The following is a 72,089-nucleotide window of genomic DNA, read 5'->3' on the forward strand; positions in this document are numbered from 1 at the left end:
TCAAAACTCGTCAACCGCTGGCGCTTGTCATACATCTTCCCGTTGATTAGCGCAAAGGAAACTGCAGGAATACTTGAGGCAAATATATGCTACTAACCACCAGGAACCACATTAATTTAGTTTGGAACGCTCGTTGGGTTGGTTTTTATGATAGTAAGCGAAAAAAACGCGCAGTGCAACAGCGGCACGTTCTGGAGGAAACGCAAGCACAAAAGGAAAATAACTTCGCTGGGGCTGTTTCACGCATGCGTGAGGGAGCAGTGCGGAGGCTACAAATTTAAAGTGCATTGGGTGGTAGCAGTGAGCAGATAAGGGCGCTATCCCATTATGGCTAATCACTGCTTTGCGATTCCTACAGCTTTCATGTTGAGTGGTACGCCTTTAATTTTATTTGGTAATTAATTCATTTTTACAACTGTTTGTTTGTTCAGTCACTCAGCCTCGATCACCTAATGAGGGACCCTGTTCCGCGTTCATTGCGACTTAATTTCAATTTGGGATCCCGTTATGTTTTTTGTATGTTTTGCGGTTAAAAACGGGTCACGGGGACGGGTCTAAGGTGCATTTTCCATCGCTAGAGGAAGCGCCTGTGATCCGGCCATCGTAAGGGGGTGAGGAGAGAGGGGAACTTGGAGGAGGAAGTTCTGGCGAATGTAGCTACCAGCATCACTGACGGCGACACGAGTCAGCCAGTACAAGCTCAGTATGCATACTTAGGAGCACTGCTCCTTGGCGCAGCACACGCTTAAATCATTTCCACCTGCCCGTCCACTCGGACGGATAATAGACTTCGCAATGAGGCGGGAGAATGGGGCATGGTGCCGCTTACCTATGCGTCGCTTCCCAGTTTTAAATTAGGTTACCTTGTTTAAAAAGTCGGAATTCCATCGCTCTTCCGTCAACAGCAATTTATTTAATCACAAATGAATGAGGGAAGCTTCGGCTGAAGTAGGGGACGGCGTTAGGCCCAAACCGTTCGGCAGCCGTAGCGGTTACGTCCTCTGCTATGGGGTTGCTCGCGTCCTTTGGGGCAGAGAACAGCCGTGCATAATTGTACAGGCGCTGGCATCTGTGCGCTAGTACGTCGTTATTACGCATCCCTGGTGTTGGACCTTAACTCGACACCCTCTTGCTGTCATGTTTGAATTGCTTGAAGTGCTAACACAAATATACGGCTCATTCAAAACTCGGATCCTACCTACCCCCCAGAACACGAAACTTGGTTATGTTGACCACAGTTTCATTTTTTCGCATCCCTTGCTAAGACCTGTTTTGCAAGCCGGAAACGCGGGTGAAAATGTCTTGAACGGCCGTAGTTCGCCGCTCTATTTATTGAGCACTTTTATATCCGCAAGCAGCTAAGCAACCATCCTAGACGCGAGGCGAGAGGGCACCCGAGTCTTGCCCCGCATTGAGGATTCGGTGATTGAAAATTTGACCACCGTTGTATACATGTTTCGACTGTTTAGACGAAACAGCTGACAGTCATTTTGGAAACTAGCCGACAACTCCCCCGAGTTTTGCGCCGCACCCTTACTCGGTTCCTTGCCCAGACAACAACGCTTGGGAATGTTGACCACGGTATTATTCTTCCGCTTTCCTGCTAGGCAGATTTGTTTGCGACCCGCGAAGAAACGCGGGTGAAGTTTCTTGAAGTGTCGTAGCGCGCCGCTGTGTAGATAAGCACTGTTACTTCCACAAGTAGCTAAGCAGTCATTCTAGGCGATATCTGACAGCGCATCTGCGTTTTGCAGTGGATTCGGGGGTCGGCTCCTACTCCAGCAACAAACCTTGGTTGAGTTGACCGCAGTTTCATTTTTTCGCCTCCGTTGCTAAGCGGATATTGAAGCTTTTCGTCTGGGCAGGCAGCGAGTCACAAATGGCCCACAAAACACAGGTGCCCTGTCGGCTCTCATCTAGGATGACTGCTTAGCTGCTTGTGGATATAGCACCCCTTATTTATACCGTGGAGAAGTACGGCAGTTCGCAGAAATTTTACCCTCGTTTCTGCGTGGTTCGCAAGTAAGTTTGCTGGTCAAGCGATTCGACAAAATTAAACCAGGTCAACATATACCATTTTTATTATTTATGGAAGGAACCGAGTCTGGAGGGCACCGCAAAACTCGGCTGCGCTGTCTTGTCTCATCTAGATTGACTTCTTAGCTGCCTGTGCAAGTAACACCGCTTATCTACTCCGCGGCGAACTGCCGCACTTGCAGAAATTTTACCCGCGTTTCTTCGCAGGTCGCACACACAAATTTGCCTCCAAGGAGAGCGAAGGGATGAAACCGTGGCCAACGTACCCAAGCTTTTTGTCTGCGCAATGGACTGTGTCAGGAATGCTGCGCAAAACTTGGGTGCGGTGTCGGCACGCTTCTAAAATGACTTTTAGCTGCGTTTGGAAGTAATAATTTTTACTGTAGGGTTTAGTGCGCCGCGAAATGCAGGCAATGGGGTGCGCCGTAGTGGAGGGTTCTGGATTAATTTGACCATCTGGGGATCTTCAACTTGCACCGAAATATCGTACACACTGGCTTTTTTGCTTTTCGCCTCCATCAGAAAGGAGCCGCCGCGCCCAGGAATCGAAGGCGCGTCCTCGTTCTCAGCAGCACAACATCTTAGCCACTGAGTGCTTGTCCAATTTACACTTCAACATACAGCGCCTAACTACAAAGGTTTGTGTAACAGTCGAACCATCTAAACATTGGTGCTGAAATTTCGCATTAGGGACTACTATAATCGTAAGCCTTTTTTCGGAAGATATTTTTCATACGTTGTACGAATTGTTTTCGTAAAGAAGCCTGGTTTTCCGTGTTTTACTTCGCCCTATCTTCGAAGGGGGTCCGAGTAGCACATTCGCCACGTACATGACTCTGGGCAAGCTGCCAGCTAATTGCGGAAAGCTAAGTTTCAATACTGGCGAACTTCGAGCAAATGTTCTTGCAGTATTGTGCAATGGCCGTTTGTAAATCCATCTTTACTTTATCGTCGTCTCTAACTTCCCAATAGCGTTATGTGTTCCCGAAACTCCGTTCTACATAGCCATGTTACTGAAAGGTCTTCGTTGATCTTGTCTTCTTGATCTGCAATATTTGTGGGTATTCCCTCTTTGTGTAATTCTTTGAAGGAATCCAGATAAAGCTCTTGGCTTCACCTTGACCAGTTATTCTGGTGCCTGAAGTTTTTGCGCGTCGTAGGAGCATCTAGAACCTTTTTTCTGCAGTGAATGATCTTCCGCGAAAGTATATTTCACGCTTTTCAGAAAATCTTCATTTTTTTGGTTAATATGGCTACAAGGCGCATTTTTTCCACTTATCTGGTGGTGACTGTGGTATTTGTCATTATTTCAAGTTCGGGACTATGTGCATTGTAGAAGTGAATTGCTATAGATATTCCTGAAGAATAATGTCACGCTCAAAATTTGTCAGCGTCACTCATATTATGTGGGCTTATCGGGCCGTGTGGGATACACGCTCGCAAATGAAACATCCAAAATTCACCTGAGATGTTCGCGGTGTCCATGAGGGAGACGCGGCGACAGGTTGGACTCGCCGACAAAGGCGACGACAGGCTCCAAAGGGCCAGGGCGAACCAGGAGGTTTATTGTCTGGGTAGTACAGCGCATAATAAACGCCAAGGCAGAGTTAAGAACTACACTGTACCGACGCGCGTCCTAAGCCCCCCCCCGAAGGAGCGGCCGTGGCCGAGTTTGCACTTGGGCCGCTCGCAAGGTAGGGGTTGGCCTACCCTGCGCGTCAAGTCAGGGCCAAAAGCAGGCCCCGGCCGAACAGCGCGGGGGGGGGGGGGTAGAGAGAGAGAAGAGCCCACCCGGGAAAAGCAGTGCCCCGGTTACCCGGCTCCGATCTCCTCCATTCCCCATCTCCCCTATCCGTGGGGCAAGAGCAAGACAGAGACTCGCGGAACGCGCGAACCCCGCTTATAAGGCGTGGCGGAGAGGAGGCAGCTTCCCGGAAGAGGGGCAGTGATAGCGGCGGCGGGGCAGTTGGTACACTCGGTGACAACTTAATAACGGCACCGGAAGTTGCCGCTGTGCCTTATCATCGTAGCTCGATGTTTCTCCGCGCGGCGCAACTAGGGCGTTACTGGGAATATGTCGAACATGGCGTCAGCCGTTCCCATGATTTTTTGGACTTAAAGGGGCCCTGAAAGGCATTTTGTGCACACTAAATGAACTAGCGCAATCGCTAGATTGGGTCGTCAACGTCACATGTGCCAAGTATTACTCTTTTACGCGCAGCGGAAAGCTCACACTTTTGTTGCAAAGTTTGTCGCTTTTTTCTCACCCTTTCCTTCGTGTTTTTGGACGCCGCCATCTTCACATGTCTACATCATCGATTCCCAGATGTTCGTCATGAGCTAGACATCCTGCTATTGGGCGGCTTTTTCACGCACTTCCGGCAAAGAGATGAGTCGTCTGCTCAGCGTCGGCTCGCCGGCTGATCTGCCAGCGGAGTGCCGGAGTGCTTTGACATTTTACGACAAACGAAACAAGTGTAGACAAACGCTTAACCGTTTGTATTGAATGCAACACGGCCATAACACGACGTGGATTTTATCTTACGTGAGTACGTACCATAAAGAAAGTCCCGTGGCACTTCTTTGGTGCAATCGCAGAGAACGCCCTGAGCCGAATGCCCGGGTTTAACGCGTACATTTTATTCAACTTCAAAACAATCCAGAGATGCGTTTCGAACGAACGCAACGTCACAACATGCGTTGCAAGTCTGAACCGCGATTGACAGACGATGAGTTGCCTCCTCCTGCCCGTCGTAAATACGGCACTCACCTCACACCCGGTTTGCGGGGACGAGCAGCAAGTCACAACTCTGGCGCGCAAGCGAGAAGGCTTTTAGCCAGGCACACTGCACATACCCCATGCGAGGTTGAGTGGTACGTCGTTCGAGAAAGATAATCCAGACCATGGGAAGCACTATCCACCCGCAGAAGTACAATGTCGCATTTCATCGCGAAACGAACGCGTCCACAACACACAGGAGGCGATGCACACACACACACACAGCTTCGGTCGCTGCATTGGCTTAGCTGCAAGCTTCGTTCGGACAATCAGCGATGCTACGACGATACAGAGCTGCGTGAGGACGACGTGCTAACCACTTCACGTATTTAAAAACACAGGGGCAAAGAACTAGGTTCATCGGAAGCAAAAAATCTTTCCTCCATTATAGTGCCTGAAATATACTGGCTAGTGTGCCGAGGGCGGGCTCCAGGCGGGCGCCGGGAGCGATGTACGCGGCCGTCTGCCGCTTGGGGCGCTGCCGTGCGGGAGTGTGCGCGTTCATCCGGCCCGACCAGATCGCGCGGTTACTTCCGAGCTGCGTAGCAGACGGCAGCGCGGCAGAACTTTCCATTCCCGCTTGCGACGAAAGCGAGCGAAAGCGACGGGAATTCTGTCGCGCAACCAAAATTTGTCCCGACCATTCGACAAAAACGATCGTCGCGCGACAAAGCGACGGAATTCCTGCCGCTCTCACTCGCTTTCGTCGCAAGTGCGAACGGGCCTTTATGCGCAATCTCCGCCCCACATAAAACAAGCTCTTGCTTGTCGCCTGAGCATACGGTTGATATCTGACTACGTTACACTGTGCTTGCCAGTGTATTTAAACGATGTCACTAGGTTTGAAACGTACGCGCTCGGCGTGCAGCTTTGTAAACGCAAGCGGTTTCACATACGCACGCTATTTTGCTGCTAATAGAGTTTTAGTACAGCGTTTGTGGCCTTTGCATACGCTAAACGCTAAATTTTTGCGTCCCGCTACGTGACACCGTGATGGGAGTTTTAGTAGAGCGTCTCATCAGTTTTGCGTAGCGACACACTAATGCATACGGCGCCATCTGTCAAATGTTTTCCGAAATGTCTCGCCGGCTGATCTGCTAGCGGAGTGCCGGAGTGTTTGGACATTTTACGACTATCCAAACAAGTGCAAACAAACGCTTTCCCGTCAGTGTTGAATGCAACACATGGGTGCAGCTTGTCAGAACACGGGTTCTCGCTGATCTAGTGCAGCGTTGGTTTGCTCTTCGCCTTCACGTTCATCGCCGCTGATAAAGCGATCCGATCCGGCGCGTTTTGTGCACGGGTTCTGTGTCGGTTGAAAATGTCTTTTTTCACATGCCGCCGGTAGTAGGAATTACAACCACCGCAAAATAACACCCGGCACCAGCGGGGCCACATCTGAGACCGCGCTTTTTGGATAAACAGTGCGCGGTGCACCAAAGGGAACGAGCGCACGATTCTCCCCACGCGGCTGCGAGTTCGCCGCCGATACCAACTGCAGCCCTGCAGCTACGTACACCGCGAAAGGGCAAGGCCAGGCCGCACACATGCGGCCAGGTCATTCGTTCGCTTTTCCAGCCTGTGTCCATGGTGTCTACAGAGATGAAAAAGCCGAAAGAGCTGGCCCGTAGCAGACGGCAGTCTGTGGGAGCGCAATAGCGGAAGTACGTCAACGCTGAGGAGCGGAGCATCATGGGAGGGGAGGCCAACAGCGAAGAAACAGTTGAAAGGAGGAGGAAATACGGCGCGACGATAATTCGCGGTTTTTGATTTACGATTTCTCAGCTAATACTCATCGCTTTAACAAAATTCTTGCAGGAGGAGATTGCTAATACATTGCTTTATTTGGTTACATGTACATCCATGCATCGGCGGAAGGCATTTCAGGACCCCTTTAATATGCTTATAAACGACTCCAGTGACGACAAACAAACTGCGTGAGACAAGGCACACAATATCACGCATTCATAGCAAACCCCTTTCAAAACGCGCGCGCACTGACGTCACGGGTCCGGCGCTTTGGCGGAGTGATACCCTACATGACGTGGTGCCGTTCTTGAGTTGTAACCGAGTGTAGTTGGTGCCTGCCGGCGCGTCGGCCCGCCAGGTGACGTCACATGCTGCGCGGGAAAGCGCGCTGGCTTGAAGGTCGCGGTCACGGGAGAAGAAAAGGGATTCTGGCGGATCCCCACAATTATCACCCGGAACCACACAGGCAGAACTGTGTTATCGGAGACACGGAAAGTATCTTCGGTGGTATTTCTTTTTCAGCACGTGCAGAAACAAAGCTAAGTTGCCCACAGCAAGTTCAACCGTCGAGGAATAGAATGTAGAAACACACTCACGTAAAAAGTCACGCAAAACTCTAATTCCGGAAAAACTCATGCGCTAAACTCATGCAAAATCTCATGCAAAAACTCACGCAAGAACTGGAAATCCGCTATCAACGCCCGCCCTCCCATAGAAACATTGACAGTCGTAACACAAAGGCTTTGCCGTGGTTCACCACTTGCCCCGACAAATGGGGCTCATACATCGCCTACATTGGCTTGATAAATACGCCTGGTGAAACCTCATGCCCCGGTGCTTCAGCGCTGCCCTTCACTATTCGGGTTTTCCACAGCACAAAGACCACGTGGAATTTTTTTATGCAGAGCCGGTTGGGGATAATTATTATCACCTTAATGACCCAAGGCCAACAAAGACGAAAACGACGCAAGATTGCATAAATTTATATATTAAAAGTGAGAATGGAACACCTACAAACGCGGGGAGTAAAACTGGCAGTGAAATAGCACAATGAGATGACTGTTACATAATCCAGGTGGCGCTTACGTGTGACATAAACTGATCTCTATTAATTTATCTAAACGCAATACTTATATACATTGAAAAAAAAATGTTGGATTGTCGGACAAACAAATCGTATTATAATATTAACTTCTTGAAAACAATTGCCTTTTCGAAAACTACCACAATTTTGTGACTCCCCATTACGATGCTAAAGATTTCTGGAAATATGCTTCGCGACAGGTATGTATTTCATTCATACGACAAGTTCACAAACAGGCGCTTAAATGCTTGGCCTTAGTGAGAAGCCTACCGACTCAATGAAATGTTTTCAGACTGCTTGCTTGGAAAATATTTCTCCAGAGCACAAGAACCAGTACAACTTTCAAAGTATCCCTGTCAAATTTGCAACACTCTACTCAACCGGCTTTTAGTTATTTAATTTCCTTGTCTCAGACGTGAGAAGAGATTGCAAAAACGCAATGCGTGTTGTAATTTATTATGGTTACCAGTCAATTCCCCCTTCCGCACCCCTGTAAGCCTGTCCTGAATATTGGTAGTGGGAAGGTAATCACTAGAGACCGGAAATTTAGGCAAAATGCCTATTTCTTCCTTGAGTCCGTATGAAGCCTGTTTAACATATAATGATGAAATAAGGGAAGGGGAAAATTTTTAGCAGTACTTTATTACGCCTCTAATGCCTATTTCGGCTATATTGGCGTTTTAGCGCCTATTTTCACTATATATAAGCCTAATGGGCTTTTTAGCCCTTAAAATGCCCTTTTTTGTTATGTATTCATTTTTTTTTGTTTTTTCGAGTCGGTGGTCTGCATGGACTCTTCTCGCTTCAGGGGCCCGCAACAAAGTGTTTGTCGCTCCCCGTTTGCAACAAAAGCAAACAAAAAAATTACAGGGCCCATCTCCCCGCAAGGGGGAATCGAGTAAATGCGTCGCATAGGGGGTGGGTGTATTGCGTTAACGTTTAGTGTTTGGGGAGTTGGTGGTAGTGAATGCGTTGTATCAGCAGCTTCTTGACGTAGTTTGAATGAGTCAAGGATATAAGGGGCGTTCGTAGCCTTTCATTCTGTGTCGGTTTTGTGGCGCAGTGGGAAGAGCACCATGTACCTCGCGTTCCGCCCACAGGTAGTGAATGCGTTGTATCAGCAGCTTCTTGGCGTAGTTTGAATGAGCCAAGGATTTAAGCGTTCGTAGCCTTCCATTCTGTGTCGGCTTTGTGGCGCAGCGGGTAGAGCATCACGTACCTTGCGTTCCGCCCGCAGGGTCGTGGGATCGAAACCAGTCGCCGGTAAGTATTATTTTTTTATATTGCAGCGAACCATGCGTTGGGTTTGTTTATTTGTGTTTTACTTTTACCGCCCGGCTTCGCCGGTCTGTGTTATCTCTGTGCCAAGGGAAGCGCCTGTTCCATTCTTTCTTTCTGTGCCGCATGTATAATCTGTTATTATAGGGAGAGCATTCCGATCTAACGTGAACAGCCCGGAATAACCTTCTTGGATCTACAATCTTCTCGATGCGAATCGACGGTTCGAGAACCACGCGCGCCGAAAGATAAAAAGCCTGCAGAGCAGACACCCGGCTATTCGATTCTGTGACGCTCGCTGACGCAAGTCACTTTGTTGACCGCTGCTTCGCCGCCTCTGCATTCTTTTGAGTTGTTAGGGGAGCACAAGTTCGCTCCAGTAAACTTGTTTCTCCTGCAAGACAACTGCGTCGTCCTTGTCTTCGTGACAATATAGTGTAGGGGGAGGGGTGCCGAGCTGTTGTTGAAAGCGAGGAGGGTAGCGTGATGCGGGAGAGGAGGAGTGGGGGAGAGGGCGCACCTGGAACGGCTGTTGGACGCCAAGGCACGCCAACGCCGATAACGCCGGGTGACATCGTGAGTTAAAGAAATGCTCTGCATTTAAAAAATCCACGAGCCGTGGCAAACAAGCCTAGAAATGCAAACCGTGCCCAAGCCAACGCCACCTAGACCTCGTCACATCGGCCGAGACTCCACAGGCCCGTACGCAGCAAACCGAAGCCAACTTTTCCGGCGTCGCCATTGTCCACATGATCTGTTTTGTTCGGTGTCCTCCTGATGTCTTGTATCCGCGGACCAACGGCGGGAACATTTTACCATGCGCCCAATCCATTGCTAACGCAATAAAAACCACGGCGCCGATGATTCTGTGGGCTTCAAGGGTGTTGTGAAGACCTGAGCAGGTCGTTCTGCTTTGTCAACGAACAAATACCCGTAGTTAAGATCTTTCTTCGGTTTTCAGTTCTGTCTTCAAGCACCAGTTTCCAATTGCGTTTTTCCCCCGCAGCCTATTGCTACGACTTAAAAACTCGGCTAAACGCGGAAACTACTACAAATACACTCGCCGGTGCTACTAACGACAAAAGCATCGCAGCCAAAATTGTTTACGCCACGGAACACTTGAACGTGACTTGGCACATTTGAGTGCTTATTTCACAGTCTTAGCAAAAAGCATTTCCGCACCTGAGAGCTTGGACGCCACTCTGAATAAGACTGCTGAGCTGATTTGGAAGGTCCAGGACTTACCCCCACAATGCCCAAAGGACGGGTACCTGATAGAGCCATTCTTGTCTGACAATCTCCATTCTCTCTGACATAAAACTCCTGGATTCGCTGTGCTAAAAGAGATGCCGAACGTTCTGAGCACCAAACACAATGATATTACAGATGGAAACAGGTCATGAACCGTCCCTAAAAACAAGCACGGTCATCCAGCTTCAGTGAAGGTCCAGAGTTTTTTTCACACACAATTATCGACCGAAATGAGGTACAAGTTCAAGCAGCAAATATTTGCTATGGGTGTAGCTTGTCATTGATTTTAAGCGTTTATTTTGTTGTCGATATCACCCTGCATTTTACGCAAATCTGTTAAAATAGCAACTCTCGTGTAACTTACTGTCACAAATAAAATTAAATTACTTTCCCACTCTACAATACTTGTCTGCAGTTTTTACTGCAAGTCATAAATTTGTAGAAAAAAATGCTGGTCAAGTAAATACGAATTCAGCCTATATGTGTCTAAACGACAATATTTGGGGCATATAAAGGCCTAAATGGCCCTTTTCAATGCCCATTATACGCGCCTCAAACTGTAATTTTTCGTGCCTAAAGTTCCAGTCTCTAGTGATCACCCTAGCTACCACGGCGACTTTACAGGTGCTTGTTGTTATAACCTAACCTTTAAATCAGCCGCTCCTATTTTCAAATTGTGGCGCCAAGTGTAATATGAATTCTAAGCTAGTTGCCACTGGCGTTGTCAAATAAGCGAAGAGCACGTGCTACCTGTTTTCTTTCCATTTGCACTAAAATGTCCGACGAAGAACCGGGCCTGGTGTAACTCAAACATTCACAGCATATCCACGGGGTGAATGGTGATGAGTGGGCGAAGCTCCTGAGGGGAAATCATCGGTAAAACCGTGACTGTTCAGTGAAAGTTCGCCCACGACATCTGTGTTCGAACGTAACGTCTAGAAAGCCTGGCTTAAACCGCGCGTCGGCACCTTGGGGCTGAGCTCGCCTGATGCGTTTTGCAGACGCCTCACGAGCTGTCACTGCATCGGGGTCTGCCTGCCGATACGCGCGCTTTCTCGCCGCTTCCCGTTCTCTTACGTTTTGGAGATCCTCTTCGCGCCGCAGCCGTGCCGCTTCGCGTACGGCAGGGTCTTCGCGCCGTTGCCGTGACGCTTGGGCTTCTCGTTCTCGAACGCTGGGATCTTGGCGGCGTCGTCGCGCAGCCAGACGACACGCTTCGGCCTCCCGCTCTCGTACGGCAGGATCTTGGCGGCGGCGTCGCGCAGCTTCACGGAGCGCTTCTGCCTCGCGGGCTCGCACATCTGCAGCCTTATCCATCGGGCGACTGCGAGCGCGCGCCAACAGCGAACGGATTTTATTACAACGCTCCCCGCCATCTAGTAAACAATCCAAGAAATAAACTAGAGGTAGCCACGCCATCTAGTAAACAATCCAAGCGCATCTTTTCATCATATACAAGTACCGCCATCTAGTAAACAATCCAAGAACTAAACTAGAGGTAGCCACGCCATCTAGTAAACAATCCAAGAACTAAACTAGAGGTGGCTACATACATACGTCGAGGATGGACAGACCCACGCCTTAAGGAGCTTCTCCCCTAAAACATTGCCAGTGTTCCCTTCTAGGGCGGCCAGAGAAGACGTAATCACAAGATTTCACGCATGTCATTCTAGTGGAGACTGCAGGTGACTATTCCTCCGGTGGGTGCTGCATTGTGTTCACATAGTGCCTATGCAAAGAGAGCCGAATCGCTTCATGCTTTGCATTGAGACAGTGGCTATTAAACCGCTTCCTGCTTGTGCTGGAAATCTGACATAAATGCTACCTCAAGTTAGCAACTGAAAGAATTCTAAGAATGCCAAAGTTATTAGTAGAACTCTAACTTTGTTGAAACAAAGCCCGTATTTGGACAGAAAGAAAAATATAAACTTAAACGTGCTCTACAGTAGTATCACTGCTTCTCAATTTGTCTAATCAAACTGGTAAATAATGCACTTTGTTCAGCATATATGTATTATTCAATAAAAGTTGGTTTTAAGGTATTCAAACAAAACAAATCATTTTGTGCGCAATTTTAGTTGTTTACCAGTTGCACGTTAAGTTTTCCTACGAGAGTCTCGCGCCGTAATGTAATTCACAGTGGTCGGGAATGTTCTCTAGTGTTGCCGAGGGCGCGGTCGACGTTTCACGTTCAGGGAACTTTAGCGTGCCACGTTGTCATCGTAGATCGTTCGCTGTCACGCTCTCCAGCCACCTTCGCAATGAGGCGGCGTGGCGACGTAACGCACCCATTTCACGTAGCCCTACAGCGCACCGGCGCTAAGGAGCCACACAGAATCGTCGAAAAACAGCGGTTTATATAATCATAACCATTCCAAACACCTGAACCGCTGGCGCTTTTCATACACCTCCCTGCTTTTGAGCGCAAATAAAACGGCAGGTACATCTGAGGCAGCCAAAAAGGGTAGTCAAAAACGGCACGTTCAAACTCCGCAGTACGGCTCCGGCACGAGCAAGATGAAAGCAGACACAAAAAATGCAGCACTCCCACTCGCATTGTTCCAGGCAGAGAGCGGTTAGCACTGCGAAGGCGGGAAATTCGAATTGCGTTGGACAAAGTCTCTTCTGAATTCATCAAGGAAGGAGTGAGACAGGGAGGGAAGTCCCTGGGGGGCGGTAGCAATGTGCGAATAACGGCACCACGGCCCCTGTGGCGGATTTGCCCTGCACTCCCGACCACCTTCACGCTGACTGGAACTGCTTTTGGAACTTGTTTAATTTTTTTTATTCACACCTGGCAACAGACTTTGTTTTAAAAAAGTTATCAAGGTCCTTTGAAAAAGTAAAACTTTAGCATGTACAAAAGAAATTATGAAAACAAGCACTAACAGGCATCCCCTGTTTTAAAGAAAGAGATATAAAGAGTGACATGACCTGATATAAAACGAGCTAGTAAGTTGGTAGGGTGACACTGGAATTTCACAATTATAATTACAAAGGAGATGGTCTCTCTCTCTCGCTACCTTGTTAATTCGGGAATAAGTTAACGGGAAAGTATGTCTACCTGCGTGTCAAGTGATTCACTCAGAAATGTTACTGGCGAGCTCACTAGTTTGTTTGAGTCCCAGTGGGAATGAATGGGTAAGTGCTTGGTCAGGAAAGAATGAGTGGGGGGGGAAGAAGAGACGTAATACGACTACATACGACTCCCGAGCTATTGTTGTTAAGAAATGTTCTGCTTTCTCTGATCACCGTCCTCTTTTGTATATATCTACACATTTATTGTTGCCCATTTTTTATTTATTTTTCTTTGTTGTCTTTCTATCCCTCATATTTATGCATCCAGAGCATACCCCAGAAGGCCGTGCTTTGTTGGTGAGCACTTCAATAAAATTAATAAAAAAGTAAATAACTACACTGACCGCGTGCTCAATGTTTCTCTTAAGCTTATATAGGGGCTTCAAAATGATACCTATCGGCTTGAGCCAAAGCTTGAAGTCGTCATTCATTGCGTAGCGATCCAGCATTGGCGGTGAGGGTTTCGTCAATATATCCGTTACATGCGCGATGGCAGCAATGAAGTGCAGAGCATTTTAGGGGACCCCCCAGGTCGTTGTAGCTCGTACGCGGTCCCGCTCTCCAGGCACCGCCGCGATCAGGCAGGTAAGCGAAGTAACGAACCTGAAAAGAACTCCAAACAGATGGTTCGAAAAAACGGGCCATCTCCGCTAAAGTGAAACCTAGGGTGAAACCATAAACGTATTCAAAAATTGTCTTTCTTGCCACAAGTCACGCGCTGATTGGGCGCCAGGGAAGCGCCCGTGGGAGAAGCAATCGCGCACTCGCTGAGGCTGTGGCGCCCTCGCTTGCCTGAACTCGGATTTAAGCGATGTGTATGCCCTATCTGCGGGCAGGCATCAGAGCGAGCGAAGTGCAGCGCCCACGCCTCACCTGGGGCCACGTCCTCGATGATCAACAAAACCCCGGCACTAGGTTAGTATGCCTTTACTTGGCTCAACCGACCACCCGACCTGATGAGGCCTAGCATCGAGAGCCGGTGGATACTTCAGTGAAACAAAAAACTATAACATGTCTACAAACAGCTTCGGCTAGTGCTTGGTGACCGCTAAAGCGGACATGGAGCGTTTCACAAATCTTTACATCATGCTAGTTTATGGTAAAACAGTTTTATCAGTACACAGTCTCCTTTTAGTAGGCATGAAGTTCAATCGCGAGGCGTTGGCAAACCAGTACCCCGATGTTTAAGTACCGTGACTACAGGAAACGACGACGGGAGACGCCGACAGCCCGAACCCACAAGGTGCCTCGCCATAAATAGAGCGGTTTAATAAGTGCAGAGCACTTTAGTGTCCCCCTTTGTCCTCTTGATTTTTTTATTGTAGGGTTTAACGCGCCGACGCAACGCAGGCGATGAGGCGCGCCGTAGTGGAGGGCTCAGGATTAATTTTGACCACCTGGGGATCTTTAACGTGCGCCGAAATCTCGTACACACGGACGTTTTTGCTTTCCGCCTCCATCAGAAAAGCGGCCGCCGGGAATCGAACCCGGGACCTCGTGCTCAGCAGCGCAACGCCTTAGCCACTGAGCCACCGCGGCGGGTCCCTTTGTCCTCTTAGCTCGTTCGCTGTCACGCCGTCTAGCCACCATCGCCACCACCTGGCGTAGCGACGTAACGAACCCAAACAAAACCCTACAGTGTAGCTGCGTAAACAAGCAGCTTATATAGTCACAACCATTTGAAACTCCTGAACCGCCGGCACTTGTCATACATCGACCCATTATTTAGCGCAAAGAAAACTGCGGGTGCATTTAAGGCAAAACCTGGGTAATTATCCAGCAGCTCTTGCATTCATTTATTCAGGAACGTTGGTTTAGTTAGTTTCTACGATAGTAAGCGGGAAGAGTTGCCGCGGAAGACACGTGTTCAAAACAGCCCAAAACAGCGCAGCAAGCACTGCCAAAAAGGGAAATTTGAATCTCGTTGGAAAAACGACTGTTCATATATTTATGCCAGGAGTGAGACAGGGAGGGGAAGAGCTTGAGCGGTAGTTACAATAAGCGGATAACGTCGCCAGAACCTGTATGGCGAATTACTCTTCTGCACTTCCGAAAGTTTTCCCATTGAGTGGAACTGCTTTAATCTGTATAGTCATAACCACTCGGAATTTATGAACCACTGGCTCTTGCCAAACATCTTCCTATTACTTAACGCGAGGAAAACTGCAGGTAGATTTGATGCAAAATCTGTGTAATTAACCGACTGCCCCGCGGTCATCGAATTAGGAACGCTCGTTGGGTTGGTTTTTACGATACTAAGCGAAACAATTGACCGCGGAAGACACGCGTTAGAAACTCAGCATTGGGGCTCAGGGACGTGAGAGACACAAGGAAGCACAACAGGAACAGAACTCCCGCTCGTGCTGTTTCGGGCAGAGAGTGCACTGGCACTGCGAAGGCAGGAAATTTGAATTCCGTTTAACAAACGTCTGTTTATATCATCAATAGAGGAGTGAGACTTGGGAAGGGAGAGCGTGAGGGGTGGCAGCAATGAGCGGATAACGGCCCCACGACCTCTCTGGTGAATCTCTGCTCTGCACTTCCTGTATGTCTCAGGTTGAGTGCAAGTGCTTTAATTCTTTCGGAGAAGCGGAGGCGGAGAAATAAACTAGAAAGGAGAATCGGTGGGTGCCATTCCGGGGCCGTACAAAATATTATCACCAGGACGACACAAAATGTACTCGTAAGTCAAAAAAGGGGAGCTCTACGGTATGCACTTGTTTGAACCAAAATTCAGTTCACATGACGACTCCATTGTAAATAAACACTTAATCAAGCCTCACTATTTCCCTCTTAGTGACCCTTATAAAGTGGAAAAGGCCACTGCGTCATATCGCAGTTGCAACCACGAAGACATGTTTACATTCTTTTGTGAAACTGCCGCAGGGACACAGAAAGGCGAGCATTTTTGCGGGAAAAGTACACTGCATACCGTTTAGTAATTCTGCGACGACACGCATGAACGCTCGGCCTTAATGTTGGCTCATACAATTAAAAACAAAAGAAATACCCTCTGCGCCTGATTACGGGCTTCGGCTGTTCATCCGTGCAGTCGACAGACTTCGTTAATGTGAATATTTTAAACAATACATGACTAATTTCCCTGATTTTTTATACTAAATATGCATATAAAATACTGAAGCCACTACAGACTACGTGACACAAAGCAGAAGATGTAGCAGATAAGGTAATCTCCTTCGTAACTTGCGCGCCATCACATCTGAGTACGTCGCTTCTGCGGAGATATACACTATTTCAGCCATTCCCAATCTCGACTTGCACCTGAGGGTGAATTTCAACCATTTGAGCATAGCAGGAGAATATTGATTACACGATTCGGTGCTTCCTAGGGACAAACTGTTTAAGCACGAGTTGGCGGAAAAAATTGCTGCACGGTGCGAATCGAAATACCGCAATTGTAACAGGAACCCGGAACACTATTTCTCTGCCACCGGCCAAGATAGGTTCGCTGGGAGAAAACAAATCACTCCAAATGAACGCGTGCCGTACTTTATTACCGTTGTTGCTGCGATTTTGATCCTGTGTCAATTTATCGGTGCAATTTGAACTTGATATTTGCGCCCGTTTAAATTGAAGAAAATTGCTCAATTTTGTTTTGAAGTAGCGGCTGAAAACAGCAATTTCCGGATAACCGGAGGCTGTTATAAAACGGCAAAACCTGCAGGACCATAACAAAATTAGCGATCGTATTGTAGAAGTCTGTCCGTATGAGCGCTAGATTTGGGTATAATCGGCTAGGCTTTCCACTTTACTCTTCGCCATACTTTACAATAATCGGTTCCTGGCTTCGCACGCCACCTCCTAAATATGCTAAGGGTCCACCTGAAGGCTGCTGTGCACTTAGGTTGTTGTCTGTTTTAGTTTTAACGGCGGACGCGTGATCAGTGGCAGTAAGGTCACCATTGCCAGACAAAATACCAAGGAAATGACGAGCGCTCCTAAGCACGCGTCTCGCGGAGACCGCCGAGCACCCTCGTCACGCCCAGTGCCATCAGCAACAAACAAACTGGCATAAAACCCCGTGGAGCGAGAAAATGGCGAAAACTCGTGAGCGCCTGCCCCGCGGCGACCGCCGAGACCCCGGCTCCCGCAGTGGCTTTAGCAAAAGAAGGCCAGCACTGTCGTCCGGCGCTTCCCCGCATGTAAACACAACTCCAGCGCGAAGGGTAAAGATGAAAGGACACCCTGCTTGGAAAAGTGTCTAGAAGCCATTATGAATAAGTGGAGATAAGACTACGAGTGTGTCAATCCTTCCCGAGACGACTTGCAGATCCCGCCACCATGTTCTCAAGTCGATGACGAAGAGATGGTGGAAGTCTACTATGCTGAAAAGCCGACGACGTCCTCTACGGTGTAGATGATGACGATTAATAACACCGCAGCTATTCAAATGAACAATGATACTGAAACTTAACTATGTCCGTAATGCTCAACTAGGACAGCTCCGCCATTTAGGTCTTACGCATTGGTGCAAGCGTCCATAAATTTTTTTTAGCATTTTTTCTGACAAACTTTGCGCGAAGTTTCACAATTGGGCTCAATAATTGTTTACTTGGAAGGTGTCAATATTATGTCTGGCGTTCAAAGAAGCCTCTCAGAGCCCCTGCGGTGCAGACTCTTGGAGGCCCGATTAGTATTCTCAATCAAAGTCCCGATTCACCTATAATTTGAACAGAGGTTTTGCAATCACCGACATTTCTTCAAATGTAAGCCAACTACTAACTAATATTTCTATGGTTGGAACCACCAGGGCTCACAATAAACGAGGGCGAGAGCCTTCTGAAGTTGAGTCTCCTGTAATTTTAAATGTCTACCTGTTACAGATAAACCTGTATGTAACAAACCTCTATGTAACCTCTATATCTATCTGTTATATAGGTTCATCGATGATTGTCTCTAATGCAAGAAATTAAAGTTTTGTCTTTCCAAATCAAGCTGACAATTCTACATGCCGTCTCCGCCGGCAAAGGAGAACGCCGCCGCCCCAATACAATATTCAAGCTAGCACCCTGTCAACAATTTTGATGTAATAGAGCATCAAGTTCACAAGAAAGGCGCTGTTTTTAGCACGCGTTTGGTTCTTGAAGCGTGTAAGGCACGGGAAAGTGTCAAAACCACAGGTGATGCTTCAGTTACGTTCACAAATAGGGGGTACGACGTGACCTTGCTACTTCGGAGCGCCATCTAGTGCCTTAGCTAGTGCGAAAGCAGCAGGTGTAACCCACGGAGCCTTTCACCGTGAAATAGAGATCATCCTCACTGATGTCTAGCATTTTGGCTTCGTTTCTGCTTCATTCTTGCGAGCATAAAATCAAAACCTGCATGCAATAAAAAGATGGATGCATCGAAAAATTGCGACATTTTCTCAACTTCTTGACATCCAGGTTTAACAGTATAACGTTTTAAAACAAAGCAAATTTTGTTAAGCATCGTGCGGGCGCTTTCATACCCCTTCGTGATAATCTCGACGTCTTCTAGTATCACTAGAAATACCCAGGAACAACGACGTCTAGTTTAGTTTCAGCGTCTTGTTTTAATTTACTGCGCATCTGCACAAGTTAGCACAATTAGTTTTTGAGTTAGGAAAAAGTTGTTAGAAGGAACTGGCGCATCCCAGGCACAGAAAAACTATAGTGCTGACCAAGCCGCCATTCAGAAACCGCTTGAAGAAGAAACCGGGCACTGATCTCAACGGTGAATAATTCGTTTCATGCGGGAAAGCCGCCCCTTTCACTGTCATTGGAGATATTTCCCGAAGTTCACCTTAGTAATAAATTTCATGGAAAGGCACTTTTAAGCTATCCTTTAAAAAACTATTTCTGGCGATCTGTCCTCGTACCAATCGCAGCTCCTCCAGGTCTACACGTGCACACTCTGACAAGAAGTGCGTACTTTGACATTCGCTCTGAAGTAAAGCACCCGATGTGCTGCATGCGACGTGCCTAATCTTTCAAACCAAGCGGCAGCCCCAACTACGTGACGGTCAGAACCGGACGATAAACATATTGCAGCGATTTTTTGGGGTGGATTCCTTGAAATTGCTATAAACGCAAAATGTTTAGAAGCAGTATACGTGCATATAATTGCTTATAATGGCTTATAATATCGGCCACAAATAATGACAATATCGTAAAATTCATGAGCCCCCCCCCCCCCCCCCCCCCGCTCCGAAAAATTTGTTCAGTGTTTGAAGGAGCAAGAAAAAGTACCTGTGGTAGCGCGGATCCAAGGGCGCATGAATACACACCAGGAATATGAGTGAATGATGGTTAGTCCCGAGAATTCAGGTCACCCAAGAAAGTGCAAGGTGCCAGCAGCTTATCGATCAGAGCCTCGAAATGAGAGCTCGAGAGCTGGAAATCAGAAGGACTGTTGTGGGGGGAAACCCTAATTATTGTACAAAAATACGGTTCGCATTGCAACAACCTGAACACCGGTGTTGGTACGTACATAACAGAATGTACAGGCCTGAAAAAATGAAATGCGAACAATAAAATATGAGTCAGGACATGCAAAATCGAAAAATGCTGTTCTCTGAGGCAGAAATGGCGCGCTATTGGTACATTTTGAGTGTCACATTTCCAAACTTTGTTTTGTAACTAAGCCAGGTATAATTTTGACTTGCATGGAAAGTCATCGCGATATTTATGTGTTCTGGCTCACATTTCTGTGTTCGCGCTCCATCTGCCCATTCCTGTACATGCTATTCTCTGGCGTACTTGGGCGCTGGGCAGGCTAGCGCAACAGCGGTTCTACGTGCCTCTGGAGAGAGGGCAAACGGCGCGAGACGCGAAAGAGACAGTTCATACAAGAGATAATCATATCTACAGCCGGGTTCGGGATGAGTTGGCCTTAAAGATACCCCGCAACACTACCGATAAACGTTGTTTCTGTTTCATTTGCGTCGCGGAGCACTGTGAAAGCCATAGATATTAGAGAGTTTTAGCTGACCGTTTCTGAAGGTCCGCTCCGCTCCGATAGCAAGCGGGAGCGCCATTGCGCATGCGTGGTACGCTAGCGCGCTACCGGCGATACCGGAGCGGGGCCCCGCTCCACTAACCGGGGCCTCTTAGCGGACCGTCGCGGCAGCTTACGCTACCGGGCGGAATTTTAACATGGCTGCCCCCGCAATGCGAGCGCGCTCCGGCGAACTTCGTTTATTCAGTTGTAACAGGACCGGCGAAGCCGCGAAAGCGCTTCCGAATAGGCAGTGGTGCCACACACCTCAAAGATCTTTAGAAAGGAAGCGAAAAACGTCGACCGAAGCGCTGGGCTGCTTCTATGCAGCGCCGAGAAAGACAGCCTTGGCTTGGCTATTCCAAAGTTTATCGGCTTGTTTATTGATATTTAGAAAACTTCTACCATGTCAGTGACCACATAATACAAAAAAATGTTACATGAGAACAAGAAACACGTTATTTTGCTTTGTTTGGGTGACCAAATACAAATTCCTATGTTTCCTTTAGGTTGAAGTTTTCGTTTACAGGCGCACGCGAAATGACCAGTCACGCGAATTATTCCCCGTCGAGGGAAATACGGTTATCGCTTAGCTAAAAGCAGAGAGTCCTTCAATGCTTTACTGGTCACGAAACTGCTCCGTAACTCAATGGGAGAGCTTCATATGCTGCGTTTGGCCGCCGCGCGGTGGCGCCACCCTCTCACTGAGGTCACTGCTCGGGCGGCGTTGCGCTGGCTCGAACGGCGGAGCCGCGGCGAGTTGTGTTTGTTTTATGCGGGAAAAAAAATGTAACGTCCATCTCGTGCTCTTGTGATGAGACTTAAGTAGTGCAACGACAATGCCTAACATGTGTTGCGTCCCGGGATGCCGTTCCTTGTACAACGATACCACAGAAAATGTTTCCTTGTTCTGTTGACCGAGCGACGGGGAGCTGCGAGAGAAATGGAGGCGCGCCATTCCAAGGCAAGAAACGGGAGATTTCAGCTTCGAATATAAGTGTGTGACAGTGCGTGAAAATGCACTGTGTGTGAGAATGGAAAAAGCAATGTACCCTTTTGAGAGCATCGTGGACCTAGAATTGTACAAGGCTAACTTAAAGCCGGATTTTTGTCATATCAGTCAGGTTGTAGCGGTGCTTCATTACCTGTTTGCAAACTTGTATTACCTTGCGCTCAGGCTCGCGTGTAAAAAAGCTTTGGGACGTCCTTCTGCTTTTACTTTTCATATTTCCGCGAATTATCCCTTAGGGTTCGTCTTGTTTGTTTTGTAACCGCGCGTGGCCGATTCCGGTTTCTTATCTGGCGTTTCAACCGGAGCGCCCGTTTGCTCTTTTTGTCGTACGTCCCGTCGGGCAATATTGTTTGATATGAAAAGGGTGCCACCGTCGCCAACTTGATTTTTGTTTCGTTTCTTCGACAACTGTTGTTTTAATAAAGATATGTTTCATTCATTCATTCGACAATTTTCTCGATCCCATTTCCATGGATCTGAAATTAATAACGTTCCGAGAGTAATGCATGCATAGCAAACGCCGCGCAACTCACTTTATTGACGTTCATCTGTGCACGTCACACTGCGCTGCGGACTGCTTCTTCGACGTTAGCGTTTCATTCTAGTCTTCTGTTGAACAGGAGCTCGCTAGCTCGCTCCGTTCAGAAAAGCTTTGCGTCGTTCTTGGCTACGTGGCAATATTCTGTTTCCTTCGTGTGCTCCACATCGCAGCGCGAAAAAATAAATTTTTGTACGCTGGACCACGCTGTTTGGTCTCCCTTCGTAACATTGAATTTTTGTTGCGTGTGATAAAATAAGTTTTATTGTTTTTTCGCTTCCTGTTTTTGCAAGGATTGCAAAGCGTGGAAGCGGAAAGACACATGGTGCAACCTATATCTCTTCGTGTTTTGATCCTTCGCGTTTCTGCAGCGGTTTCAGATGTTCTCAAGTATGTACCCACTCATTGAAACGACAATACTATTGGGCTATCTCTTATAGTGTTTTGTGCATTCCAGAGCAATCAACGGATACATTAAGCGTAGTCTGAACGACGCGTACTTGGTTTCTTTCAGTTTTTTTTTATTGTATTATCGATAGGCCCGCAGCAATCCGTGACTACGCAGCTACCCGTATGTGTGGTATTTACAACTTTTGCTTTAAGAAAAGAAGAAATAGAGATTTAAAAATCCGAAAACACGACGGCGCAGCGCTTGTGCCAGAGCACGCAGAAGCCGTTGCCGTTCGCGGCCGAAGTCTATTTACTACAAAAAATAAAACCCCATTGAAGGCAGGTGATGACTGGACTATTCATCGCTAACTACTACGAAAAAAACACACTTAATCAGCGCGCAGACACCAAAACCAGCGAGTGTTTGCATGCCAAGAGCAGGCCAATACGCCGCGAAAGCGGCGGCTGGATGACCTTCGTGCGGCGGTGGCGCCTGTAGTGGCGCGCGCGGTCCCTATATGAAACTAGCGCCGAAGTTTCGTGACCATTGAAGGACTCTGCTAAAAGCCTTTCGGCTGCTGACGCTCCGGTTGTGCCGAGCGGGACGTCGGGAGCATAGCGGAGCGTCAAAAACGGTCAGCTAAAACTCTATATTGCCAGCACACAGAGGCACTGCGTCATTTGGTCCTCGCTGCAGATACGCCTTGCGTTTCGGCTTTCCTTTTGTGGCTTTTTTTTTTCAAAGTGGCAAATGAATGAGTTCATGCTGCAACTAAAGGAAAGCCGGCAAATAGCGACAACACTAATGTAATGACGCAATTCCAGAAAGAGAGAAAAAAAATTGAGCAAGTTTTAAAGTTATTTGGTGGGCATAGAGCAGACATATTTGCTTGAGGTACTTCGCGAAGTCACTAGTACTGGATGTGCTGGTTGACTACGTTCGGCAAGCATTTAAGGTTTCGAAAAAAAGTTGTAAAAATTGTCGCAGATTCCTTTTAGCTTGTCTTCTTCGGGCAGAGTATCGCCTTTGGTCCCTCGAAAGCGTTTCATTTAGTGAATGGGCAATGCGCTTTAACGAATATCGATGCTCAGCGTAGCGGTTGTACCGGTTTACGCCAGCGTTAGTGGCGTTTCTAAGTGCGTCGACTGGGCCCACAGTAATAGGTGAACTGTTTCGAGGGAATAAAACCGGTGCAACCTTTGCAACCAGGCGGTGATCGCCCTACTGAAGCGCCACCCCCTTCATTTACGTTAGTGACACGACTTTCAAATTGTAGTAAAGTATGTAGGTTTTGCTTTTAATATTGCTTTTCGGTCTTCTCTATTTCAATATGTGGAAATTAGGCCTAGGACGAGGTATAATGCGTATCCCGCTAATGTATACCTGTTCTCATCGTGCGAACCTGGCACGTGCATTTTTACTCGCATATAGTTGCTGAAAGCGGCAGAAAAGTCGATCTCTTGTTTTTCATTAGAGCAAAGGGTGACCCCATCAATCGCATCTGCCCTACACACAAAACACAAGTTAGCCTGAATGGGAGTTTCTTGGCTGGAATACGTCTTTTAAACTCCTCACGGCAGGCGGCCTGCTCCCACGCGTGGTAGTATGATGGTGGAAAAACTGCCAGTTTACACCAGGGGCCACAAGCCGTCGTAAATAGGCGCATTTACCACAATTGTACCTCTTCACAAAACGCAGTATCTAGCTTTTATTACTGTGTTTGTCCTAATGGGAGTATTAAAAACTCCCACGCCTCCTTCATTTCCTTCTCCTCCTCCTTCACCCCTTCTTCCTCTACGCATCCTTACAAAATGGCTGCCAGTTGGTGTCGTGTGTCGTGTGAGCTCCAGCGTCCCCAAAAATTTATTGCCGGTGTGAACTTGCGGCCGCACGAACGGATGTGAGGTGCTTCCCAACAACCGCAGCTCGTTGCGAACATTGTGGAACCAGCCTGGACTGACGTGCGACAGACCTCAACGTCGCCTCTGTGTCACCGACCTTCGAGCCGAAGGAATACGCCAGCGAGCCGACGCGAGGCCTAAATGCAGTGATCACTCAGTGGCTCGTTAAAAACAACGCGGTTGTGCCTCTGCGAGGTGGTTGAAGGTAAGATTTTCACGTTTTTTATTGTACGCAACATTCTGGGAGACTTGTGCCCCTTCTAGTGTCAAATAAACTCAACGTGTTTCCCGCGCCACTGCACGGGTGATTCTCCGCCACTGGAGGTGAGCCTTGTGCGTGAAAGACGGCGCCATGCACGGAACGTCATTGGGGAGGCCGGACGGTGTGAAAGCATTGCGTATTTGCGCGGGTCTCGGGCAGAACACTCACTCATTCACACTCGCACGCAGAATGAAAACTGTCCAAACTCTGAACGGCTGTTAGGTGTTTTTGTTAGGCTGTGTCTGTTGCTTACTGGCAGGCGAGGGTGAGGTTGGCCGGTCAAACGTCGCAGGGCGGCCGCGTTTCTTGAGAAGTACGTCTGGTGCCAGCCGCGCCTGCTACGAGGAGGGTGACTGCCGCGTGCCGCCGGTGATTAATTGCTTTCACTTGAAAGGGAGAAGGTCGGGGCCCCGTGGGAGCTCTCCGTACGCTAGGAGCGTGTAATTATAACCAGCAACCGCCATTCGAGGGAGCATTCTGTAGAGTCGACAGACGACTGCTTAATTTTTTTTTTTGAAGGGGGCCAGGCGCAGGCGTCACACCGACCGAAATTTTTCCTTAACTTTCGGTGAGGGTAGAGAGGGGCAGTTCGGGTGGTAAAACCTGAAGCTCGTTCCCAGAACACTACACGCAAGGAAAAGAGGGAAAGGAAGCAGTTTGAGAAGTTGGTCGCAACAAAGGTCGCGCTCCCTTTTGAACAGCAGAGCACTTCCTTTTGACGAACTAGTGAGCGCAGGTGTCTCGGACAGAAGGGCAAGTTTGCGTAGCTTTAAACAAACATTCAGACATTACGGAAAGTTGGACACAAGAGTGACAAGTTGAGCGTCTTTTCAGTGCCGTTTCTATTTTTGCAGGTCAGATGCCCAATATGCTTCTGTATTTGTTACCGCAGATTTAAAGCCTTTTGCTATCCCTCTAATGAATGTGCTGCTGTGGCTTCCAGGGGAACGTGCCAGGGGGTGCGGCAACGTCAGCGTCAGGGAGGCAGGTGCAAGCAAACTGCGCACCGACGACATGCTGACCTCATTGTTTGCAAATGGCTTAAATTGTTTTCGTTGAGGAGTGTTGTAGTAGATAAGTTCTTACCAAGATACCTTGTGTTCTCTATGTAGGTGTTTTGTTGATTCAGTGTTTTTATTGTCTTATGAACATGTTCACACGTATATCGTAGTCATGTAATTTTTATGCAATAAATTCACTGCGCAGAAAACAAACTTTTCACGTTTTGCCGTTCAACGTTTGAAGCGGAAAAAGTCTAGAAATTACGTGATTCCCAACGAAAAATAAAAATGCGGCCTGTGCCCTCATTACGAACTCTCAAATACAGTAATAAATTCCACTGCAGCGCAGATATATGAAGCGCACCAAAACAACAAAAAAAACCCTCGATTGCAGGTCAACACTGCTTCCAACGCGACTCCCGAAAACTCCCAGTTGGAGGAAACAATACACCCCCAATGGTACCCCTGGAAACTCCCATTGTAGTGGCAGTAAAATAAAATTCCCATATGCTACTGAAAAAAACTGCTGAAATAATGGGAGTAAGGTGAAACTCCCATTGGAAGGAGTTTTGAAAACTCCGAATTGATACTGAGTTATGCAACAAGCTATTTACTCCCATTCCGGCTTATTTGTGTTCTGTGTGTACTGCGAGCCTTATATGAACTTCGTTTCTTCTTCTGTAAGTATTTCATACAAATAGGGAGGGGGCGGAAACATTTGCTGTGAGTTTGCAGACACTAAAAGAACCGGTTTGCTGTTACTCATAGGCGGTTGTTGATGCATTCACATAATTCATTGTTCCCAGACAGAACCGTTCCTTGTATACAGACACCTGTTCTGTGCATCGTTGAAGATGCGACTGCATATATCTGGGGAGTTTAGCGTTGCGCTAGAGTAGCATTGCGCATATCACCGCGTAGGTTATGAGGCGGAGTTATTAAGTGCAGTGTTCTCAGCTTAATAATATAAAATGGGCGAATATACACTCATTGCTAGATGATATGTCATGAGTGCTTTAGGAATAGCGACTTTGTACGACCCAACGGCTAAGTCACCTGCGTGTCCACTGACGCTGAATGTACAGGAAAAGGTTTGTTGTACCATGGTTCTATCCGAATTACAGCAGAAACTAAAGGTTTCCCCTGGGAGATTTTCAAGACTCTATTTTAGGAAGAGGCCTACAGAGAACTAGTAATACACATGTACAGTCGCCAAAGTATCTTCACGTTTAAACTTTCAGCGTAGCGACAGGGTTAGCCTGGCCTTGTAAATAACGCTCCAGAAAACTTCATTGCAAATAGATAAAATAGATTGTGCCAAGCTGTTAGCATTACAAGGTGCACTATTTTAATACCAAAACCTCGCGGACAACACGTTTTAACGACTTTCACCTTACACAGTCTTGCCGCGTTATAACGAAGTCGTATCGGGACAGAAAATTACTTCATTATACTCGATATTTGTCGTAATAGTAGAGGCAAAAATCCCCTCTAAGAAAGCGAAAATCTTGCTCTCGCAAACATACTTCATACAAAAATGATTTTTCATGCTTCGAATCCACTATAAACAAGGAGACACTTTTTTTTCTCGTTGCTGCATTTCAGTTTCAATGTACCAGAACATGAGTACGTGAAATTACAGCAGAACAGCGTTCACTTGACGAAACAAGCCTGCGTCGTTATTCATCTGATGAAGGATGAGAGCTTCGTCTGGTGGCTACTCACTGCACTGAGCAGTATGAAGTTTTCCGCAGTCTCTACAAACAAAAGGGCCTTTCGGATGAAACGGGTATTTTCACGTGGATTCTCAGACTGCCCGTCAAATATTTCTTCGTTATATCCGATATCGCGCGCGGCTTTCCCGGTTTCAGTTTCGTTATAAAAGAATACGTGTGATTGAAATAAAGAGTGACCAGCCCAAGTTTGCATTTCGTTTGCTATAGCCGATAATTCGCTATATCAGTCTTTTCTAAAAGAGGTTTAACTGTACTTGGAGGCGGGTGTTTCGAATGAATAAGTGCTGTTTTGGCGTTGCAAGCTGCGCTATAAGAAAGATAAAAAGTTGGAATCTACTTAGCAGTGGAAGCTTATGTGAGCGAGATATTATTGTGAAATGGATAAATGGCGATATACTCCGTAATCCAATAAATGCCGCCCTCCAATTTGTAAATTGGGTTTGTGTAGATTTCGGGCCTGCCCCATTCTTATTTACGCCCACTTGTGGAAGCAATGATGTCACGGTGGTCTTTTTATGTGATCTACATCTTGCCGCCCGGTGAAGAAGAAAGCGAGGTCGGTTACGGCCAAGTGGTTCTTAGAATAGAAGGCACCCATATGAAATGTTGTGCCGGCGTCGGTTCCGTTTGTCAAAAAAATCATTCATCTTTATAGCCGGTGTTCAATGGCGTGGACTGCATGCAGGCAACCAAGTGTGCGCCGCCTTATCTGTGGCCAAGCGTCTGTTACGAACTCTACCTCACCGAACGTCGAGTTATATATGAGTGCAATCAATAACCTCCATGTTGACGCCACTGTTAGAATCGGGTTGGAACGGAACAGATGACGCACGCCGGGGTTATTTTTTTCTTTGGCGTGCGGGCGCAGTGGCCCAAGCGGTGCCGTGTCCGTTGCGCATCTGCCATGTCAGTGGCCGTTTCCAGTGTTGCCAGGCCAACAAATTGACTGCTAAACTTTTCAACTAATACCACCTATAGACGGTGTGCTGTTGCCATACAACGCCAGACATGCGTTTGTAATGCGGGTATTAGAATGTGAAATACGATTTGGGAGTTGACGGTACCAAAAAGTGGCTTTTAGTATTCCAGGGTAGGAGACATAAATAGTCGTGCAGGGCGACGGATGTTTTTTATACGACCTACGGTCATTTCGTTCTTTTTTATACTCAGCGCGCTCGGTGTTAGAAGGCGCCTTTGACCCGTAGAGTTTTTACGACACGTTCCTCCTGAGACAGCGAGCGCAAAAACGAGTCATAGGCCGGCTATTGCAGGTCACTGATAAAGTTGCTGTTTTCAAGCCAAATGATAGCAACCCTGACAACGAACGAGATAATGCATACAAATATATAGCTGCAAGGGTAGCAAGAAGTGTCGTATCATTCGTGCGTGCATGAGCCCCGTGTATGTTCGAGCGATTCCGATAGCACTCCCCGTACACCACCAGCCCTCGCTGTCGCGCATGTTCGGGTTGCTGCAGTATCGCAGCTCCGGCAGCAGCCGGATGACACAGAAAGCTCCGGAAATGAAAAAAAAACTTTCTTTCGCTGGTGACCCCGTGCGTTTTTATCTTCTAGTTGTTGCGCGCTCCAAAAACACCTGTTGAGAGGATACCACATCCGGTGTGGACTCGCTTGACAGAGTGCTGGCATGAGTCACACCTACGCAGCCTACCTTCGGTGAAGTGTAGATCGGCGGAGCTAGACCACCAGAAGCTGACTTCGGGTCAAGCCTGAAAACTGCGTTGGTCATTCCTTTCTTCGGATTTGTGTTACCAGGCCGTGGACTTCGCTTATTTGGTACGTTTCAGCATTTTTGAGGGCTAAATTTTATTGCGGTAGAGTAAGCGACCACCATTTTTAATGCTAATGATTTGCTGGTACACTAGTTGAATGGTACACTCAATGTATGTGGGCTTTTACGCGCCGAAATTGCAACTCAGCAAAAAGAAACACCGTACTTGACGGTAACCGATTAATCTAGAGCACCTGCATGGGGGGTTGTTTTGAGGCTTTGGTTTATCTCAAATTTTCGTGAGTGAGCTCCTTGTGTAGAGGTCATCTATATTATTGTGATTGTCTTAATTGTAGTCGGCTTAAAATCGCCAAAAACACCTCAATGCGGTCCTTCTTTCACGCTACGAACTGTGGCAGTGTGCTTCGTTAAGACGCGGTCTTTAATGTAACAACGTCATTGGTGATTAGACGTTACAGTCTCAAAACTGGCGTACTATTGTAAACGAAGCGCTCAGGAAAACACAGAGTATTAGCGTACCGACCCATCCCTTATGCATGGAAGTTACAGTAGGATTGCTTTTCATTGGCCTTTTACTCTCAGTTGTGCCAAAAGAACACTCAGCGGAAGCCCAGCTTGAACAATCATATCCGTTGTTAAGTTGTTTCGCTAAAATCTAGCAAACCCGCGCAGCTGCACGCACGTAGACAATAATATTTCAGTCGGAGTTACACAAGAAAAGCTGCCGGTTTATAGTTAGCTATGGCGAGGAAGCTTGTGAAAATTTTTAAAAGGAATGTCTTTCTTGGGCTACTGAAAGGGGAAAATTTCAGTCTGGCTGTCTAACCCTCGACTAAGATTTCCAGCCATAAGTTGGAACAATTCGAACCACAAACACTGCTGGCCTGAGTCACACATGTTCCTATGTTTTGGCGCAACGCTAAACTCCGACATGATTGAGGCAAAAAGTATGGGATTAGCCGATGGTCCCCCCGTTGTTTCAGTTATAAATGTACATTGTTTTGATTTCGCGATAGCAGGTGAACAAATACCTCGTTAAGAACGTCCAGAAAGGCTACAGCTTGTGCGACAAGCACAAACAAGACCAGAGCGTCAGCGTGGACTGATCCAAAACAACAGATAAACAAAGATGCGCTCTTTCCGGGAAGGTGATGCGCGAGCAGTGCGAACGCGAGAAAATTTATTTGAACTTAACAAATCTCCATTCAGATCATCACGAGATCGGTAAGTGGGGAGGGGAATGGGTGAAAGGGGGTTCGAAGATTGGAGAAAAGAAAATACGTAGCCCAGAGGGCACATGGCTATCGTCTTGCGACATTTGTAGTGAAACAAGTAGCTACGCGGCCAAATTTTCTATAATCGTTACATCACCAAATGTTCTGAAGCAATCCGCAAAGAGGTGATGTCGCGACTTGGCCGCCGCTGTAATGATTATAAACATAAAAAGCATAAGTGTGTGTGTCGTCTCACAGCATATGTAACCGGGTCTTCACAGTAGCAAGGCGACGTGCTAACACTGCACTGTAACAGCAGCCAGTTTTTGTCCGAAGTTCGTGCAACAAGCAGTACACCAAGCGTTGTCCCCGTCGTTGTTGATTTTTCTTTGGTCCGAATTCCCATTTCGGGGATTGCCCTGGATTCGGGAGCTTTGACAGGCTAATGAGCCCGCTTCACAACACTACGAATTAGAGATGTGAAAGTTTAAAATAGTGCATTCCGCGTGGCAGCTTAACCTGAAGGCACGTGAGTATACGTGCGCCTCAACCCCGCATATTCTTCCCTCTAGGCAAGTTGTGGTGAGTGGCAATCTGCTTGGTGATGCGATTCACGCCGAAAGACAAAGAAATGAAAAGAAAACAGGAAGCACGAATACGGTGCATGAAGAAGTAGTTAATATCTATCGCAACGTAAGCAGGTCCTAATGCCCCGAATATTTTTTTTTGTCCCAGGCCCTTGTGTAGTGGAGTATCAACTGGTTGTTGAAATGTGGTGATCAGAAGCGGTCGCGGCAGATGCTGCTCCAGTGCCGCTCATGAAGGAAGGCCTGTTAGCCCCGATGGCCAAGATGCTCACGCTATCCGCCACATAGAATACGTGAATTTGGAATGGAAAATACCCAGTGAGTAATAAAAAGGAGAATGCGAAGAAGCATTCAGACACCAGGTTACAAGCACGGTGCATTGATCAGCAGTAACTAGCTGGTATCCGTATGACCGAGGGACATCGTAAAGATTGGCTGTCCAACTATCTGCGTAGCGTGGATAGGGGCAACCTATTTTGTACTTCTTTCACTGTGTATCGAAGGTACCACAGTAACAAGCACCCCGGTACAATGCGGCAGTTCTGTCAATTCATCACATGAGCGCCGCAGCAAAGCGCGTAGTCGTGAACGGAAGAGCAAAATTACGCGCAGGCGTACTGTGCTGTTCCCGACAACGTGGGCCCCTCATCTTGCAGCTTGGCTACGCAGTTCATATGGTGGTCAGCTGTCCCGTTACAATCTGCATCCGGCAACACTGCATTGAATATTCATTAACTTCAGGAATAACCTAGGACTGCGCAATTTGTTGCGATTGATACCACCAGTCTACGGCGTTGCCTCTAGCGTATAGCTTCGGCACGAAATAGCCAAATGCGAACAGCGGATTTTTGTACTGTCCGGTTATTTTTTTCTTTGTTCTGCAGAACAACATAAAATTCCGGTGTGTGGGAGTGCCTTAACCACTGTCGGCGAAATAACTGTGCTGTGGCTCTGTTTGGGTGATGCGGGCACGTCCATTCGAAGACGTTGTTGAAATTTCTCATTGTAGATTAACTGGGACCGCATTTAATTATGCAGCGGTGTCGACACATATATGCGGCCACAACAATGCTTAATTACCTGCAAGCTCTTTCAGAGCCCTTGCTGTTCAATCAGCCAAAACAACCCGATCACTCTGAAGATGTTCCTGGAAATGCAATCGCTGCGATAAAAAAAAATATTACGTGCTCAAGTATCAGGACCATACGTTGTTAAAATGCCTGGGTAGACTGCGATTACCGAAAATTTTTACGGAGTAAATTGAAGTATTTTTGAACTTTTTGCTTGCTGTTAGCATAAATGAACAGGTGCGCATTTCTCGCCCTTCTACTTGAAACAAAATGTGTTGATCGAAAGTTACACAGTCACCGGTGGCCGTGGCATAAACGCGTAAGCTTACGCTGACGTGAGAACAAAGCCTGCAATAACTATAACTTCGCGTGCCAGCCACCCATAAATTTTGTATCATTACACCCACTTTAACAATCGAAAGCCGGCGGTTAAGTTAGGCACGCGATTTCTATACCGCGGCCATCGCCCTGAGAGGACTTCTGTTGGGCGTACTGCATACACTGTGATTAGTACCTCCACTCACTCTGCATGTCAACGACATCATAAAAAGCGATGGGTTACATGGATCTTGCAAGATGCTTGTGAAATGGAATTTGTAAGTGGCGTGCTTCTAGGGCGTAGGCTTACAAATAAGAACATGTAAAACAGTTATAACACCTTCACCGAGACTCTCGCTCCTTTGTAAAGGCATGGAGCTGTCGTCGTAAAGGTCACGGGCCTACGCCAGTAGAACGTCTTACCAAAACTCACAAGAGTGTTGCCGAACGCAAGTATTCCCAAAAAATCATTATGTCGAATAAACTCTATCGCAACCATAGCCATGCACAATACTCGATTCTAACGTCTTCATGTTTGTGGCCTACTAGCTGCTAGTATGGTGTTCTCGAGTTGTTTGTGGCCTCTAGTGCAGTTTTAGATGCAAAGCATCTCTTGCTCGGGGCTGTGTCCTGCGTCAGTCCGTTGTCCGCACCTCTCCCCTTACACTATAAAAAAAGAAACAGCGGTGCCCGGTTTCAATCCCACGACTCTCTGGCTGCAACGGGAAGTACGCGGCGCTATTCCCACAGGGCTACAAAATCGAGACGGGAGCGAGTGCTATGAACGCGCCTTAGGACCTTGACTCATTCAAACTACGTCAAGAAGCTACTGATACAACGAAAGCACGCAAACTGAACGTCAACGGAAACGACGAACTGAAAACTTTAGAGGAGCATGTTGAATTTCCCGTGGGAAAGCTGTGGCGGGAAGCGCCACGCGCCTTGCAGCTCAACCAGAGAAGAGGATGAAGAGGGCGGGTAGGGTAGGAGCGTGAGCACGCAATAAAGAAAGTCCAGAACGAGGAGGTGTTCGATCAGGTAACGCCGGTTTCGGTCTCTGCGCTGTCTCTACATTTCTCTACATTTCTCTGGCTCAACATGGGGGTTCACACTACGTTCCCATTTATGCTCCGATATATGAAACAACATAGCGGCAACACAAAGAAACGTATACACGGAACCCCTATGATGCTTCGCATCCTCCTCATGGTTCCCCACGGGAAGATGGTGTAATTTTTTTAATTGTTGTTTTACTTCTTCAGGGCCAGAAATCTATTGCTGGTAACCTGCCATATGAAACTCCTTTTTTTAGTCACCAAAGTTTCGCCGGGATATCTGTCGCCCGCCGCTGAAGGGTACAGGTTGACATGTACCCGTCAAGGTCAGTTCTTTGATAAGACTCTGCAAGCTCCAGACGACAGCGTTGTATTAATTTTGAGCCTGTCATTGGAAAGCTTGGGATGCAATGTGCAGCTCACGAGAAAGTTGGTCCGTATTCCCCAGAACACCTGGCGTATTCTAGATTTTCATTTGTTCCGTTTTGTAGATAGAGTATGGTTTTGGAACGTCGTTCATGAGAACATTGAAATTTATTTAAACATGCCAATGTCGACTGCCTGGGCCGAGAGGCTTACCTTTTGTGAACATTACCTTGAAGAAGCCACTAGACATAATCGATATTCTTCAATGCAATTCTACAAACACATTCGGAGAAAACAACTTTTCTCCACTGATGTCTGCAGTTTCCACCAGACTGGGTGCCCATTCGGTGTACTTATTTCTTCATATATCCAAAACACTGGCGGCCTAAGTGAGCCAAGGGTCGTTTGTACGCGCTTGATAGCCCTTCCATAGGAAAATTATTCTCTTTTCTGAACTTTATGGGGCAGACAATTTTTTTGCAACTTGCAAATTTTTGCGTGTCTACATTTTTTCAGATTTCAACTGGAGGCGAGAGTCTTCTAGCCCGACATCTAAACGAAGAGAGATGCAGAAAGAAGAGGCCTCTTCTAAGGGCGACACAGGCGTAAGTATACTAGCCATTCACACCAAAAAAAACAGATTAGACCGAAAGGAGCTGAACATCACGCGTTTATTCGCATCAATCCTATAATACGGGTGATTTTAAAAATGGCTGATTAGATTCACGTATGCGTGAGCGTGCTTGGGCGGGTTGGTGTTCGCATGTGTGTCTCCGTATGTCGGTTGAGTCTATGCGCCCACAATGTTCACCGCGTGAGGCTTGTAAGATTTCGCTTGCTGCTAGGCGTTTTGTGCATGTCTAAAATGCACTGCAGCAGTGTACAAATTTGGCGTGTCGCAATGTTTTCATCCTAAGTAGAGAAAAAACAAGGAGCAAGGTTTGATATGAACAACGACCAAAAACATTCATAACATTTGTACAAATACTCCGACTAAGAGATAGGAAGTTCTCCAACTTCGTACCATTGCCGAGTTTCCTTCACGGCAACAACATGCTTTACTATATATTAAACACCTGTAATACGAAGGGAAAACCACACTTTACCCGACATGTCTCCGATAGGTTCCCCAGAAATTCAAAGCATATATCAATGGCGTAAAAACACCCGCCAAAACAAACGGTTCACTCATTCCCCCCAAAAAATCAACGAACCTTTTCCCTCAGCCAATCTAATGCAGGTGATACTTGGCCTCACTGAAATCGAAAAATGCCATAATCGAAACGCAATGACCCCTAAACCGAAGGAAAAAAGTTCAGCGGAAATCAGCACGCTACAATTCAAACCTAACCGAGAAACCATGGATCTACCAAAACGAAACCCTTCATTTCGGTAAGCCTCACCCGAACACAATACTTGGTTTACGTTATTGTAGACCGCTCATCTATCCATATCGGGATCGCGTACGTTCTGGAACAGTGTTTTCCTTCTCTTGCCCGGAGTGAACTTGTCCCGGAGTGTACTACGTCTGGAATGGATACTCAACACTGGATCACAGCCACGTCGTACAAGAAGAGATTGAAAATACGCACAGTAAAATAAACCCCTTTACATTGCTTTTTTACTCTACGAAAAAGTGTTTATTTGGAAAGCACCTCAGCGATGCTGCGACAATTCAAAGTACAGGGGATAGAAGAGCCCTACCTGAGACTCCTGGACGACATATATGAAGGATGTACGGGCAGGATAATCCTTCACAAGCCAAAGGACAAATTCCCCGTCGGTACGACAGGTAAATACTATGTCTTCAAAACTGTTCACAGCTTATCTGGAGGAGGTGTTCACGAAGCGTGACTGGGGCAACACTGGATTAGGCATAAACGAAGAATGCTTGAGTATTGGGATATTTTCTCACGACAGTCTTGAAAGTGAGTCTGCAGAACACCCCCGAAAGGACTGCAGGAACTAATTACTGAAAGCAAGGCCGTGGTATTAAAAAAAGATTGCGAATAAATCGAAAGTAATATTGAATAAACATTCATAGAGCACGCAGTCCATCATACAAGGAAACGCTGGAACTACAATTTTAACTAACACGGTCAGGCCCTCTGTGCTGATCTCAAACAGGAAAACCAATCCGACGCAGAATTCGCACGGGCTGGATTGCACTGGGGAAACTCCAAGACTATCAAAAGCACGCCACTTCTATCACTGAAAAGCAGAATATACTGTCAATGCGCTCTGCCGGTTATGACATCTTCAGCGGTAACTTGGCGTCTTACTAAAAAACTTGAAAGCAAACTCAGACCAGCTGCAAATGCCATGCTACAAATATAGATCGGAGTAATATTTACGGAGAGGAAACGAGCTACTTGCATAAAATAATGAACTATACTAGAAGATATCCAACTTCCAATAAAAAAAGAAATAGACTTTGGCTGGCCGTGTGGTTAAGCGAAATGACAATGAGTGGAATACCAATGTAATAGAGTGTACACTGAGCGATGGGTCTAGAGGAAGGCAGAGGCCAATTGCTCGATGGAGAGAAGAAATAGGAAGTTTTGGAGTCAAACAATAAACCCAAGCGGCGCGGAACCGGAATGGTTGGACGTGGATGGAACAAGCATTCGTCCTGCAATGAATCTGTCTGACTGTTGATGATGATGACGACACCGGTAGTAGAAGATTATAACTGGCAAGCACACTTTGTCGAGAACCTTAGCAAAATCTATTCGCCACTCTGAAAACCGTGCTCTCTTGAATTTGTTAAATAAATGCATATTTGTTGAAGTTAACACGTGTGGTCGTTAAAATAACGTGCAAATAATAAATAATAGCTTCCCAAGCGATAACCACCCGCCAACAAATGTTTGTTTCTAAGCTCTAGAAAGGCGTTTAAAGAAAACGACGCTACATTGAGTAATTTCTTAGCCATCCAAAGGGAGATTCGTATGTTGACAATACACTGTTTACATCGGCCCTCGTAAAACGTTCTTCCAGTCGTTCATCTTTGTATAGCAGTGAAACAGGCTTTATAAAGGCTCGCAGTATTTTGGTAACAAGAAAAGGGACGTACTCCAATTTGTACGCCACTGAATATGAGCATAACTAAAAACAGAAAACCAGATTATCCAATGTATACGTGATGATGGCGCTACTGTCGTTACCAGCCGATCTCGCCATTTGTGAAACAAACCCCGTTGGTGGAGAGAAAAAGTTGATAAGCGGCGGCGCGAAAATCATCCTTTAGGGAAGAGAAACCCCGGATCCCAGGATTAAACAGCTTCGCTGCACAATCAAACAAAGCAAAATGCAGATAGGGAAACCACGTTCTAGCAAATGCACCTGAGGAGATTGAAGCAACTACGGCGGAATCTACACTTTTCCTTTTCTCGCAGTCCCTGTACCAAAGTGGTTGACTACCATTTTCACGAATCAGCCTTAGGTCGCCAACTTGCAGCGTCTGCCCACTGACTACGCGCGTTATCCCGATGGAACCAAGCGACAAGCGACTGGCTGACCAGCACCCAAAAAGGTCAACATCGCGCCCTCCTTTCATTTATATTCACCATCCCGTAGCACTACCGTGGTCGCAATTGCATCCAACGGCTCTAAATTGTAATTGGCCGTTATTACGGCATCAACACCAAGACCAAAGACTAAAAATGACAGCTAAAAAAATTCGCGCATCTCCACGAAATAAATCCCGACGAGTGGGCGAAGCGCTTAGGATCGTTCTTACCGTAAATAAACCGTGGCATTGCCCACTCGCGCATGAAAATGAATGTCAACGCGTGTGTACAGTATATACAATTCCAATCCAAATCAAATCCAATCCAATCCAATGCTCCTCGTGCATGCGCAACACTGTGTACACGGACGCCAAGCCTCGGACCAAGCGAGGTCCTTAGGTACTTAGCCCCGCAAAACACCGCAGCCTTTTCCTAGCCCAAGCAATACCGGAACAGGTGACAGCCTTTGTTCTGGTCGCCGGACGCCCGAGGTATCACCGCCGCCCGTATACGTTACGACATGTGTCTCCTGGTGTGGCACCTTTTACAATAGGAAAATTTGCTCAATGCACGCAAGATGTTCCAAACAAGACTTTGTATGGCCCCTCTATTGCGCGACCTGTCAAACATTTTAGCACAGCTGTGATCTCTAGTGAATAGGATTCTTTTTTTTTGAAAACTAGGGAGATCCTTCGTTGAAAAGCTTCTCCGAAATCCAGCTGCTCTTTCGGGAAGACGGGGTGTCAGTTAAACGATTAAGTATAACGGTAGTGATGAAGTTATTTACAAAAAATATAAGCTCGGTGTCCATGCGCTTTTCTAGCACTTTAATAATGCAGTCTAGTTGTTTTTACTTATCTCGTTGCTTTATGCGAGGGCAGCATTCTACGCACATAAGTATTGTCCAAATATTTCGGTGTCCTTTCTACAAACACTTTCCCGTGGTGTAAAACATCAGCTGAGATTCTGTCATCCCTTGATGCTTCCCTCTTTGCACACTTTTCAGAGTCTTTGAAACTTTACCTGTCGTTATGCTCGAAGCCTGTTCTCCAGAGCGAGCGCTTTAAAACAATCTCTCATTGGGTAGAAGCCCTAATAACAGCCTCCTGCTCATTAGTACAGTAAATGTTTCTCTCTCTCTCTGTCTCTATCTGAAATGTGGTCAGAAACGAATAATCATGCAGGAAGCTTCTTCTGCTCTTTCCCACACATCGTTAGTGTTGCTTGTTTCTTCAAAAATCATCCCCTATTCTACACAGAGGAACTTTGTTTATACGAATTACTCACGACTGTGAAAAAACGTGGTAAAATGCGGGCGCTGTAAAATCGGAAAAACAATAATAACGCCTCATATTCAGTTTCGCCTGTTGAATCACAAAGAAACTTCAATATAAACTACAAACTAATGTCATGCAGTGCTCGGAAAGCGAAATTACCCAAACAATTGGCGCGCAGTTGACGAGAAGTGGTGGGTCTCTGGCGCGCAGAAACTGCCACAGGAGCAAATCTTGATGCCACCGGTGTCTGTCGGAGCTTCGGACGAACTTGTTGAATTTTGCGCATTCCGTCACCGACTTGCCTCCTTCAACCAGTCTTCGTCCAAAGGCAGTGCGCTAGCTACCTGGGGGCCTTGATCTCCGCCCCCTTCCATCTTTCTGACAGTCCAGAGGAAAGAAAGGCATTCCCTGACCTTGCTCACGGAAGAATACACAGGCGCCGGTGGCCTGAATTCATTTTGCGCGCGCCTAATGAGGGGAGGCGGAACAAAACAGGCACAATGAGAGGCGATACATAACGACGTCGAGGCCCATTGGCGCTACCGTCGCTACCGCCTCCCCTCATAACCCTATGTCAGGACTTCTTGGGCTACTACTGGCACTACAAGGAAGGATAACAGCGCGCGTACAATTAAACAAGGGAAGCATACGAAGAATAACACTCCACCTTCAAAGCGTACAGGAATACAATTCCCAGTGCGAAACAAAATACGAGTTGAACAGATACCCTAAGCGAAAAAATCCCAAGCGATGAATAAAACGTCATGGTATATTAGCAGGTAGCCACGTACCAGCCTTCCGAACACAACGCCAAAGTAAAAACTCAGGCTCACTCGCGTGAGCAAGGGAGAGAAAAGGAGAAAACGGCAGGGAAATGAACAACGTGGTTGAAAACAAAACATAAAAACAAGGAGTGAAAAGCTACTTTCCGCCGCAAGCATAGGGAAGAGAAAAAAACACAGCAGTCGAGTGAACCGCACGCGATTTTTCAACCATTTCACCACAGTATTTCCGTCCTTCTGCCTGTGACCCTATACTTCATTGGGCGCAGCTTCGAGGTGAGAATCCACACTTTTGTAGTTTCACCAACCCCGATGTTCGGCGTTCGCTGACGTGCCAGGTGATCCGCCTCTGCAACCCGTGAGGGAAGCACACAGTGCCAGAACCACATGCATTACCGGTAGCGGATACTTTAAAATGCTTTCCATCTCTTGTGCGCGTTCGACCTTGTCCCAGTAAGCTCATGCCAAACTGATTTCACCCGCCCTTTTGTCGAGCCTTGTTCATACCTCTACCCCGTAATTAAATGCAGAGCATTTCAGTACCTCACGATGTCACCCGCGTTGACGTCCGTAGTCCGCACCGCACCCCTCCCTACTATATAAAAAAAATACTATCCGGCGCCCGGTTTCGATCCCTCGACCCTGCGGGCGGAACGCAACGTACATGGTGCTCTACCCACTGCGACACAAAGCCTACAAAGAATGGGACGCTACGAACGCGCCTTATATCGTTGACTCATTCAAATTACTGCTGACGAGCGCTCTCTCGTCAGCAGTTGCCAGAAGTGCAACAACCTTAACGTAACGCAAACTACTTAACCTCGTTCGCCCCCGGAAATGCTCTGAATTTGATCGTGCCCCTCGCGAGGGGGATGTTTCACTGCGTCTCCTGCCGGTCACGGGACCCGTGGCGCCATCTGGCGGAGGCGCGCCACAACTCGTAGTACTTTCTTTGAAAAAGCACCTCGAAAGCGCGGCAAATATCAAATAGGGATGACGCGCTTTCTTTTTACTGCACCCGCAAGCCGCAGTTTCTCCACGTTCGATGCTGCGGAGCTGCGCCTAAACTCAGGCCTGAAAAGCTTGTTTAGCGCAACATTGGAGCCGTTGTCACAGCTCGTTGCCGACTTGTGAAGATTATGAGCATAGGTGGACCATACCAACCTTTGTGGATGGCGGCTCAGTGTCGTCCTAGTCCATGCCGATCATCGGGGCATCACCCGTCTGCGTTAGCCCGCTGGACACCGCCACCGCTATGCTTGCGGCGTTTCAGCCCCTGCAAATTTCAGAGGAAGTTTCTACCACCAGAATCGTGTTTGAGCATTCTTGTAGGCAAAGCGCGAGGCAGACACAGGACGAGACAAGAGATGGGACGAGGACGACCCATGCCCGAGCCCGAGCCTGCTCTGTTTGAGGAGGCTCTGGCATGGTTCAGTAAATATATGGGCAGCAAGGTGTTCAACAATGTGAGACGCTGCTCAGCCTCATCTACTCTTAGGGAGACCAACCAAGTCACCCGGTGAACACGCCAAGCCTCAATATGTCCCGGATAATCGAGAGAAAGAGAGAGAAATTTTAATCACAGTTGAAGGGAGCGTAACCGTGGACGTTTGCTGTGGCAAAACATCAGCCGGCACTGCGGCTGACGGCAGAGTACGAACAAAAGTCGCAAGGGCCCTGCGGAAATATCTGGACCTGCAGCATTTGCAAGTCCAGATCTCTCTACATGTAGTGGAGTCGATCTATGCCAATCAAGCCTAACTAAAACAAACATTTCACCGCAGTTTGTTGATGCGACTACTGCGAGCCAGTGCAAATTATTGCACACATGATCATGACAAGCACATTTGCGGCCCCAGGCCTCTGGCTGTAACCTAGTTTATGATTCACTGCTCAGTGAAACAAATGAACACCTGCACACTGCCCCTACGACCGCTGTGCAGCAAGAGAAGACGTCACGTCAGTTACAAGTGGGGAACGTGGTTGTGCACAGGAGTGGGAGGCTTCTGGCGGGCAGAAAAATGAAGGAAACTCACTCTAACGCGTGAGACTTGAAGGTAATGAAGCTGTACGCTCCCTACACACACCATCACGATGGTTTTAGTCCACGATTGCAGCCGATTTGATTCTTCGCTGCTGTAACAACGTTTACTCCACCATTGTTGCTTTGTGAGCTTACTTCATTTTTCTTTCGAAGTGGTAATTATTGGACATCAACTTGTTAGAGCGTACACTATGGCGCGCTTTGTCGTTGTGGGCAAATGCTACCACGAGTACGGGGAATGGTGAAGTTGGCTTTCTTTTTTCGCCAGTCTTTGCCAATCTCCTATGTGGTTATGCTTGGCTGGAAAACTTGCGGTGTGGTAGCCGCGAGGCACGCACACATGAGCGCTCGCCATTTTTTTTTAACTACCGAGCCGTCACCGCAGTCATCGCCAATCTCCTTTAGTGGGTATTCTTGGCTTGAAAAACGTGCGCAGGCACTCTGGGCCCATACACCAGCGCTAGGCATTTTCTAGGTTTTGTTACCTGCCGTGCAGTCACCGCGAGGACTGCACTGCCGTGCTCGCTCGGTACTTTCTTGGTATTTTTAACTGCCGACACGAAAGAAATCTATGCCTGAAAACCGATTGAGGGGGCTTGAGGTCCGCAGAACAGGCCCGAGGATTTTCATTTTGTGCGCCGGTCGTTTGCGCACTTCGCGTGGGTCATTTGATAACGTGTTTCACGCAAAGTGTCTAGTCAGATAACCGTGATTTTTGTTGAGTTATTTATACCGAGACTTCGCCGGGACCCGACTAGCCCGTCGTAAATCACTGTTTTTGTAAACCAAAGGACATATAACCACGGTTTTACTGTATATGTTGAAACTATCAAAGACTACTCTCTTTATGGTTGATTTCAAACCAGCATAATTTTATTGCTTATTTTGTCATGTAAGACGCTCAATTACCGGGACAGCAACACATGGTAATAATTATAGAAAACTCGGCCAATTCTGTCGTTGGCTCACCCTCGCTTCTGTCATATCTTTACGTTTTTTAGAAGGCCTTCGTTTTCGGACGGTTTACCAGCTTCTTGCATACTTTTCCTCCCAACCACAGCAGCGGCTAACAATGATAATCATCTTCAGCTTGTCAACTAATACGCGTGTACTGTCCTCTCATTCACTCGTGCAGACTGTGAAACCTTTCCGCAGCTAGGTTCTAAATTCTACCCCCATACATCCTATTGATGGCTTATTAGGTTCCTTTCTTTGGATTTGTTTCCTTCTTTCAACTTTTCACAAGCATATTTATTTTGCCCTCACCATTCTTTCATAACTTCAATTGACTTTGCAGAGAACATCGATATCGGCAACCATACAAGGATTGACAGTTATGAATTGAATTTCCTTTCTAGCTTCGCAATGGCGCTTTTCTATGCCCACCTTAGTTTAGTATTGCTTCCACAAAATTTTTATTTATTACGTTCAAGTTAATTTTTACGCAAGCTGCAACCTGTTAATCTCCTCGAGCACTCCGACCAACCAAGCCGGTTTCCAACAGCGCGCTCAGCTTTTTCTTTAATTCTTTGCGTTACAGTCGCCGATTACTATTCCGCATTTTGTATTCACATAATTCTTTCGATATTCGACACCTCGTAGAAACACTTAAAGAAATCATCCTTTTAGCTCGATGTTGCTGCGTGGACCTGTAATACCTTTGCCGTATGTTTCATGACTGAATAACTTTGATCTGTCTGCTTTATCGAATTCGTTCTGAGGTACAGAAAATTTCTGGTACAAAATCGGAGCCTGAACTGGGATTCGGGCGCTGGAAGTGGCAATAGCACCACCAGAAGAACGTCGGAGGAGGACTGGGTCGGGGTGAGGGAGCGCGAGCCTAGAAAGGGAAACAGCAGCGCACCAAGAGATGAGGCGGCTGCCGCACGGGCGTCAAAAGCATCCTTTCAGGTAAATGTGCAAACAGGGCTGCACAGAGGGTTCCTGGCGACGGCGAAACGAGCGGAAAAAGCTTCGCGGGATGCTGTTTAGGGGATCCGGAAATTTGAAATGGGCGCAGCAACTGTTTTACACAAAGGTAAAAAGCCGTTCAACCGAACGTCAAATTAGACCTTCACAGTATCGGAAAGTTCCGAAAAACACTTACTTTTGCTCGCCCCTGATAAGAAATGCGAGGGCCATATTGTTAGTACTAAAAGTATACGCCTACCTAAGTATTTACGACTTATGGTTTCAAAATTTGGCTTGCGCTGAACACATGATATGGCATATTTTGTGCTTAACTGCTGTGAAGTCTTAAAAACACTTACTTTTGCTCGCCCTGATAAGAAATGTGAGGGCCATATTGTTAATACTAAAAGTATACGCCTACCTAAGTATTTACCACTTATCGTTTCAACATTTTGCTCGCGCTGAACACATGGTATGGCATATTTTGTGCTTAACTGCTGTGAAGTCTTTCCCTTCTGACATGATAAATTCTCAAATGATGTTAACACAACTTTCAGTAAACTTCCGTTAGAAAACAGCTTGAGTTAATAATCAAAATTGAGTTCTATTGTTTTGCATAGCGTTGTTTAAACATAGGCAAATCACCAAATATTTATTTTCCGCTAATATGAAAATAGTTACTTTATAAATAAATGCTTAATAAAGGGCCAGGTTTCATTTTTTTATGCTTTGCGTTATTCCTTTTGGGATTTTCCTTGTTTCTATTCCTAGATCGACACCGACAGGAAGCGTTGAACTGTATATGTTGTTTTTCGAAGACGCCTTTCTTCTTTCTTGGACGGATAAACAGGAATCTTTTTTCTTGATCGCTAAAAATGTACATACAATTGTATTTGTTTTTTCCCTTAGCCCCTTTGCCAAACCTGTGATTATTTAACGAGGCATTTGAAGGGAAGAAATATTGTATTGAATGTAGGGAATATGTAGGGAATATGTAGGGAAGAAAATTTGTAGGGAAGAAGAAATAGGGAAGAAATGGAGTAAAATAACACTATTCTGCACAGATCAATTCAAACAAAATTGACAACTCAATAGAACTCGCACGTTTTTCCAGAAAATAAGACACAGCAGGTAACAACAAGTACAGGAAAGATTGAATTATGCAAAGATTCAAGCAACAGAGTCAATTTAAATGACAAAATTTTTTCTAATGGCAATGCCCTAACTTCTCGTGGTAGGAAGTTCCATTTTTCAATTGTTAAGAGGAAGACGCTGTACTTAAATAGATTAGTGTTTGGTCGAAAAGGTGCAAGGTTAAGCTTGTGGCTATTTCTAGTACATTTCAGTCTATCAGGAGACAGATTGTTGTTATCCAATAAATAGCGTGGAGTGCTCGTGAGAATATGCAAAAAGTTAATACATTCAGGATCACGGCGGACGGATAGGGGTTGTAATTCCAGTGTGTCAAGATTGGATGACGGGGAAAAGTTCCAATCGAAACGGCGGCAAATAAAGAGAATTTTTTGTTTTCGAATTTTGCGATAGAAATTTAAAAAATGTGAGTAAAACGGTACTTTAACCCCAAAACGCAAACAGGGCTAGAACTAGAGTTAACACTAGAACTCACAGCTCGAGCGCCAACCACACATTGAGCCTGTTTGATATGCCACATCTGGCTGCCCGAGGACGCCCATTGGCTGCCAGAGGCAAGAGCCGGTCATTCTTTTTTCTCAGCCAATCCAAGAGAGAGAGAGGAAACTTTATGTCAACCTCAAGTTCAGGGAAGTGGGGTTGGGGAGGACCAGAGGGCGTCCGCTGCCGCCAGGGCTCGCGCCGTGACCAGCTCTTGACTGGCCCCATCCGACCGGTGCAACCACTGCTCCCAGAGGTGGGGGGAGGAGAGAGGGGGAAAGTGGTCCTTGGGACACTCACATAGCGCATGATTGCGCGTGTCGAGCGCCCCGCACGCAGGACAGGTAGAGGAGGTGAAGAGGTGAGGATGGGTGTGTGTTAGCATGATGCGACAAGGAAAGGTGCGCGTTTGAATCTGTCGCACTACGAGAGCGGCTGCCTGTGAGATGTTGGGGTGTGGGAGTGGGTACATCCGGCGGAGGAGGCGGAGTGGAGGGCAATGTCCCTGAATGTCAGGAGGGCTTATTGCCTCTCCTGAGCGGTACAGTGTAGCTCGAAAAGAAACGGCGGCTCGTTGAGAAAACTCGCGAGCACGTGCGTTCACCGTCTCATTCTCGCCTACTCCCGTGTGGGCCGGGGACCCCAACAAGGTCACGATATCGGTAGGGGGGGGGGTTTAGTTGGGGGGATCTATAGTGCAACCGGGGTAGTGCATCCGCCGAAAGTGTCTCAAAGCTGACTTGGAATCAGACAGAACGTAGGCTGGGGTCGGGCGATGTGAAATCGCCAGGGCAATAGCTGCCTCCTCCGCCATCGTAGTGTGGCAGGTTAGAATGGTGGCTTCGATGGGCGTCGTGGTGCCTACAACTGAAATTACATGCGCCTTGCTGCCATGGTACGGAGAGTTACCTGTGTATAGTTTGGGTTCGGCTGGGGGATGCATTCGTGCATGTGCCTTCGCCCTAGCCAGGCGACGTCCCGCGTGAAACGCTGGGTGCATATGTCGTTGGAGAGCTTTGATTCGCAAGTGTAATCTGATTTCGCGTGGGATTGGGATGGGTTTTGTCTGTGTGGTGGTTGGTTTTATTCCCACGGAGTGTAGTACAAACGGCCCGGTCGGAGAAGCTGCCAGCCGAGATTGTTGGGATGTATGGCTAGCCTCAATTAGCTCTGAAATGGTGTTGTGGAGACCCAGCTGCTCTAGACTCTCGTTCGGGGTGTGTAAAGGAGGAACAAGGCATGTCGATAGGCTTTCCTCAGCGATGCATACAATTTCCATTTTCAAGTGGTAGAGGGGTTGGGAGAAGGTATGGTAATTGGTAGGAGAACGCATTGGACCGGGCGCAGGCGATCCTGTTCCAAAAGCCCTATGTTCCTGGTGGAAACCGTGCGTATAAGATGTGTGATCTGTGCAACGTGTCTACGCACGTACTGGAGGGTTGGTATAGGTGAGCAGTTGTGTGTGAGTGTCAGGCCCCGGATCTTGAGCTTCTCAACCACTGGGATGTCATCCCCGTTGACTCTGAGTTTTATAGGTGGTAGGTGAGGGCTTCTTTCCGGGTGGGGTGAAGATGAGAATTGGCGATTTGGTAGGAGAGCAGGATAGTGCCAGGGGCTGTATGAGTCTTAGCATGGTGTCAAGGCATCTTTGTAAAGTATGTTCAATGTGGCCATCTGATCACCGTATCACCCAGAGAGCGATATCATCCGCATACAGCGTGCTGCGCAAGGAGGGAATGGTGAGGAGGGCTCTCGCCAGCGGGATTAAGGTGATGTTAAAAAGCATTGGAGAGAGCACGGCTCCTTGTGGTGTCCCTCTGTTTGGCATAGAGAAGGGTTTGGAGCGCATTGATCTCAGCCCAATCGTGGCCGTGTGACAGCATAGGAAGTTGTAAATGTACTGATAAAAGTTGTCCGAGGTTTAAGCCACATATAGCTTATAGAATTCCTTCGTGGAAAACGTTGTCAAAAGCTCCATGTAAATCCAATGATAGAAGTGTGCTGTTGTATGTCTTCGGTAGGTGTAGATGTAGGTCGTGATGGTATTGCAAAAGAGCATCCTGCGTTGAAAGGTTGGGTCGGAAGCCTCGGATATTAGAGGGTACAGCTGGTGTTGTTCTAGGTATCCGTTGACTCTATCTTGCAGTATGTGCTCCAAAAGCATAGCCATGCATGACGTCAACCAGATTGGGCGCAGGTTTTGAAAGGAGAGTTCCTTGCCCGGCTTGGGGATTAGCGCAATGGTTGAGTGCTTCCATTGCTGGGGGAGCGTGTGGCTGAGCCATTGGCATTTCATATGGTCCAAAACGTCACTTCTGGGGACGCCCAAACTTCTTCGATTTTTTGGGTCCGAAACTTCAGGCTCCCCTCGAGCTGCCGAAGCCGTCCGGGCGTTTGTGGTCTTGTGACGACTGGGCACCACTGTCGAAGCTAGCAGACGACGCTGGTAGCAGACGATAAAATGAGAATGGCATGGTCAGTTTCGAATTAAAACTGCGCATATTTTTTCCTTCTTTCTCATTTTATGGTTTCAAGTTCATTTATTTGATATGAGAAATATCTGTTGCGCACACTTCATTTTATTTTTCTCATCGCAATACCCGTTTTTTTCTATAAGGTAAGTGAGATGACGATTCGCGCCTGAATTGTCATTTGCGGTTCGTCCTCTGACAGACATGGAGGGCTTACCGCTCATGGGCGAGGATGTCGTCGCAATTCTAGATGAAGGCATGCCTGTGCTTATTACTTCAGGTAAGGAGTTTTAAGCGAGTACATTGGTTTTCCGCGTGTTATGAAGTTTTTGGGTATTTCCCCGAAAGAAAAAGCTCTCCCGCAGTACTCTGACGTCGTGGGCGCTGCAAGGAACGCTGGCGAACACGTCGATGAACACTATGTCCGCTTCGCAGAACCCCTGGAGTACGATGGAGTGAAACGTCTCGCAGTTGTAGTCCCCTCTTCAGACCCCGATGCGGACCGGGCATTCATCAATTCGCTCCGATCCCGTCCGGCAGCCCTCCACTTCTTCGGCGAACCAGATTATGTAGCGGCCGCTTGTTGCGCTCCCGTTCTGCTTGATTGGTCCAGCAGATTTTCCGTCCGGGACACACCTCCTTCCCTGCTCGCCAAATTCTCCTATCCCGCCTTCCTCCCGACCAAACCATAATCATCCACTGGACCCCCGGCCACGTGTGCTTTGGCGGTGCGGAAACGGCTCACCTGGCTGCTCGAGGACCTATTTTCCGAGCCCAAGAAGAAACGTCTCGCAGCATGGCGCACGAAACTAGCGCCGTTAGCTCCCGACTGCGCAACTTGCCAAAGGGGCATCGGCGGAGGAGGGGGGAAAATAGTTGTGGTAGAGGTGTCCGCGGGGGCACGGAGGAGGCCTGGAGCGGCGCTGAGTAAATCGATGACACCGGAATGAAAACTGTGGGGGATAGACAGATACTGCTTGGCAGTAATAACGCATCCAGGACTTCCCGTTGAGGTGACGGAATATGCCATCGTCCAAGTTGCAGGCTCAGCCTAATTGGTCCAGGGTGAAGGCATGTCTTCCTTTGCTCTAACCCGCTCCTTGCGTCAGTGTAGGCGGAGCACTCTAGCCCGACATTCTCGAAGGTTTTGGGGGCGCAACAGTTCTAAACTACATTCAAGTCTAGATCCTCAAACATGGTGCAGAAATGGTTCATTGTCTCTACGGCAATGTTTGGACGTACCTTTATGTGGTTGGTATTGCGGGACTTATCGTGTGACCTTCAGGCCTAACATTAAATTGGGAGATGGTTGCTGATATCACATGAAAATGTTCCAGCGTCCGTATCATATGTGTTCAGGTTAGAAGTGCATTCATTAATTTGTGTTGCACAATTAACAGTTATTCTGGTCGGCGTATTAATGTAATTTCGGAACGCATACGTGGAAGGTATGTTTTCGGCCGCTCTGGTCTAGAGATTTTTACATTTCATATTGATGCTGACGTCGCCCATCATTATGACTGGCTGATTTCTACCGCAGGTGTATTGTAAGAAATGTTTGATCAACTCAGTAAAATTTATTTTGCCAGCTGAAGCAGGTCTGTAAATTGCGGTAATTAGTTTTCCCAAACACAAAGTTACACATTCAACTTCACCATTGATAACACAAAATTCTTCAAGGACACCGTACTTCAGATTTTATTTTACAAATTTTGCAATGCCTCCTATTCGGTCTCTTGTTCGGCATAAATACTCCTACGAGTATCCACTAAACACTAAGGCTTCGTCATTAAACGTCAACAATGTTTCCGTAAGCAACATCAGGATAAAGCTATCTTCACACACCCACAAAACATGCTGATTTCTTTTTACACTCCTAATTTGGATGTATTAGCGATAAGGTATTCCGTAGCAATAGTCAGTTGTCCAAAAGTGTCATATCATGATGAGTCGAAGTGCTACATCCTTCACTTGTGAATTTCTTCCTTAAGTTTAGACAGAGCTAACAAACAAATTCGATACCATTCTATCAAAGTTTAGCTCTTGGTCTTCATACTGCAACCCACAAAACTTGCGAAACAAAGAGCCGTTTGGCCAGACAGAAGCGTATTTCAAACCAGCGAAATAATCAGCGGTTACGCTAATGTGAAAAGAAGCGTACATTGGCTACTTGCTTTTCAGTTGTGTGCAAAAAACAGCGCTATTGTCGGTAACAAAGGAGTTCCCAGGCTTTAGATCATTGGCCGCAGAAATGTCAGGGCGGAGGCGCAACACGAAAAGGCCTTATTCGTGGGTCGCCGGGAAATTCTGAGGATGTCCGAGTTGCAGACCGCTCCGAAGGTTGCATCACAAGCCCGTCGACGCGCGTCTCTTGGGGTCCATTGTCCGAAGAGGCCTAGTTTTTTGTGGGCGGCGGCAGTTTGGACGAGGCACCATCAGACGCGCTGTTGTCCTTGCGTTGTTTCCCAAGGAGAGAGGCCTTGGTCGCGGTAGCTGCGATGGCACTGTTATGCTTCACGGAAGCAGCGCGGGGGTACTGTGGCCTCCTCTTGTCCAGCTCAGACCTCCGCGCACACTCCTCGTCTTGAAGAGAGGAGATTTTCCGCAGCCTGCAGACTAGAATTTTTGGCGTTCTCCCTATGCAGGCGGGCGTTGTCCTGATGCAGTGCGTTCACCTCCTCAGTGCGGAGAGCGATTCCTTGCAGCGCGTTCAAGAGCAGCTCGCTTTGGCCGCTGAGATTATCCTCAATTCAACTTGTGTTGACAAATTGAATTCACTTCAAGAGCACTCCCCTCGCCTTACTCCTCACCTTACCATCCTTCGAATTTCGCTCCCCTTACGCCGAGAAGTACTCCCCCTTCTCTTCCCACCCCCTATCAACCCCTCCCCTTTCCCTCTACTCCTTACCGTTTTCCCCTGCCGACGTTTGTTTGGGTTTGACACTATAATGACCACCGTAAAAGGTCAGACAGTGACATTCAGCCTAGCTGGAAGTGTATGCTAGGAGGGCTAGTGGTACCGAATTTGTAAATGTGCACTGGCTTTTCAGGTCACCGGAAGGCGGAGGGATGTGTACCACGTGGTAGAAGGAATGCACCTGAGCCGACTTTTCACCGAGAGAAACATTCGTTCTGCTATCTCTTACGAGCCTCAGGAAGGCGACGTCTTCATTGTAAGCTACCCGAAGTGCGGAACCACGTGGCTTCAGCACGTGGCACAGGCCGTGCTTAAGATCGGTTCCGGCTTGGAGGCTCCGGAACTTGACCCCAACGCTCCCGGGGCTGGTGGGAAATGGACGGTCCTGCCCTTTTTGGAGCTAATGGGGGCGGAGGGTGCCCGGACCATGTCCCGACCTGCAGCCATTAAAACCCACCTTCCCTTCGACAAGCAGCCCTTCTCGCCCGTGGCCAAATATGTTTACATAGCCCGAAACCCCTACGACACCTGCGTGTCCTACTACCATCACACAAAGTGAGTGCAGCTGACGCTTTCAAAATGCCAATTCCTGCAACCCGTGCCCTGGCGAGTGTTTAGAAAGTATGAACATAATAATGTAATCTCGGAGTTTCTAAGCGTAAGCGTAACGGTGCCCTCGAAAGCACATATATTGCTTGTCAAAACTTTTGGCAGACTGAAACAAGACTGGGCCTTCTACAATTTTAATCGCCTCCTGAAGATTAAATTTGTGGATGAGTCAAGAAGACACCCTAAAATACGTTCAGGACATTTATGGTACTCAACGCCTGAAATAAATCTGTAAAAATAGTATTTTACCACATGCTTTGGTGTAACAACACAAACCTGCTGCCGTATATGCAATGTTGCCGTCCTAGAAAAAATACTGTTCATTGTCAGCTTTAAGGCATCGATCTAAGTATTTCTACACTTCTCGAATCTCCTCATAGCGGACGTCGACTCAACACAAGTCGTACTTTTACGGAAATAACCATGTAGAACCCGTTCGACTGCCTATGCGGTGGCAATCGCGCATGCCTGAAACGTGGAAAGTTTGCTAGTATATGAAACATCTAGAAGCATCCTGCTCACTGGTTTCATACGAAGAAAATCCAAAATGCACTTCAGCAAGGCCAAAATTTACTTACAATTATGAATACCGTGTGCAAAGGGAGGAAGAATTGAATCGCTTAAGGTGGTTGTAATCAAAGGGGCATTGTTTATTTTATGAAGCCAACGTTTATTCGATTGCGCCATTCACTTACATTTGAAGCAGTCTCAGATTTGTAGGGGCCTAAATGAATGTGAAAAATTAGACAGGAAATGCACCCTTCCATTCAGTGACCCGGGGATAGAACACAAGGGAAACCCATAGAATGCCCTTATCCGTAGAGTAGGGGAGGTCCCAATCGCCGCTCAGTTAACCATCCAGATAAGACATACCTTATGTGTATGGTAAGGTTGTGTGATGTGGGAGCGCCAGCTTCTGGATTGGTTCGTTTGGTGTTGGACTTGATTTTGGAAAGCTTCGATACCTCCATCATAGCCGTCTCAACAAAGGAGTAGTTTATTTTGTTGCCCCTACTTGCCGCCAGCCAAATGAGACTCTACGAAATCCAGAAAGACCGAGAGCAATTCACCTACTTTGGGTTTTTTGGTTGTGAGCAAGTACGCCTGAGTCATAATGGGCTAATCTATATACAAACGTTACCAACTTCTCTTTATATCAACTCGTCTTCCTTACGTTCTTTGTGTCCTTTCTTGCTGTCTCAATTTGCAGGCGCCTGCCTACGTACCTCTTCGAAGACGGCACGTTCGAGGAGTTCTTCGACATGTTCGAGCAAGGCAAGGTTGATTTTGGCGATTACTTTGACCACCTGCTCTCGTGGCACGCGCATCGTAACGATTCCAACGTGCTCTTTGTGACCTACGAAGAGCTCAAGAAAGACACCGCTGGTTGGATCCTGAAGCTGGCGGACTTCTTCGGCAATACACAGTACGGCAAGCGGTTTAGAGAGCATCCAGAGCTGGTTAAGAAAGTCCTCGACATGACCAGCATGGATGCCATGAAGGCGATCAACTCGAAGATGAGGAATTGGTCAGAGACTCTGCAGAGCATGCCCAAGGAAGCCCTTGAGGAGCTCATGAAATCTGCGAAAGAGACCTTCGGTGACGCCTGGGAGAAGCCTTGCAAGGGACAGTTTGTGCGCAAAGGAATTGTGGGTGACTGGAAAAGCTACTTTTCCCAGGAGCAGATCAAGAGAATGAAGGCTTTAATTGAGAAGAAGACAAAGGGAAGTGATGTAATGAACCTCTGGAAAGACGTCGACCTTCCCTGAGGTCAAAAGCTAGGCAATAACATCTGGGCAAAAAGCATTACCCTTATGGGTCCCTGTAGCTAAAACTTTCAATAAAAATCCAGTCTGACCTTGGAGCCCGATTTCTCTTTGCAACTTTCTTGAGAGAGTACGACTGATTTGGGCTCTAGAGCTTCGGTGAGTATAGACCCACCTGCGACGTGCGGCCTCTGCAAAACCGATTCTCTCGTGATTTTTAACGACGATGGTCTTCAGTGGCCGGCTTAAGCTCAAAACGTTTTGTCGGTCGGTCTCTGTGTCCCTCAAATCAGCCACCCAACCAAACGTTAAAGCAATTCTTGAACGAAACGTCCACGAAGGCAAAATATGTCTGAACTAAAAAACCTGGTCGCGATGTTCATTGTCAACATTGTAAAGAAAAAAGAAAGCATTAGGCATAGCGTCATCGCGTTGAGCACTTGGTCGCGGTATGATCGCCGATACACGTAGAAGTAAACCACCTTTACGACGTTAATGTCTGCAAAGCTCAGCAGAATAACGCGTCTGTGACGCTCGTTAATTGGTTAGTCAGAACTTATAATAAGGTAGGCCCACGCTAAGCTTGGAGGAAATGGGACACACGGAGGCGGGCGAAAAACATTAACAATTAGTTTAATGGGATGCCTCAGTGGTGCCTGCTTCCTCACCAGTTTGGGCGGAATCGTTCTGGTTGCAGGGGTGGTCAATCGTCCACGGGACGCCGACAGGCCAAGTGGGTCTCGGGGCCCCTTGCGGGGCCGGTGGCTCGGAAGATCTGCGCGGTGAACCCGAGGGCAGGAACGGCAGGCGGTACCGGACCGGTAGTTCGGCGAGCTCGGGCTGCAGGCCCCGGTCAGGAAGGGGAGGCCGGGCAGGACCTGTAGCTCGGCGGGCTCGAGAAGTAGACCGGGACAGGAAACGCTGACAGCGTGCGGGCTCTTGGTAGGGACGCGCTTTCGTGTTGCTCCTACGGCTGCATCCGGATAGCAAGACCGCCTCCCCAAATCTGGCCTGATCCTTTCCGTTCGCTCGTCTTTATTTCCTCCTCCTCCTACGTCCGAGCAGCGGCGGGAAAGAGGGGGAGAAGGGCCGGCTTCAAGCAGCGGTGGACGACCCGGCTGTCTGCACCCCCCAAGGGCGCGTCGAGCAAGAGGGAAGCCTGTCTCGCCCCGAGGCAAAACGGAACCATATGTCCTTAGTGAAGCGGCCGCGTGTTCCCACTGGAAAACTTGCTGTGGTCAAAGTTCTTCTATCTGGTTCGGAGTAGTCGGGGCACCCACACGACCGTCACATGTCTATTTATTTCGTGACAAATGGGGGGCGATTTCAGGATGCACTGGGAGAAGTCCAATTTACTTATGGCACTTTCGATTCTGCTTTCAAATAGGGGCATGAGGGTTCAGGGCGCTATTGTAGAGAGGCGTAAGGTGTCCCGCCAACGGTCACATTTAAGACGGGCAGTGATACCTGCAGTGTGGGAACGTCTTCCAACAGGATTGCCGTAATATCTAGCGCTGTGGGTGGCCTGGCCACGTTCCAGTCTGCAGGTTCAACATGGTGTTCTCAAGTAACGTTTCCAGCTTTGACTGTCCAGTGGTTGACTTGGCATAAATACGGCTCTGGTGCTTGTGTAATGATGTTTTATTTCTAAATGTCGCTATCCAAATCAGTGCGTTCTTGAACGGCAGCATGGCACAGACAGTGTCATCCGGTGGTCTTCTCATATGTTCGTATACCACGCTGCCGTCAAAAATGCTTAACCAGTACCAACTTGGCCAAATGTTGATCCTTTTCAGTGCAACTCAACGCCATCGAAATCGGAGACACTTTCCGAAATACCTCGTCAAGCGTCAACCTCAATACACGCAGTGACATACATAGTGACATACGATGCTCGACATACGATGTCGAGCATCGATGTACCGGGTGTAGCCCGAAACAACCCATTCCCATTTGAACCCGTCCCGCTTGAACCGATTCCCAAAACGCCCTTTTCGCTTTGCCCGTTCCGTGTGCGCCAATTCCCAAAACACCCTTCCCATTCCAACCCCCTTCCAAATGCCCGCCTCAAATACTTCAGGTAACTTTCTGAGCTCCTAGTGCACTTTTAGCCTCCATAATTGCGCTGGGCAAGGTATCGTAGGTGTTTGCGTAAGTACTGCCACGTATTTTACTCATTTCTTACCTAATTACTTAGCGCGGGGGCAAATTTCATTTCACCTTGACTCTATCTCTACTCGGTAGATGGCACCACCGACACGGTTTTTTATAGTTCTACATGCGATGGCTACAGTATTCTGAAAAGAACTACAGTTAATGCGAACTACAACAACAAAATTATGCGTGATTTTCTTTGAAATTAATTCATTAGATGTCGCGACATGCGCCGCGGCGGTCGGAACAAGGAAACCGCAAACGGCCTGCTAACCAGTAACACAGTAAATGGTGACGCAAACCGCAAACACGGTAACGATATGCTAAAACTCTCTATTATGGAGGGATAACACCTAAATGTTTGCTTTTGCTTTTCCATGTACTGCGTGCCCGCCGATATATTATCCGTAAAAGGTACACGCAAGAGAATACAGCTTGGTGTGTTTTTAGCGCCTGGATGAAAATTTGTGCGCACTATTTCCTCCAAGTAAAAATTTCAGCTTTAGACTTCAATGGCTATTCTTTTAGAAATATGTGCATATAAAGTGACCCTTGGCCACACATTAAAGTGGACCGTACCACTGGCTTTGTCCATAGTAGTTACCGCGTTCATAAAATACGTTTTCTTCTGTATTTCGCTAGATTTGGTAATTATATTTCGCGAGCTCCTTTTCCTCCGTAGGAATAAAACAGTAGCCCCGCACTGCCCCTAATACATTATTAGTTGCATTTGTTAAAACACCCAACTTCATTTTCGCCAAGAGGCCCGATGCTACAAACTTGCACTGCAACTGCGGAAAGGTTTTATTTTGACAATAGTTATCCTTTCTTTTTTGTGTGTGTTGCATATAAGTGCATGTGCATTTGTATATGCAACCGTAGGGGCTGGAACTATCACCGCTGCCGCGGGGTACGCATGCGAGCCACACGTTCCAGACCGCTCGACCAACGCAGAGGCAGACGGAGGGGTGTGGTTTCAGCTGTACGCAATTCACCAACGCTGTACGCGGTAGGACGTAACGCAGCAGCATGCATGTTGTTTATAATTGGCGCTGCGTATAGTAAAACGGACCATTGCGAAAGGTGTCAGGTTAATAGGGCGTCTGCATACTTTGGCTCCGCCCGACGTAACGTTTTTTTATGAGTTTAAAATACAGTCGGGCGTAAGTATTATTTCAAAAATCGAACGCCTCTGTCCTAGTCACCCCAGTCGAAACTGGATTTGTTACTCTGGGAAGGGGCTAAATGGGAAAATTAGAAACGAAAGGGCATTTTCTACTGGGTTGAAGCGGCACGGAAGAAACAAGAGGGTTCAAATGGGAACAGGCGAAATAGTCATGGGCAAATGGGGAAGGTCGTTTTACGCCGGGTTGAAACGGGAGGGAACAAGCGGGAAGGATCCAACGGGAATGGGTTCAAGCGGGATCCTCCCGATGTAGCAAGTGAACACGATGTCGTAAGGCATTTTTGATACTATCGCCTTGCTTGGGCTACTTAAACCCAGCACTTTTAATCTCTCTGTCTGTCTGTCTGTCTGTCTGTCTCGTCGCACGTCCATACCAAAGCCCACCCCAGCCAAAAGTTAAAAAGCCAGGCATAATTTAGGCAAAGTATCACTATGTAACTGTCACATATAACAGTACGATGTTATTCGATGATGTACCAAGTGAATACGATGTCGTAAGGCGTTTTTAGATAATATCGCCTTCCGATCTGTCTGTCTGTCTGTCTGTCTGTTGTCCGTCCATACCAAACCCCTTCTGGCCAAAAGTAAAAAAATACTGCCATAATTTAGACAAATTATCAATATATGTCACAAGCCAGTTATTTTTTTTACTACGAATACACATGGACTCGATATTTTCGAAAGCAAATCAGAAAATCCGCTGAAACCGGCGCACTGAACTAAAACGCAAAAACTGACAGCGCGTTTTCTCGCGTCTGTGTGAATTCTTCGAACCACGATAGTCTTTTGCTGCCTCTGCTACGTAAGTGAATCTTCTGTCTCTCCCGCCCACCTCCTCTCACACCATTTTCCTCTTGTCACATTTTACCCATTTGAAGTTTTCGGACTTCACTTCTCGCCACATTCGCACTGGTGCGCCATTTGTTGGGGTGTTAGAACTTAGCACACGAACCGCGACTGCAACGACTGGACGCAATGTTTGTATTTCGCGGTTAAAACATGGTCTTCAACTTCTTTTCGTTTTTACTTTTGTTCTCTCGAAAATCCAGCACACATCTCCTTTTATTGAAAGGAACACTGCAAACATCAGTTTCGCATACGCCGTTCTCATCATATAAGCACATTATTATTTTTGCTGAAGTATGTTGACAAATATGAAGCATGTAGTTTAGAAGGACTTGTTGTTGGGCAAATTGGTGCATTTTCTCAGAAGGGGTAAACTGCGCTAACGAAGACGCTACACTGAGAAAGGCACACAAAGACAGGCGCACAAAGACAGGCACAGTTAGTGAGGAAAACTAGGTTTATAACTGCATCGGCCGCATCTAAGATCACCCAAAAGCAGAGATTGTGCTTTTCAGCTGCAGCCTTCTGGACGTTCCTCATTCTCATCTTAAACCATCTAGTCGTCGTCGCTGCACGCTTACAATTGTGTCACGGGCAATCACGTCGTGCTCTGCGTTGGCGGGCACCATCGTCGTTGGTATGGTCGGAACAGACCGCCCGACGATTCGACCATCGTCGCTGTTGTCTTCCTCACTTCTTGGCTCCTATGCACGTGGAAGGATTAGCCAAGAAAACGGAGTTTTGAGATACTTATGAATTGGAAACGTACAAACATGCATGCAGAAAACAGCGCAGTGTCAAATGTCAGAATAGGTGAGCAGCAAAGGTTCGGGATAAAAGTTATAAAAAAATAAGAAGCTAGCCTTAATTGCTATCGGCATGCCCAATGCAGCCTAAGAATTGGAGGATTTGAAGAAAGAAAAACTACAAATTGTGCGCCCCTCGGATTAGAGACGACGATGGTTCAATTCAAAGCTTTCTCGTGAGGTTTTTGGTTGGCCAATCCCAAACTTGGAGTATGTGTTACTCTAGAGGTGTGAACCAATTTTTTGCAATGACCACAGCAACTTTCAGGTATGTACTCCATAGGCCTGATGTCTGCGTTTGAGGTCTGGGGCGTGAATCGGTAGCACCGCTTGGCGTACAGTGAGTACTATTGCGAGTGATTACCGGTCCAGGGTGTTAAACCTCCAAACGTTACGATAGGTACTAGGTTCCAAGCCTGAAAAATGCAGAGTTAGGACTAACGTCCTGCGGCTAACAGACTTCCGCCGTGCCGGAGAACATCATTCTAATAGTAAGTGTAGCTGTGAGAAACGGCTCTTCAATTCCATATCAGAGCATGGCGTTAGGCCTATAGACGTCATCTGTGGCAGCACATCATATTTTAGCGCGGGTGCCCAGCGGAGCTGTCGCCAAGCGTAGCTAGGAAGCATTTAAGGGAAGATGCGGCCGACCACTAGAGCTGCACATTGGAAAATCAACGACGATAATGAGCGACCAATACACCAACACCCCTCACACAGTTTTCGCTACAGAACTGGAGGCTATTGGTGGCCAAGTGAAGGAAAGGCTCTTGGATGACTTCATGCAGCCATCGTGGAGCCCATGGACGTCGCCTGTGGTTCTCGTCCAGAAAAAAGACAGCAGGCTTCGCGTCTGCCTGGACTACAAAAAACAGAACGAAGTCACAAAGAAGGACGTTTACCTTTTGGCGCGCATCGATGACTTCTTAGATCGTGCAATACTCGGTATTTCTTTTCACTTGGTCTGCAGAGCGGATATTGGCAAATTGGGGCAGACGAACGGGATCGTGAAAATATCCCCTTTATTAGTCAGGACGGGCTTCATGAATTTAACGTACTACCATTTGGATTTGGATTTGGTAAGCCTCCTGCTCCTATACTCCAACTACAATCATCATCACTTTCCAATAAAGCTGGCCATCCAGCCGCGCGTGTTCACTTAACGACATCATTAGTGACAGCATGGAAATTTGGCTTTCGAGATATAGCATATAGGTTTCCTAGCAGCTGTGCAAGTAACAATTAATACGAAATGTGAGAGACCGGTTAGAATTTGCGTAGAGGGTGGTAACGTAAAAGTAAATGTTCACGCTGTTAAGATTGGGGCAGCGTAATGGTCAGTCGCCGGCAGGGTACGTGCCACAGAATCAGAACTCAGCTAAAGATGAAGGAGTAGGATAGCGAGGTTGGTGTTCGGCCATTTCTGGATTCCGCCGGTTTCCCTTCACTTTGTGCGGCATTGTGCTCTGAAATCACGGCTCATTCACATTATGTAAGTGACATTTTTGGTGGAGTGCGGGGTACAACGCCCCATGCACTTTCAGTCAGGTCAACCTTTCGACCGGTGCAGTAGTCTTCAGGAGGTGACACCGGTGCTAAAATCACGCTACCGCATTCAAGACCTACAGCTGTAGTTTGGCCTGCTCGTAATACTACTTCGGGCGATGACAACTACCACCGCCCGCCAAACGGACGGCGATGGTCGAGTGGTACAAACACTCGTATCGTAAGCGGAAGGTACCAGGTTCGAATCCTTTGCCGCCGGATACCCACTGGTTTTTTTAAAGGGTGCAAGCGTCCCCGGCGCTTCTGGACGCCTTGAACGGAGCAATAAACGCTTGGAGCTTGACCACAAGCAGCCGTGAAAGGCTATGTGGGAGGTCCCTCGAACACCTTCGCGCGGGGTTGGTGACAGCTGGGCACCTACCATTCAAAAGGGTACAACCGCCCCCGTATTGCCTCGGCAGGGGTAACGGGCTTGAATACCCTCTACCACTGCGGCATACGTGGGAAGCTGCTGCTACCTGACTTCAGCGTCTGGCCACACACCAGTTTGAAAATGGGAACACGCGCCTACCATGAGGAGTTCCTAGAACCCGTAATACCACGCTGGACCGCATCATTGGTTACAAGAAAGTGGTAGTACTTCGGTACCGCTCGGCACCAACCATTATAAAAAATAATTGGCACAAACACCACCTGAACAAGAGTATCCAGTGCTTAGGAAGTTACCTGACATCGTCTTGAAATGGCTCAGTGGAAGTGGTCGTAACGTTTGTCCGCAGCGATGGCTCAGAGGTACAACACTGGCCTCGCATGCGGGACGTACTGGGTTCGAATCCTTGTACCTCCGGGCACCCACCGGTTTCTTGACTGGAACTTAGCACAAGCCTCGGCAAGCCTCGGCAAGGTACAAGCCTCGTACGCAGGGCTTGTACCTCCGGGCACCCAACCGGTTTCTTGAACGGGTACAGGCGTCCCTGGTCGAGTGCTGACCTTTGAAAGGGGAATCCACGCCTGGAAAGCTGCTTTTATTATTGCGAGGGGCCCGTGACCCTTGTCCATCTGGCGGGGCCCCAGGCCATCATGCCGCGTTGCGCTATTGCCAGAGGTGAAAGAGTCTGGCGGCATGTCCTGCCACAGGCGGTGGCAAGTTCACCGTCCACCGTGGCTGTGGAAGGCACTGTGTGCATTTGTATGCCTCGGTGGCGCCGGACACCTACCGGTGAAATATGTGCAAGCGACTCCCCGGCCTGGCGATTGGCCCTTCTGTGGGCGACAACTCTTTGGAAGTTCACCCAGCTTGCACGGCAAATCGCCCCTATGGAAAGGGGAGGCTGAAAAAACGCAGGGACGTTTTTTGGCCTGCTCGTAACACTACTTCGGGCGATGACAACGTCCACCGCCTTCCAAACCAGTGAGTTCCTTGGAGCTCCCTCACCTCTTGTCCACCATACTCAGAGCACCCGTCGTTCATTTCAGGGGGACACTTTTCAGGAAGTGGGGAACTGGGTAGAGCATTTTGACCGCGTGGCCATTTTTCAGGAGTAGGACGTGTACGTAAATTAGGGCACCTATACTTCTTGGTTGAAGACTCACCAAATACCTGGTACGAGAATAGCGAGAATTCGCTGACGAGCTGGCCGGAGTTTCAAAAGGTAATTGCTCGACCCCTACGGTAGCAGTGAGCGCAAAGAAAAAGCCAAACTAGCTCCCCAGTCCACCGCACAGAAACCAAACGACAGCGTCACTTCGTTCGTTTAGGAGATGTCGTGTTTTTGAGGCGTGGGGACCCCATTATGAATAAGGCAAAGAAAGTGCGCGATCTCATGGGCGAAGTAGAAGAACCGCTTTTTTCTAGGCTTCTACGGAGCCCCACAACGAAAGCAGCCGATTTCGTCAGAAAAGCGTCTGCAATGGAAGGTGCATTGCGACAGCCTGCTATGCCATTGGAAAGCCTGGCTGTTTGCACGTCGTCTTCAACAACGAGAGGACACTGCGGGAGCTCGTACGCAGGGCTCTTCGTGGGTAGCTGCAGGCGCTTCAAGCAGTTGACCATCGCCCAACAGTCCCTACGATTAACCATATTATTCGTGAGGAAGTACAGCGGGGAAGGACATCAATGCCACCACATGAAGTAGTAAGTGCAGCCAGAGTTGACGCGAATGTTGTGGGCAAGCCGGGTCGCGCGTTTCACCTACCGACCTACACGTATGGGCACCACATGCCGCCTGGTGCAGCTCCGAAAACCTGCCAGCTCCACCACAATCGTTCGAGCGCTCATTGAATCCTGAGACCCGCTATAAAACAAGACAACTAGAACGGAAAGCCACTGTATGGCGTGCATCAGTCAACCAGCCTCTCTTTTACCACGGTGGAGAAGAAGTCCATGTACTTCGCCACGGTCCCTACCGTTGGATGGGACTACATGGGTTCTCGCCAGATGTCCCTCTGCCGTGTTACGGTGAAGGACCCCGCGGAATTGAAGAGTACCTTTCCTCCCACCAACCACCGCCGACTCCATGCACAGTGCACTAAGTTACGTCGTCATCGCCGCGACGGTACTTGTCTCCCAGCCACCGCCTGTCTTCTTAGCCGACCGGCCACAGATTCCCCAGCCCACGCCGAGAAAATGTAGACCAGCGACATCCAGGGGTGAAGCCGCTGCGCACTATTCTGAAGAACCTCCGTAACGTGACCACATCCGCAACGAAATCGAACCCAAATGTCGTACGTGGAAGGCGAATTACTCACAGCTGAAATTCCCGTTTTCGTTGACAACCTCCCAGTTGCTTCCCTGGTTGACACTGGAGCCGATTATTTCGTGATGAATGGCTCACATGCCGCACAGCTGCGAAAAACATATGACGCAGTGAAACGGACCGCGAATCCGTACAGCGGGCGGCCACATGGTTGCGCCGATTGTCATATGCTCGGCCAGAAATGAAGTACGTGGTGGGACTTTCCCTGGAAGCTTTGTTGTGCTTCGGTAGTCCGCGAAGCGATTAATTCTCGGACTAGGCTTCCTTCGGGGAAGGTGCGGTAATTAACTTGCAAGAGCTTTTTGTCACGTTTTAACTACGCAGGTGTTGAACGAGAACCGCTGGCAATACAGGCTGGCATTACGTATCTGCGACGAGAATGTATTACGTATCTGTGCCTGTTTTTCCAAATGAATCAATACCAACTCGCCCAACTTGCCATCCAGTAAAATTTCCACCCCGAGTTAACCTGTTCGTCACAGTCGAATGCGATCGATCCCCTACCAAAGGTAGGATTTCTGATGAAAACGTGTCTCTTTTACTAACCCAACACGTCTGCGCTGCTCGTGGTCTCGTTGACATCCGTAATGGACGGACAGAGTTACTTCTTGAAATTTTCAGACCAGAACACCAGAATTCACCCCGCAAGACGGCCTTCGCGTACTTAAACGAGGTCAACGATGGCCAAAACCTGATAACCTTAGCGACACTATCGGCCATACATAAACCTGGGAAAGCCGCCAAAAAAGACGTGAACGCCGACCCGACTGCGTCACAACGGGAGCAGCTTTTACACCTCCCAGAGTCTTTCAGCAACTGCATCGCTCTGCAACCTAAGGTGTCGCAGGCAACTACCGCTACACATCTGATAACCACGATAATGAGAGACCTATAAACCAACGCCCTTACAGAATTTTGGCTACACAACGGGAGGCTATTCGTCGCCAACTGAAGGACATGCTTATTTTTGCGATAGTATGCCCTTTGGCATAACGTCCTACAGGTACAAGTTTGACAACCGTTTCCCGGAGGAAGTCCTCAAGACAGCGGGTGGTGGGGCCCCACAGCCATCTTTGGAGATCGGGGGCTCTCCCAGGATGCTGGCCTGTGCCGAGAAGGTGTCGGGATCTCACTGCACTCAGGGAAGGCCACGTCCATAGCAGGTGCTTGGTGTAGGCGTCTTCGGCAGAAGCCGTACAGAAGGGACAGGTCGCGGTAAACGGAGCATGGCATCGCGAGGGCCGCGCCTGGGTTACCGCATGAGAGAGGGTCACCTCAATTCGAAGTCGACGGAGCAGGACCTCCTCTCAGCGAGCGAGCCCACTGGGAAGGTCTGTTCCACACGGTGAGATGAGAGCGCTTGTGGCCCTACGCATATCTTCTTTCAGTTGGACTAATTGTTCATGTGGGTCAGTTGAGAGCAAGAGCAGTGGTCGTGGAACCGAAAGGAAATTCTCAACTGCGACTTCATACAGTCATCGAGAAGCTCATCGGCGTCGCCCATGGAGCTGGTCGAAAAGGAAGCCCGCACCCTTCGCTTCTCCGGGGATTACAGAGAAAGGAACAAAGTCACTAAAAACAACGTCTACGCTTTGTCATAAAGTTATAGGCGCTAAAGTTATAAAAGCTTTTATTTTCCGTCGGGGCCAACGAGTAGGGCAAATTTCAGGCCAACGCAAGCAAAAACGAATGTAGCTAACTTCCGCCACAACGGGGCTCTTTAAAGACCACACTCGCTTGATCGTGTCGCTGTTCAGATCGTTTTACAAGTGAAATTCCACAGCCGAAGCAGGACTGTAAACAAACCATCACCGTACTTTCGAGAACCTCCCTTTCAGTTCATACGCGTATTGGCAGGGGTGTGTGAATTTTTCACATTTTCGCGTGTGAATGTTCATTGTAAGTTCTTATTGTTCCACAATATTCTTTCATAACGTTCAATATTCAACATTCTTTCAATATTCTTTCAGAGCACATTTGTACAAAATTTGAACCTGGTAGCAGCAATAGTTTTAAAGTTGTAAATGTTTTTCTTCAGTCGGGGCCGGCCAGGAGGTCGCATTTGAGGCACGGGCAAGCAAAACAAATCTACCCAAATTCCACGACCACAGGACGCTTTAAAGGCCATGCTCGCTTTATCGCGTCGCTGTTGACATAGTTCGACAAGTAAAATCAGCTCGCCAGGGGCTTTTTTGGTAATGTCATAGACAAAGCCGGTATGTCAATACACATTCACCGTCCGTTCGAAAATCTTCCAGTAATGGCGCTGCGAAGCTGCGCGAGCTGAGCTTGAACCTAGGCAGGTGAAGGTAAGCTGAGAAGCCCAGCTTCTCTTGACCAGCTTCCCTATGGCAAGCGGAGCTACCAACTAGCCCTTCTTTTGTAGCAATGCACTTGTCATGCCAGTAGCTTATCTTTCGAACGGCCAGACGTCAGTGAACCTCATCAGTAAGCCTGCTTCTGAGCTTACTCCTTTAAAACCACGCGTTTAAAAAAGCAAAACCGACAAACGCTGGGTAAGTATCACTACGAGCGTGCTGGACCACGTCGTGGGGGGGGGGGGTGAACTCGTCTCGCTATCTCGCTATTTATCAAGATTTTTCAAAAATTCAAAAAGGGACCAGTGCTGGGGTTCTAAAGTCAACGTTTAAGACCGGGGATGCCCCACGCTGGAGCGCTGTGCCTCGGAGATGCTGCGCTCTGGCGTTTGTAAGTCCTGTGCAAGCCCACCAACAGGCGTTCAAGGTCACCTTCCTTTTTCGACTCTCCATTCTACCGTACACAACTTTATTTTGTTCAAAAAAAAGTGAAGCACTGGTCCCTTCTTGATTTTTTCGCAAAACGGGTGCAATGATGCACCTTCGAAAATTTTTCTTATACCGTAATACAATCTCTAGCAGAAAAGGGGAGGTAGTGCTGAAATAACTGGCATCGAATCGGATATTATCATGATTTCTGATAGATGTTGCGGTACTTGGCGTAGAGCGAGAGTGTGTATTCTGGGATTTCTAGCGAAGAACTCCGATATAGAGATTGCAAAAAATAGCTATTGCAGCTTTATTGCTCTTTTACGATGGATCTGTATGAATCACAGATGACAGTGGATACTTCGAGAAACACTCATTCAAAATAGCTGTTAATAATACAGACTGCGGGAGATGGTCTGCGGCCGAATGTAAGGAGTTTTTAAAGAAAACTCAGCTTCTCGCTCAACATCGCATACTAAAATAACTTCACGTAACTTACAGAAATACAAGTCTAGTATAAGGGTTTGTATTGCGGTTTCGGCATCGGTAGTTCTACCCCCAGGGGGCTTACCCAAAAATATATCTGTGACGTAAGAGTAAGGGAACCCTTTGGCTTGACTCTTAAATCCGACGGCACGTCTCTTGCTTCGCCTCTTCGGGGCCCTCGCCGACGCTACTCTGCAATGGCACAGTCGACTCTAGAACCGACTGAAAAGTAAGTGCTCGATATTTCTTCAATAATGTGTAATCCTCCGAACAGGCTGGAAATTTTTGTTTCAAGTAGTGAGTGCCGAAACATTAGGCTGAGTGATATCGAGAGTTTGGCCTTTGCGATTGACCGCACCGGCGACAAGACGACGGCGGCCAGCATCACAGTGACGAAATCAGCGTACATCGAGCTTCAAGTAGCAAATACGTTAAGAAAAATGTGAGCGCGGAGCCAGACAGCAAAATATTAGCAAGCTGCAACCGGTATTTGAACTAACCAAGCAAAGGTCGCTCCAGGCCATTCAGTAGTTTGTGATCGCTCCTTCCATAACTAGACGCCACATGGCGTACATAGCGGAGAAGCCATCTCCATTTTGGTGAACCCGGGGAGGCCGGACATTCCATGAAACGGGTGGTATCGCTCGTTCAAAAGTGCGGCTTCCGGTTTCTCACCGCAACCGGAAGGGGCACTTCTGAAGGCACTTTTAGGAGCTCAAGGAAATAGAATCGCTCACATGATCGAGTCAGCCAGGCCGACGGGCTTAAAGGCCCCAGCGAATATCACTACCTCGATCAAGGCCTCCCCACTCACTTTGACTTCGGGATATCCCAACGGATCAACCCTATCCAATTTCAAAAGTTACGGCAAACAGAAACCGCGTCGGCGATCTAGTTTGCACGCCGTGTTCAGTATTTGAGGTCAACAATGACACTTTGGCTCCGAACATGCCTCTTCACTCGTCGATCACCTCATCGTGGGACTTAGGTCAAATCGCACGAGGGAACGTCTGCTGGTAGAAGTCCAGGCTCCGACGATTGACAAACCATCCGAATTATCCAAGATATAATTGAAGTCCACGATTTTATTTAACGATATCGAACAACTAGAGAAGAAATAGTTCAAGCAATCGACGGGACTTAAGGAACTCGACTGCTTCAATTTAATGTCGCGAATTTCGATCCACTACTTCACAAAAAGTCGCGGAAGTTCACCAGCTACATGTGACCGTTGTTACAGGACACGGCATCGACGTCCGCAGTGCCCAGCCGTCGGAAAATTGTGCTTCAGGTGTGGCAAACGAGGCCAATTCAGGAATGCCTTCCGAATGCCGCACCCTGCAGCCACGAATACGTCGTCACCTCCTGTGAAACGACACGCCCCGTCACAGGAGCAAAATAATATGACCCATCCTGACGACGACAAGGAACCCCTGATCATCAACCAGTTTGGTCATCAGCCAGCCCAATCCCACGGCGGATTCTACACTTATATAAGGGTGAAGGCAATTTTTCTTTCCCTGCTCGTAGATACCGTATCAGCTGTCTCAATATTATTTGAAGAGATATTTCAACGTTAATTTGCTTTAAAAACAGTGCTTGAAGCATCACGGCAGATCCTAAAATCTACTCCTGTCGAACCATCCGAACTTGAGCAGAGAAAAAAGAGAGGAGAGGAGGTACTTAAGCTGATTCCTGAGGCCACAGATCCTCGCGAGCAAGATCAGACGAGTACCCAGAGGAGCTATGTATTACGAATGTAAACAAACACTTCTAGTTCACCAATTACCCGACCAAACGTCTCGTCCAGAAGGAAGAAGAGAAAGAAGCTCAGGAGGCCGAGGGCCACGCCGAGAAGGTAGACGAAGAGTGCAGGCTTATGATCAAGGATGACGACAGTGACAATTAAAACTTACCCACATCACGAGGTATTGCAACGGCACCGCCATCATCCAGAACACAACAAACAGATTAACCGAACCGATCTCAATCGTCACATCGCCCATCACCAACATCAGGTCGTCCCCATAGGACAAGAAAAGCAGGGATGTAAAAGGATAATAAGTGTTAGCCGGAACCAGGGTGCCTGCTTACTGTTTTTGTGATGGTGCAGTGAAGTGCTCCATCTAATGAAGCCCAGTGCAAATGAAGTATGGTGCAAAGGAAGTGAAAACAAATTCTCTCTCGTAGAGACTTAGAACCTCTTCCTTCTGGACGAAGAAAGTTTGGAAATCGACGATTGACGAGACTGGGTCGGAGCCAGAGTTGCATTGTCGACCAACATATTGAACCCAGCGCATAAACTCGATCGCCGAGGCGGTTTATGTTTGCCGTAAGCTTTGAAATTTGATACAGTTTATCCGTTGGGATATCGCGAAGTCAAAGTGAGTGGCGAGGCCTTGATCAAGGTAGTGATATTCCCTGGGGCATCTTCGCCCGTGGGCCTGCTTGACTCGATCATGTGAGCGATTATATTTGCTTGTGCTCCTAAAATTTCCTGCAGAAGTGCCGCTTCCGGCGGCGGTGAGAAATGTTCGCATACTGCGGCGATAAGATCCGTTTGAACGAGCGATACCACTCGTTTCATGGAATGTCTGGCCTCCCCGGTTCCGCCAAAAATGGAGGTGGCTTCCCCGGTATGTCCGCTATGTTGCGTCTAGTTATGGAAGCAGCGAACACAAACTATTGAATACCCTGACGCGACCTTTGCTTGGTCACTGCAAATACTTGCTGCAACTTGCTCATATTTTGCTGTCTGCCTTCGGCCTCACATTTTTCTTAACGTATTTGCAGCTTGAAGGTCGATGTACGCTGATTTCGTCACTGTGATGCTGGCCGTCGTCTTCTTATCGCCGGTGCGGTCATCCGCAAAAGCCAAACTATCGATATCCCTCACCTTAATGTTTCGGCACTCACTATTTGAAACGAAAACTTCGGACCTGTTCGGAGGCTTACACATTATTGAAGGAATATCGAGCGCTTACTTTTCAGTCGGTTCTAGAGTCGACTGTGCCATTGCAGAGTAGCGTCGGTGACGGCCCCGAAGGGGCGAAGCAAGAGACGTGCCGTTGGATTTAAGAGTCAAGCGAAAGGGTTCTCTTACTCAGAATTACGTCACATATATATACTGGGGTAACCCCCTGGGGGTAGAACTACCGATGTCGAAACGGCAATAGAAACCCGGATACTAGACTTTTATTTCTGTAAGTTACGTGAAGTTATTTTAGAATGCGCTTTTGAGCGAGAAGCTGAGTTTTCTTTAAAAACGCCTTACATTCGGCCGCATAACATCTCCTGCGTTCTGTATTATTACAGATACTTTGAATGAGTGTTTCTAGAAGTATCCGCTGTCCTCTGTGCTAAATACAGATCCATCGTTAGATGGCAATAAAGCCGTAATTGGTATTTTTTGCAATCTGTACATCGTAATTATTTGCTAGAAATATCAGAATACACAGCTTTTTTTATGGCAGACACTCTCGCTCTACGCAATGTACCGCAACATATATCAGAAATCATGATAATATCCGATTCGATGCCAGTTGTTCCAGCACTTCCTCCCCTTTTGTGCTAGATATTGAATTTCGGTATAAGAGGAAATTTTTAAAGGTGCAACATTGCACCCGTTTCACACTTAAATTCAAGAACGGATCAGTGCTGGGCCTCTATAGTCACCGTTTAAGATCTGGGGGTCCCCCAGGCTGGAGCACTGTGCCTCGGAGGTGCTGTGTTTGGCGTGCGTAAGGCCTGTGCAAGTCCTCAACAGGCGTTCAACGTTAGCCTCGTCGTCTGACTCTCGATTGTACCGCACACAACTTTGTTTTGTTCCAAGAGGGGCAACGAGTTGGCGGACAGCATAGCTAACCTCGCTGTCACAGCTCCCGTTCAAGCGTCATACTTCATATGGATGAATTTGCATGTTCCAGATGAATAAGATATTGGACACCACTCTTCCAGATGCTCTTTTACCAAATTAAGGGTGATCATCATCGTCATCGTCATCAGCCGGTCTACGCGAACTGCGTGGCAAAGGCCTCTCCCACAGATCTCCAATTATTCCTGCCCGTGGTTAACAGCGAACAATTAATCCCGGCAAACTTCCTGATCTCATCTGCCACCCTAACTTCCTGACGCCATCTGCCCACCACGCTTGCCTTCTCGAGGGATCCACCCTGATGCCCTTAATGACCAACGCTTATCTTGCCTTCGCATTTATTGCACTGCACATGCCCCTTGCTTCTTAATGTCGACTACTACGTCCTTGCTTCTTCATGTCGACTACTACCGTTTTTTCCCCGGACCACTCCACTCTCTTTTTGCCCCTCAACGTTACACGTATCATCTTCTCACTAAGTCGTCCTCAATTTAAGTTGAACCATATTAATGAGCGTTCAAGTTTCTACTCCGTAGGTGAGTGCAGGTAAGATGCCGCTGTTATACACTTTCACCTTCAGGGACAATGGTAGGCTGCCATTTATTATTTAAGAATGCCGGCAGAATGCGCTCCAGCCAATTCTTATCCGTGTAATTATCTATGCCTCGTGGTTAGCATACGGGGTCGCAATGGGCCTATGTAGATATAATCGCTTGCCACTTCCACTGCCTCGCTACCTATACCAACCCGCTGTGCTCTCCCGAGGTAATTGAGAATTGCTTTAGTTTTCTGCATATTATTTTCAGGCGCACGACTCTACTCCACTTGTTCAGTACAGTAAGCATGCTTTGGATTTAGTCCCCCGAATTACATTGCAAGGCAACTACATCAGCAAATCTGAAAATATTGAGGTATCCGGCACGTGTTGCGTGCCGAAGGGCCGTTGTTTGAATCCCGCTGCCACGCAATTCCCACCAGATAAAAAAAAATTCGTGCTCATGAACTTCAGTAGGAGGCTTTGGGAGAGGCGTGATCTCGGGGGCCATTGCGTGTAAAGCACTCCCTCACCAGAGTAGAACTGGCCCCTCTTGTGTAGTAATGGCCACAACCTCCCAGGCCTGCACCAATTAAAATGAAGAGCACACACATTTAAAGTTTGGGTGGAATTTTTGTCATTGTGGTTCTCGGCAATGCGAAGTGACGTTCAGGGAGGTGCGCTGAATGATTTCGGGGCTACATTTATATCATTTCAGAGGAGGGCTTTGCCGTGCGGAACTACGTTTGCGCTACTAGGTATTGGAAACAACAGAAATCTTTTTCGCACCTGTCGCTGCTTCGTGCCAGCTAGACATTACTTCTGCTTCTTTTGAAGTAGCAAATTTATAAGGGGCTCGGTGAATTAAGGCATAATAAGGGTCAGCAGCAAAGAAAACCTCACACAGCAAAGGTGGGAATGCGGTTGGTGATAGAAACAGGTGAAGAATGTTTTGAGTCTGAAAGGAAGGGGTGAAAAAATGCCCGCCGGGGGAGATCCGAACCCACGACCTCCAGAATATCGGTCTGGTGCGATGACCACTACGCTACCGGAGGGGCTCTTCCCCCACCACTTTCTCGGGTATTTCTGTTAGGGCTTTTTTTTTGTTTCCTGCTCTTGGGGGTGGTAGCCAGCGCCACTCGGACTACTCGGGGTGAAGGGGCTTTTTTTTAACCCGCGGGCCATGACTCGAGTGTCAACGACGACATGTCGAGACTGGTAGACCAGCATTGAACCCTCTTAAGCTCCCTACGGATCCAAGACTGCCAAAACAGAGGCCCTGGCTATGTATGTGGCGAACCAGAAAGGGAAATGATGGGCAAGTTGAATTAAGACAGAAATAAGAATTGGCAGTAAAGAAAACCTTGGAAAGCAAAGGGGACAATGAAGTAATTCATTGAAACAGATAAAAATTTTTAAAATGACAGAAAGTGCAAAAAAAAAGGCCGCAAGTTGGGATCCGAACTCATGACCTCCAGAATACGCGTATGGTGCGATGACGTGTATGGTGCCCTGGGAGGCTGGCCATTCCGTGGTACCAGGGTCATCGCTCGTTCAAAACGTATCTAATTGCAGCTGGATGTGAACATTTCTCCCCGCAACGGAAAGCGGCACTTCTGAACGCAATTTTAGGAGTAGAAGCAAATGGAATCGTTCACATGGTCGAGTCAACCTGTCCGGCCTGCGGACAAGCCGTCAACAAATATCCCAAGCAGCAGAGGCCGATTGCCAATGATTGGAATCCCCATAGGTCCCAATTGGCTTCTGAGCTATCGGCCGCTCATAGATCACTCGGCTGAAAGATTGATAGAGCACCAAGGAAATCGAGACCGGAAGTAGCATCACACGGAAAGCCCATCGGAGCCTGAGCTTCAGCGGACCCATAACTCTAAGTATTGGTCATTTGTGCGTCATAACGCAACGTTGGCCGACGGACTGCCTACTGTTGTGCCATTGCGCGGTTTTAGATGCGAAGCATCTCTTGCTCGGGGGGATGTCCCACGTACGTGCCCCGTCCGCAGTGCCTCTGATGATGGTTGTTGCAGGATGCCCCTAGAGATTGGCCAACCAAAGAATCCATCACGAGATAGCTTCGCGTTCCACCACCGTAGTCATCTTCTCGTAGGGGAACAACTGAAAAAGAAGGAGATGACAAAGCTGCGAAGAGGAGGGCGTGTACGTTTCTCTCAGCCGGTGCAAACGTCAACAACCTTTACCTCACCAATGCTGACGGAGACTACCGATTCTACCACAGAGACAACAACATCGCCAAGAACATGATGGACGAGTTTCGGAGCCTCGAGAACAACCTCGTACTCACCGTCACACAACAGTACTTGCGTGCCTTTTCCACCGGTGTGGACCCGGACGCGGAATTCCCTCTGGCGCTACTAAACACCACATCACTCAACATAACGGCAACACAATGGAACCACACGGAACCGCCCTGATACTTCGCATCCTCATCAGGGTTCCCCACGGGAAGATGGTGTAATTTTTTTCCTATACTGTTGGAGAGGTGTACGGCGCGTCGGCGACGGATTGATCTCTTTTGTGGCATTGAAACCAGCGTACTACTCCTTCATGTGTCTGCGAGCTGTGTGTTGGTGTCGGTGACTGTCTTTGAAGTAGTGGTTAAATAACATCATTTGCCAAATGCAGGCAGCCGCTGCAAACATTACCATTACCATTTCTTTTTTGAGCGCGCGGTAGGGGACAGCTCGCGCTCGTTCCCACCCAGACTTCAGATGTCGTTTATAACTGTTGGCGCGCTTGAGTGACGCTTAGTTTTGTTGGTTCTTGCGAATAATTAAGTGAACGCATACATGTGCAACT

At 47.7% G+C, this 72,089-nt stretch overlaps 1 protein-coding gene across 2 annotated transcripts; it reads left to right on the plus strand.

Moving 5' to 3' along the window:
* The first annotated feature begins 28,459 nt into the window (after positions 1–28,459).
* On the plus strand, positions 28,460–52,454 carry LOC144166415 (sulfotransferase ssu-1-like). 2 transcript variants are annotated; one of them, XM_077695942.1, is made up of 4 exons: positions 28,460–28,871; positions 33,954–34,042; positions 50,117–50,538; positions 51,803–52,454. In XM_077695942.1, exons 2-4 carry the CDS (start codon positions 34,004–34,006, stop codon positions 52,359–52,361), a joined length of 1,020 nt encoding a protein of 339 aa, XP_077552068.1. In that variant the 5' UTR covers positions 28,460–28,871; positions 33,954–34,003; the 3' UTR covers positions 52,362–52,454. The 2 variants fall into 2 exon arrangements, with proteins under 2 accessions (XP_077552068.1, XP_077552069.1); XM_077695943.1 differs by lacking the exons at positions 28,460–28,871; positions 33,954–34,042 and adding an exon at positions 36,835–36,972.
* Positions 52,455–72,089: the final 19,635 nt, after the last annotated feature.

The sequence above is a fragment of the Haemaphysalis longicornis genome, unplaced genomic scaffold (assembly GCF_048455015.1).
Source record: "Haemaphysalis longicornis isolate Haplotype H1 unplaced genomic scaffold, Haemaphysalis longicornis Haplotype H1 scaffold_17, whole genome shotgun sequence".
NCBI classification, from domain to species: domain Eukaryota; kingdom Metazoa; phylum Arthropoda; class Arachnida; order Ixodida; family Ixodidae; genus Haemaphysalis; species Haemaphysalis longicornis.

What these genes read in the sequence shown, in the direction of transcription:
- LOC144166415 (XM_077695942.1), top strand. Translation starts at nt 34,004, where the DNA reads ATGCAGAAAGAAGAGGCCTCTTCTAAGGGCGACACAGGC. An exon ending in CTTCTAAGGGCGACACAGGC is followed by an intron (nt 34,043 to 50,116) that starts GTAAGTATACTA and finishes CTGGCTTTTCAG; the next exon opens with GTCACCGGAAGGCGGAGGGA. An exon ending in TCCTACTACCATCACACAAA is followed by an intron (nt 50,539 to 51,802) that starts GTGAGTGCAGCT and finishes CTCAATTTGCAG; the next exon opens with GCGCCTGCCTACGTACCTCT.